This window comes from Mercenaria mercenaria, chromosome 4, assembly GCF_021730395.1.
Source record: "Mercenaria mercenaria strain notata chromosome 4, MADL_Memer_1, whole genome shotgun sequence".
NCBI classification, from domain to species: Eukaryota; Metazoa; Mollusca; class Bivalvia; order Venerida; family Veneridae; genus Mercenaria; species Mercenaria mercenaria.
The window spans coordinates 59740088-59804661 of NC_069364.1; the positions used below are offsets into that span (position 1 = coordinate 59740088).

The window sequence follows — 64574 nt, forward strand, 5'->3', positions numbered from 1 at the left end:
AGGTAAAAACTGAAGGTCATATTTCATGATCGCAATTCCCCATATCAAAGCGTTGTCTAGGGAAATTATTCACTATTAGTGTTTGCTCTAGGTTACGGTTTGAATGAGTCGTTTTTAGAGACTGGCCGTATAAAGCATTTGTGTTCCGATTATGCATTTCTGCAAAAGGTACAACTCTGTCATCGAGTTTATAAGCATAGGCAGTTCGGTTAGAATAAAGAAGTAGATTGCTATGCAAAAAGCAATTATACCACTGGGACATGCCTTGTAATATATGTGCAAACTCATTGTCACCTTATAGTTATATGACATGCCATGATATTTTGCATTAATTTATCCTCATTTCCCTGGAGACATATTGGCCACTGCCACAACTGGAATTTAGAGAAATTATTCTGCATGATAAATATAATTTCATATTGGAATATATATTTCAACAGAAACAGAAATGGTAAAAAAGTAGTAACCATCAGTGTGTCTGGTTATGCAGTTTTATTTATTAGGTTTTAAGTCGTAATAGTTATGTTCAGATTATTCTCCAACTAGCTTTTAATCATGGGGCAAGCCTGGGTGCTAATTCGGTCAAATAGGCCATTAGACGTCAACTTGACAAAACCGAATATCTAGCACAACGAGCTAGATTGGTTCTTCACAATGACGACCTGAGCAAGACTCGTACTTAAAGAGGTTGGGAGTAAGTGTTTCGAATTCATCGACCTTGATCACTCGGTCTTGGACGAACGTTCCTGGTACAAGTACAAAGTATTCTATAAGTATAACGTAAGACGGAGAACATAGGTTTTAGAATCTTGAATGTGTTTATTGAATTGATTTAAAGTTTCAGATTTAAAGGCTTATCTAACATAATATGTTTTTATATTTCCCTGTAAATACAGTGTAAATAGTGTAAGTATGTTTTTTTTTGTTCACAAATCCATTTGATGTGTGTGAAGATTTCCAAAAGACCAAACATTTTATGAAATATATCTAAAGATAAAAACACATTGAATATATTTAGATACATGTATATCATAAATTTCGTGGTTATCTGCGTTAAGCTTTTTATCAAAAACATTGCATCACTTGATTGAGCCGTGCCATGAGAAAACCAACATAGTGGGTTTGCGACCAGCATGGATCCTTACCAGCCTGCGCATCCGCGCAGTCTGGTCAGGATCCATGCTGTTCGCTAACAGTTTCTCTAATTCCAATAGGCTTTGAAAGCGAACAGCGTGGATCCTGACCAGACTGCGCGGATGCGCAGGCTGGTCTGGATCCATGCTGGTCGCAAACCCACTATGTTGGTTTTCTCATGGCACGGCTCATATCTTTATAAAGCCTTTTGGCAAACAAGAAGAATATGACAACATAAATAGCCTGGTCTTATCATAGAACAGATGTCGGAAGTCCAAAGTTAAAGTTACCGTTTACGGAATGATAAAATGACTTCTCGGATGGGTAATACAACACGACGTCTAAATAGCTTTTTGTAGCAGCAGATGTCTGTAGCATCTTAATTAAATACATTATAATTGATATATTTAATTTATTAGAAAATTTTTGAGAGATGTAGGCTACCTAAATGTAGATATTTAACCATTTTAGCTAATGCATCAAAATTACAGTCGTGCTAATTAATAAACTGCTAAGTTTGCAGTTGTTACGATACAAGATAGTTTGAACGATTGTTAAATTTAAAGTAACATTTCAATTTGGTTCGCGCTCTCTTCAAAGTATCACTAACAAATATAAAAATTGAGCCTTATGACAATTAACTAGATGTACTTATAAACAAGAACTTTCCATGTTATGTGCTTGTCCTAATATCAGAAATGTTCCAGTCAAGACTATCATGAGGTTAAAATCAGATGTAATCAAGTACATTTTCGCATGTGATTTAAAATATTTAAATACATTTAGAAATTTTGATTAATGTAATTCTAAAAGAACACCATTCAATGCACGTAAAACTTCACAGCAACACGTATACTGAAATTTACCTCATCATATATTTTACGATGGATGCGAGACCTAAACAATCAGACAGGTCTATCAATAGAAATGACTAGATTCCAATAATTGTCAGAACACTAGCAAAAGATAACACAAAGTTATGTCTTTTCGGCTTAAATAGTTGCTATAAGTTAAAAGCTATATGATTTCATGTAGTATAATCTAAGAAGTTTACCCCTATCAGTTTACCTATATATTTAAGTTCATATTCATTTGCATACTGTTTTGTGTTCTTATTAGGTGCATAATTGTAATGCAATCAGTATCTGCATTTTGGATTATATATGCATTTTACATGCATAGTATGCAGTAAAAGAGCTTCTTTCTTGAGATATAACTTGAGGAGATGGAATGTTTGAAAGCTTTAATAACCTTTAATGTGCACCATAGACATTTCATCCGACTTTTGAATTCAAAAAGAAAAGTCTAGAAATCGAAAGTTGCTTTAAACAATGTTTCACTGGAATGAACATTAAAATAACTTCCGCGTCATAATGATCCAGTTTTATCGATATATTCTTTATAATACACGTGCATTTAATATGCTTCCCACAGCTGAGTGTTAAGCCTTCCGGAAATTTTATTCAGTTTTAAACCATTTTGTTTTGTGCTTCTATCAAGATCATTTTACTAAAAAATAACTGAAAGTTATTTTCATTTATACTTAAGCAAATAAGTATATACCATATGTTTTATAGTATTATTTGAATTGTTCAATAGTTACATGGCATTTAAAGGTCCATAATGCTTTAAATTTTTATCTTAAAAACAGACGAAACAGCATTCCAAATAGATGTTATGCGTGCTTACATGGTTAGAAAAGCACTACTTTTAATATTGCACATGAACTTTTATAGTTAGAGCCATAAAGGGAGGAAATAAAAAAGAAAAAGAGTCAATATTCAGCAATATTCAAAGCATTGACAACAAGACAAAGAAAGTAGTTACTTAAGTATCAGAAATAGGATTTAACATGAAAATGATGTATTTTTTTGTTCATAACGGAAAATGTGGCAGCCGCATTTTAAACAAAGGCATTATGAGCCTTTAACAATAGTTTTGTTACATAGATATATGCGCATTTTTATTTGACTTGACTTTTATCCATTTCATTGTTTTACGGAAGTATGGTATAGTTAAACAGGTTAATAATTTTTTGCGATAAATCGATGCATAGGAACATACAAATAAATCTCTTCGTATCTTTTTTGTATAATTATGACAAATCATTTGTACAAATGATTAGTAAAAAAGCGGTTTTATGAAGGACCTTCAACAATAATTAAAGTAAAAATACTATAAAACTAAAGTTAAAGCATATATATTACTGCTCAAAATTAAATATTTGATTTAGTCACGAAAACATTACACGCAAAAATCATGTTTAGTCTAGTTATGGAGTCCGAGCAAGTACTGTATTGTTTACAATATGAATCCATCAATGAATTTGAATGGAAAATGTTTTACTTTAGCGCATTTCAGTAAATGTTTTGCGCGTTTATTCCCAATGAGATATATGAAAACACAGGAAATTACCGAGTAAATGTTATTGTTTTGTTTTAGTTACCCTCTTTGTCTTTTATATGAGAATGCTCGTTATAGTCTGCCATTTTTGAATAAATGAAAAACATATGATAAGAAGTTGAAAGCACGGCGGAAAGCTGCCTAATACCACAGTCACACATACGGCGCAAATAGCTACGGATAGAAACGTAGTTACCCGTATCGATCCGTACCTGAGCCGTACGGATTGGTACGACCCGATACGGATTACTACTTTTAGGTACGTCTCAGGTACGTATCAATACGGATAGATACGGATTACTGCGTATTTATCCGTGGCTAGACGTAGCTTTCCGCGCCGTATGTGTGACTGGGGTATAAGGAACATGAATGATTAAAACTGTATAAGGGATCGCCGATACAAAATTAATATTACGACCTGTGGTTTCCTCTGTGGCTAATTGCTTACCTGTTTACCTAATTTATCTTACAGCATACTAGTAATGTGGAAAAGGTCTATTACATACTTGATTATATAATAACGCGCGTGTAATTTTAGTTACTTTCAACGGAACTTAGCAAAATCAAAATGTGAATTCTGACTGGTTCATCTAGGACACTATGATGCGGTAACTAACTGTATAATGAAAATTTCAGTTCACATTCATTTGACAGCACTACGAAATATGCCTACCAAGTTAGAAAAGATTTAATACGCGGAAAATAAAAACATTAAATATATTCCATTCGTGCAATAATTATGGCATATAAATTCATTTCGATTTTTCATTAAGTTCAATCTTAACACCAAGAGTGACCATAGACACATATGCACGTGGAACTCGGACTTTAGTTGATGTGAAAAAAAGTTCGTAAAATGCAATTACAAAAATCAGCTGTTTGTAAATGTAGGAGGCGATACTGGCAATGGATGCCGCTCCAAGTCCCCTTATACCAATCAAAATTACTAACTTTCGGATGAGAGTTCCGTGTGTGGGTGCTCTACAGCTGACACTTGAAAGAACCAGGGAACTTATATATCACATTTTACTAAGTCCGTCCTTAATGTTGTTTTTTTTTGTTTGTTTGTGAATCGCTTTTGCCGATAAGAGACAGCAACATAATCGACGCTGACCTCTGTGTTATGCTTTACTGTAATTTTTATTATAATTTTAAAAAACTACAAAGAACCTTAACCTTCGAGAAAATTGTTGAGAAAGACGTTAAACCCGAACACACACACACACACACACACACACACACATCAACACACACACACACACACACACACACACACACACACACACAAAGAACCTGAAGTAGGACCAGTCGTCAACGCTGTTTCTCATAAATGTTTGCGAAAACACTTCTTTCCTCTGTCAACCAATGTTACCGCCCCTCCCCCCTACACACATACACTCAAAAAGTTATCTGTCAACCAACATTTACAGTAAGGAAGAATTATCCCTTCTTCACCGCATGCACATAGGGTTACCTTTCAAATAGGAGTAATAAAGATAATAATATATAAAATTATAATAACAAAGTATGTACCTTTGTTCAAATGCAAATTCTAAAAACTATCTGAACAGAATTTCTTATTCGTATCTAAAACATATTTACACAATCCTTGTGAAATACGAATACGGTTCTTTCTCGCATAATTCATTTTGTTGTTTGTAAACTTTTCAAAAAAATATTTTGATACAAACACTTAATGATTTTCTCCATTTAAGTGCCTTTTTCCTTTCATATAACAATAGGTAAGACCAAACCGACTTTAGTTAGATTACTGGCAAGATGAATGACCTTTTAGTCTCCTAAGATATATCTTTGGCTTATGTTTATCTAGTTTTTGTCTATTTACTGAAATACCATGGAGTCTAATGGTATTTGTTTTAAGTATCTTCTACGAAATTACATCCGACAATAAATGGAACTCTGTCTTATCAAAGAACAAATGTCGGATACAGGATGTTTTAGAATAATAAAATAACTGACTTCTCCCGTCGGAAAAACAACTGGAACTCTATTTAATTTTTCAGTAGTAGAAGTTTGGCGGATAAATCCGAAGCTGCAAATTTATGGTTTTGCAAAGAACGTTTTTGAGAGTTTATATAAATATGTGTCACAATCATTAGTTACACGTGCACTTATTGACAAAATTACTTTGTGAGTGAAAATATTAAGTGATTTCGGTGACTTTTTAAAAGTTGACACATCTTATTCAACAAATGTTTGCATATATATACCTGCTACGATTTATGTTTTAAAAGTCTACAACTTCACATTTACACGAACAGTGAGTAATGTTTTGACATGTTTTATGTATGAAATGAAACATAAACATTTCAAGTTTGATAATTGGTAACGAACAAGAATGCTCGAGACTTCAATCAAATTGTTCTATCATTGGAAAACATCACTTGATATCAATAATTGTCTGCACACAGCAATATTGATAAACAATGAAAACATGTTAACTGTGTTCGGAAGAATTCGGAAGGAAGGGAAAACCTAGATGAATGTCTCCCGAACAAATGGCACGACTAATATAAATAATTCTCTTTCATGTTGTTTCGAATGTACCGCTTATACATATAAAAAAGCATGTTCATTGAACGTTCCATTTGATCTATTATTGTTTCATAATGTTGCACTAAGTAACTAGATTCTCATTTAGATAATTACGTCTCGTTACAACCGAATGATATTGAAATGGAAATGGCCAAATATCACCTTTACTAATCGAAAATTTTAATTCCCCCTACCCACCCTACTCTTAGCTATGTACTTGATTTCTTAAACATTTGAAAAATATGTTTTGATATCATATGAAATTTCAGCACGATGCAAAGACATCTTTTCATTTATTTTACAACCTCTACCCATTTTTAGAGAGTCACAAAAATACCTAATATTATATAAGAAGAGTATTTTTCAAAAGGAGAAAATATTGAAAAGGATACAGAAGCATAGAAACAGACTTTTCTCTGACATATCGTCAAATATCAAACCGAATATAAATGTGTTCATATGTTATGACATATGACATGATTACGAAGCAATTTTGCTTCTGTTGTGATTTTCTGCCTTGTAACATAATCCGCTCATTTTTTAAATTCTAGACATTTATGTTTATTTATATGACTTCATAAAATTTGTTTAATGCAGTAGAATGTATAAAATGTAATTACACTATCGCTTGAATTTGTTGAAATTTTAATACGTTATCACATTATTTTTACTGAAAGTGTGAAAACAATAACCCGTTGTAATATGGAAGATATTGTTAAAGATATCGAGGGGCTTCAGAAGTTCCGTTAAATGGTTTTCAAAGGCGTACAGATACATGCGCAATGCATATATAATTGAAATGTTTTTCCCGAAATATTCATACCATGGTGTCAGCTGGTACTTCTGTTTTAAATACTTTCCCCTTTTCGAAATCACAACGATTTGAACGAAAAAGGAATCGGGAAATAAATAAAGCAAAATAAAGCACTGCAGTTTTCTCTTTGGTATAAAATAATCGTATAACCGTGACAAGCTAAAGTCAATGCAGTAAGAATGAAGTGTAAATTATCTTCCAATCCAATCCCTTTATAATCAATAAAATGGTGGTGATTAGTTGTACTAATTTATTTTAGCTCAACTGAGATTAAAACTTCCAACTTATTTCAACAACTTTCAAGTCTACTTCCCGGAAAAACCAGTACTGGTGTCATATGAAAAGGCGTGATTTTCACCTTAGTGGGACTCGAACCCACGACCCTCGGGATGAGCGGACGACACCTTAATCACTAGACCTTGCTCTCTTTGTCAAAATGGTGATGTTTGAAGAAGGGTATAGCTATGGATCTAATTCTAAGAACTGATATCAGACGAAATGTATCTTTACCATGGCAAACATGACATATAAGCCGGTAAAAACATTAGTAACGACAAAACTGGTGTATATTTATATGGCTAAGCAATTAAGTTTCTAATGCGCTTTGGTTAAGAACAAAGGGACTTTTGTAGAATCGGATCCATAGCCTAAATGAACTAGACGCCTGACTGCGAAAGCAGTGTTCGCGAGTGTGACCTTCCCCTCTTCCGACAAAAGTGACTGACATTTCATAGAATTAGAATCCGATGGAAGAGTGCTTTACGACTTTCTGTGAAGCGTCTAGAATCGGGACATCCATGTTATTGGACACGTCTATCAAGACATCTCCATAGTGTTGGCTTTCAATCTAGGAGGATTTAGACTAAACTACTAATTTTACGGCGTTAGATTTCACTTTCTAGTGCAAATTACGGTGAGCCAGTCTAAAATGGCCCAATGCGCTTGCATTTTTCAAATCCTCTAAGACGAAAATAATTGTTCGTTTGAAATAAAGACATATAGTATAATACTACGTTATTAATAAAAAAAGATATATAGATATATATTTACTATTCTTTGCTCGCAGTATTCAAAGATATGCATATGAATTGAATCACGTTAAAATATATTTCGTTCAATTAAATTAATTTATTGTTTAACTGGCGGTCCTTTTTGCCGAGGACGTTTGGCCACGGAAGATCTGCCGGAATAAGAAGAGCTCTTTCGAGATGTTCGATTGTGCCTCTTCTGTTTTTAGAAGATCCTCTGTGGCTTCCATCCGATCGTCGGAAAAAAAATACATTTAAAAAAAGAATGATTTATTTTTTCATTTCCGGCAGACGTCCGTTCGATTTCGATTTTCTTCCAAGCTTTTCTAAAGCTTCTTGGAAGCTATTCTCTTCGGCCTAAACGAACGAGGCAGTTGACAAACAAGCCTGTCAGGTGAGGTTCTCGCAAAATGGTCGCATTGATTCTGAGGTCATTAGGTCATGGTCACAGTGACCTTGACCAGGAAAACAGTTTCAAGACTATACCCCAAGGAAGCTTGGGCCTAGGATCTCCAAACTTGACACGAAGGTTGGCCATCACCGACAGAATGATGACCCCTAATAGGTCACAGTGACCTGCAACAGGGAAACTGTTTTTCATCTATAGCACAACCTATCATATAACCAGAGACATCTGATATAACTTTAAAGGGAGCAACACTGGACCTCTCCTATGTTTCTTTTTTAAAAGAAGCCTACTTGTTTTGAACTTTTCCTTGTGCTAGAAAAGTGTACCGATGAAGAAAACTAAAACCACGAGGTATATCTCTGCGATAAGAAACATTGAGAAAAAGTGAATAGTGCACAACTATAGATAATTCATTTATTGTTCAGTATGCAAAGATAGTATGTTTTAGTTGAAAATTGCTAAAGTGACCATGTCTGTCATAACATACGCAAGGATATGGTGTAAGATTAAACGGCTATTTTTTTCTAGTCAGGGGTATGTTTATGACAAAATGACCAAGTAAATTTCAGGTTTATCCTCTCACCGTTCTCTTTCAAGTGATAATACTCATTTTTGTCTGTCATATCCTGTTTGGTAAAATGAACGTAATTATGAGACATTTCAACAGTAACTGACCAATTGGAAACGAAAAACTAATAAACAAAGACGTTGATCCCGAGATGTATGACAGAGTGTCGATACTGATATTGTTTCCCTCTATTGATCTAATGATGAGTTAAAACTAAACATGTTACAGCTACATGTAACGAAATGAAGAACGTAACTGAAGCTAACAAATCCAATTATTGTAATATTTGATAAATGTTAAAACCGCTTTTCGAATTTGTCAGATGTAAAAGTCCAATAAACGTAGCTTTATTTTGTACAACAATTACAGCATGACATGGCTGACGTAACTGCTTAATTTAGTCTAGTATATCGTATCATTTAATCATTGTTGGTTGCTTCATTTGGGCATAAGATAATCAAATCTAATTACGTTTCTGTAACGAAAATATGTGCAGTACAAGTATGTCTTCCGTGTCGTTATATTTTCTGGTCCTCCTTTGAAGAGTCCATTCAATATCTGTCCAAAAGAAGTCCGCTTAAGACGGTGCTAGTGGGTGTGAGGGTTGTTGCATATCCCATTACCGCTCATGTATCTATCGAACCGAGCCTGCTTTCGTTCTGCTTATGCTTACCAAGGATCTTCTTATCGATACTGATGCATTATTTCGTTCTGCTGTAATACTTTCAGAGTTTATAAGATCTCCATCATTTTCGTTTTGCGAAGTATTAAATCAGAAATATCTTCACTAGGAAACATATGAAAGACCATGTGCATGTTACAAACAGTTTTTCATTTGTTCACTGTTACAGTTGATAATATGTATCCGAACTGCATACTAAAAGTCCTCCTTTCTACAAAATGTTACATTCGATGGTAATATGGAATTTATATATAAGATAAAGCAAAAGAAAATATAAATATTAATAGCTGACAGTAAGTGAGCATACAGTAGTTGTCCAATTGTTTGGCTAACTATACCAAACAAAATGGCGGACCATACAATTTAACAAAGTTGTTGACTGTACCAATCGGAAAAGCAGATTTTACAAAACAATATGGTTGACTATATCAAACAAAATGACTAACTGACTGGTAACAGACAGAAAAAGAAGTGAGAAGAATAATTGTACTACTTCGTGGAACAAAAAAGCAAACAAATAAAGATTTTATGAAGATAAATTCCTCTTTAAGATTGTTAGATATATCATGGATTTATTTTATCTCAAGCTTGATATATGCACTTTTGTGTCTCTTGGTATTTATAAAACGTGTATTGATTGAAATGAAAACTGACAAGAAATAAAACCTTTCCTTATCAAAGAACAACAATCGGAAGCCAGGAACTTTTAGTTTCTGAATACGAAGTAACATAATTACCGGCTCCTCCTACGGGTAAAATGATTCGCACTTTAAACGTATAGTTTAGCCAGAGACGTTTGCATGTTGTTTGTAATAAGTCTGAACAACACTTTGAAATAATATACAGAATGTCAGATACAAGATGGCACCTAGGCAGAATCGCCAGCTTGAAGACTTCCTCAAGGTAAAACAATACACGAAATACTTCATCATAGAGATGCCTATGCTCATGTGCTCTTTATCTTTTGCTTAGATTCAATAACAGAGAATAAATTGCATTCGTTGCATGGATTTTAAAGGCAAATTTTAGTGTTTTATTTTATCACTAGTCAACAGTTTGCAAGCATAGTTTTAGAGACTAAGATTTAAACGAATTTGTTAAATTTACGACTCATTGATCTGTAGCACTTTATCAGTGAGCTTGGCGCTCAGCATTAAGAGGGAAGTTCTAGGACTGGTCAGCCCGGTGTCAGTATAATGTGACTGGGTGGGGTATCATGTCACGTGTCTACGGCGTGATATTCCAGTGAGGCAGCACTATAAAGTTTGGCATTGTGCTCACTGTTACAAGTAGACACCGTCGTTTATATGACTGAAAAATTGTCGAAAAAGACGTTAAACCCGAACACACACACATTATCAGTGAAATCTTAATCATTAGCAACCTCACATTGCCTTTTTTTAATTCACACAGAAGAAAAATTCATTCAAAGTGTCTTATTTTCATTTATCCCCAAAGCTCCGAATTCTGAAGGTCATAATAGAGTAAATGTTTTGTTTTATAGATTTATAATAATTACTTATTATAATTAGACATAATTCATAGAATGAAGTCTATAGACATTCATATGAAACATAGAACACAAACAAACGCAAACAAGTGAAAGAACAGCAGACTCGGCTTGACCGAGTGAGTTATGAAAGTTACTGAAATATGCAGCACCCCTCATACCCCATAGCCAAGGATTTAATAAAAAAACAGAAAGAGCACGATGGTCGAAGGACCGGAATATACGATAACACTAAATCCCGGTACAGCGAGACCTTTAACAAGCTCCGACTTATGTTGTGGTACTTTATCGGAACGCAAATGAAATATGCAACACTCCTCGCGTCCCCTAGCCCGCCTGATTAGCTCAATAGGGAAAGCGCAGATCTACGGATCGCGGGGTGGCAAGTTCGAGCCCTGGGCGAGGCATATGTTCTCCGTGACGATCTGATAAAAGATATTGTGTCTGAAATTATTCGTCCTCCACCTCTGATTCATGTGGGGAAGTTGGCAGTTACTTGCGGAGAACAGGTTTGAACTTTTACAGAATCCAGGAACACGGTAGTACGGTTAACTGCCCGCCGTTACATAACTGAAATACTGTTGAAAAACGGCGTTAAACTGAAAACAACCAAGCAACCAACCTCGCGTCCCCTAGAACTGCTAAAGTGGACCATATTCAAGTAAATCTAAATGTCTGATATATAGTTGGTACAAGTACTTTTCATAAGTAGATATATTCATTATCCTTAATTCGCATGTATTTGAAAATTCCTTCGTAAAACTCCAGGGCTAGGTCTCTGTCTCTTGCATAAGTTTTTTTTTTTTTTTTTTTTTTTGGATAAGTTCGAAATTGTCGAAATCAAATTTATCTACAATCAGTAAGAAAATATATTGTAACCGACAAACGCATTTACGCAGTGTAATAATAATGCGTTTTTATGTAATTGTATTACTGGAATAAATCAAAACTAACGCAGTTATAATGCCTGAAATAGGAATTCTCGTGCAATTGCCAGGGGCACTGTCTCTGTAATTGATACAAATGTTGTATCTTTTTAATCTGGATCAAAACAAAGCATATTTCTTGAAACAGATGTAGAAATTTAACTGTCTTGTCAAAATAGCTATCCATTAAGAAAAAACGATACATGGAACGGGTCATAACTGGCTTTAGTGTTTCGTGGCATTTATGCACAATGTGGTCCGTATGACCATGTAAACCAAATATACATTAATCATGTTAATGCGCTATATTGTAGAACTAGTTCGACCCTTTCTGTTACTTCTGTTTACTACAGATACCTTGTATAAGGCAAACCTATCAAACAGCGCCAATGCATATTTATACGAAAGTCAGTTCATAAAAATTAAAACAAATTTCAAGTAGAATTAATTCATATGAATGTTTTTCAAACACATTTCAGCAATTACACAGTTCAAATATGAAATTAATTGTAATGGTGTTTTTTTTTTTTTCATATAAAAACTTAAAAGTTGCCTGGACTTTACGATATCTTCACTCAGCCAGAATAAGAGACTTGTCATATGCCTGTCCCTTTGAGAGGTAATCTGCTTGGTATATTTCGCATAATTCAAGACAAAAAGAAGACTTAAAAAGGTTATTAAAGTAAATAGTGGATATTACACGATTGTCTTTTTATAATGAATTTATTAAACGAGTTGAATAAAATGATAAAATGCGATACTCTTCCGAGCATTTTATCAATTTTAGTCAACTCGTTTAAAAATCAATGTAGAAAGACACAAATGTAATATTCTTCTTGTCACATGTAAGCTTTTCCTGCTGAAACATCAAAGTTTCGCCTTCCTTTACCCATTATAGACCAAGTAAATTCCACCCGGGTCTGCTATATCAAATCGACGTCAACTTCAAAGCTAGTTGCACTAGTGTAATATCAGATGTATGTATTGGCTTGACGTCAAACAGCGGATTAACAATAAACTTTGACATACCATTCATCACTGATCAAACACTTCAGAACATAATTGTTCTGTGTAGATTTTCCTTATAGCCAGAAGCAAAATATTGTTTCTGTATAATACATGTTACGCCAATTTTCAGCGGTAACTGTTCTGCGGAATATGTAAAACACTTGACCTGTTTGAATTGCCTTTATTTATAATGCAATTTAAAAGAGTATAGGTTCTCTGTCAGTACTACAACTGAATGTAGTTGCGTCTCTTTGGATTTTAATCATTCTCAAATTAATCATTTCTAATCAACAGAATGAAGAGCCAGTATATTTACAAAAACGCCATCCACGCAAGATGAATAATTTATATAACTGTATTTGTAAATATCGTTTTTGAAAAATCGAACTAAATGAGTTTGATTCACAACTCGTATTATTCAATTTATCAAAATAATTTATTGGTTCACGTATGTCTTACCTACATTTAGAGTAGTAAATGTCATTCATTATTTTTTTCTGTTTGAAATATTTAATGTTTGTATTTGAATTGCTCCAAAGATAATAATGCACTGGATATACGTAAATAGCCCTTTATCACTACTGGATGCACATGCCATTAAACGGGTCATGAATTGGCCATAATTTTTTGAAAGGTTTTTAACAGAGTTTTAACAGGTCACCATTAAAATTCACCCATTACTTTTTACTATTTAATGGGATTTTCATGACCATAGTTTTAATGCCATACATTAAAAATGACTTTGATGGCCATGAAAAGCTGCTTAAAATAAACCATTAAAATAAGTTAACAGGCTCCTTAAAACTCCATGAAAATTTTTAATTGGCATCAAATAAATGTGCCATTAAAAAATTACCCCTTAATTCCCCATTAATTAGTAAGAACTAATGGGGCCATTAATTTTTTAATACTCTGTTAATGGCCGTTAATTATTAAAAAATTGATTAATGGTCTCATTAAATATGTCAGATTCAATTTTAAAGGGTTTATAATATTTTAATTGTATATCAAATTAAGGGCCATGAAAATTTACCTTCAGAATTAGACATCTTAAGATAATCAACTTCATATTAATATTTGCCGTATTGATTTAAACTATGTATTACTACACATGTAATAGTATCTATACATATGTACTGTTTTGTAAATTCTTGAAGAATATTTGTTTCTTCATTTTTCTCTTATTATTTTGTAATGTAAACACATGTAACAGCCTCGTACAAACATTTGTTATATTGTATCCTTATTCTGTCATATGTTCATATGAAATGAGAAAATAAATGGATATTGTATTGTATTGAGTTGTACTGAGAAGGGTTTACAGGTACCGGTTTAATAGATCAAGTGAGCATGTGGGTAGTTTTAACTATTCAACATTATAATATTGACAAACATTCTGACCAAGTTTTTATTGGCACAGACATAAGGCATCAGGTGTATTCAACAAGAGCTGTCAATGGACAGCGTGCTTGACTATTCTCAGTGCTTGATAGTATAATATAAGCACTGAGTAAAACTTTAACATTACAATAAGCATATTCTAAGTCGAAAAGGGGCCATAATTCAGTCAAAATGCTTGATAGAGTTGCCTCCTCCTTTTTACAGACTGGGGTCATGATGGTAAACAAGTATGCAAAATATGAAAGCAATATCTCAATGGGCTTTGAAAATATTTGGGGTGGTACGCAAACTTTAACATTTGTGTGACGCTAACGCTCACGCCGACGCCGGGGCGAGTAGGATAGCTCCCCTATTCTTCGAATAGTCGAGCTAAAAAGCAACTGTTGATGACAATGTCAGCGCACAATGGGCAATCACAATTTAGCTCTACTTCAGTATTTTGTGCTCACATGCATGCACTGTACAGCTAAGAGCAAATGTTTGAGGGATTGCATCACAAGTAGCTTCTCCCATCTCCAATTAAGCGTACCACACTCTTTGATTCGTTTAAACAAAGAAGCGACAGATCTGCCCATGCCCCAAATGAATTTAAATCAGACTGTAAATCTTCACAATTATGTGTACTGTTCACTTCTCTATAAACCTTAGTTTCTACTCAAGAATTTGAAAATCTAAACTAGTCTGAACACATTTTATAATGTAAATTCCTTACCCCACCCATTTTCTTATACAAATGCTGATTATTTGGACAAGAAAAACAAAGAACAGAAAAAGTGGCATGCATCAATACGTATTTACCCTTACCAAAATATTGTAGACAGATGTTATCAAATAAATTAATACGTTTCCATCCGACTTTCATTGAAATAAATCCGATTTTTGTAGGAACACAATTTGCCAAACATTCGAAAAAAGTGGCGTAACTGCATCAAGGGGAAATAACTTTAATGCAACTAAATATAACATCATGATATATTATAGACGATGTGTGCGTAGTATGTATTTATTGTGATTAAAGTCCATTTTAGAACAATATGAGACTGGAATTATAAGCATTCAATAAAAGAGCAAGCCAAAAACCAAAAAGAAAATATACACGAATCACATTTTACAGAATTTAGGATTTAATGGGCATTACATTGCTGTTAAGGGCCATTAAGTTTACTCTTAAATGTAATCGTAAACAACCGGAACATTTAATGGGTATTAAATCAAATTTAAGGGCCATGAATAATCCTGTTAAATTTAAAAAATACAGAATTTCACTATTTTTTCAAAGCCATTAACTATTTTAGCTACCAAACTAAATTTTTAATGGCATGATTCATGGTTAAAAATGGGTGTTTTAATGGTATTTTAACATGTAACCCATTAATATTGTGAAACCTGTTAAATAAAGTGATGCAAGAATTAATGGGGTTAATTAACGGTTTTTCCTATTTTAAAGGATATTTTAAAGGGTTTTAAACCATGTTTAATGGTATGTGCATCCAGTAGTGTATCTTGCTGCAAAATAAATGTCATATAATAGGTCGCTTCATATTTAGCCGATACACTGAACTACCAACGTCTCTTGGAGTCCTCACAGAAAATGAATCTGACAAGAAATGTAAGCTGATCTTATCAAGGAAGAAAAGTCGGAAATCAGAAGTTCCTAGTTAATGAATAGTGAGTAACAAATTACCGGTTTCTCCCGCTGGTAATATAACACAATCTCTGAAGAAAATGTTTTAGCTGCAAACGTTAAAATATTTTTTTTAATGTGAACCTGTTGTATAGCAAGTTTTTTGACACGAATATAAATAACTGCTTATTAAAGCTGATGTAGTACTTTATGATACCATTCCCATTATGTAAGTAATAGATACAAACGTGGAGAATCAATATAACTCTACAGATGTTTTAATTGGCAATGCTAAATTGAACAATTACGATACTTTTGCTAAAACATGAGAAAGTCAAACTGCAATATCATTTGGTTTGTTATAGCTATTGCGCAACACGTGGATGCAGATTAAAAACAAAAACGTATACGTTTCAAGTTTCTGCTATTGCCAGTGATATTCAGGTGATTAATATGTAAAGAGAAAATCGTGCTCAAGATATGTGTATCTTTATATAGATCTAGGATGAATACTTGACACTTGTGTACATAACAAAACACCGGTGTTACAACACAAAGGTAGGGAGGCTTAAATGTCCCTAATTGAATGACTAATGATACCAAATAGCATGGCTTACAGGGTCTCTATTAATTTCAATTTTTTTTAAATTAGACTTATTTTGTCTTCGAATGTTTCTTTAAATTGTCATTCAGTCATGGAACATAATGGATATTAAGATCGGGTACAACTCCACTATGGTAATTCCGTTATTTACTGTTGCAAAGTGGTGTTTCTTTATTTGTTTGTCCTCATTGTCTGTGTTTTCTTCATCTCTTTGTGTATGTATCAGTTTAGGTGCACATTTATACATAGACCACGGTAGAGTTTCGTTCTTGGGCATGGTTATTTCATTAAATCAATATTCTATACATAAGAAGAAACAGAATGAAGTATTAGATGAAACGGACTATGTCTACAACGGTTTATCACAGATCATGTTAAAGAAAGCTGCACAATAACAAAAAATAAAATGCCAATATATTAAAGTATGGGATCAAGATTCAGTCATCTATTTGTTTGAAAGAAAAGACATAATTTTCCTGACTGAGACTTGGCTTAGCGATAGATTTGATTGTCATGTTGATGGATTTACTCATTATAAATTAGATAGAACTGAGACACACAAAAATGCTCGTAGGGCTAGCGGAGGCGTTATTGTCTATGTTAAAAACACAATTAAAGATAATGTCGAGTTATTGAAGACTACTTCTGATAATATTATCTGGATAAAATTAGACAAATCCTTACTTTGTTCCAATGAAGATATTTTGTGTTGTCTATGTTATAATGTACCGACAGGAAGCTCAAGAGAACTCTTTAATGATTCGAATGTTTTTGATTTGATCGCAGATGACATTATTTATTTTGAAAACATGTATGATAGCAATTGTAGATTTTTGGTTTCTGGAGATTTCAATAGCAGAGTAGGAAATCTTAAAGACTTTGTTGAAAATGAATACCTTTTTAATTTAAACTTAATGCCAGACGAGTACGTAATAGACACACCTCTCCAGCGAGTCTTTAAAGACCCTGTTATAAATGAAAATGGAAGACTGCTTATTGATTTTTGTAAGTTGACAGGCTTAAGAATAATGAATGGTAGAGTAGGTAATGACAAATACATTGGAAAATTCACGTGCGTAAAAGATGCGGGTAGTAGCACAGTAGATTTTGTACTTTGTAATCCAGACTTAATCCCACGGTTCACCACTTTTGAAATTGATGACCCAAATATACTGTCCGATCATTGTGTACTAAATTTTGCTCTGAAATGCAATAAGCCAGTTTCTACGGCCGCTGAAAACAATCGCCAAATTACTGATGAAAACACAGATTACATAGATTTTAAATATAAATGGGATGACGAGAAAAAGGACGAATTTTTAAACGCCCTCGACAGAGAGTCGGATCAAATTTTAACGCCATTGATACTTAACTTAAGTACAATCTTAAATCAGCAGGAAATTTCGGATAACTTGCAATGTTTTAATAAATATTTAGAGGGAATTTGCGATCCCCTTTTCAGGAAAAATACAAAGTCAGCAAAACTTAATGGATCGTACCAGGAAAATGCCTGGTATGATAATGAATGCAAAACAAAACGAAAAGAATTTTATAAGAAATTAAATAATTATAGATCTGACAAAAGCACAATTAATAGACAAACAATGGTAAAATGTAGGTCGGAATATAAGACAACAATAAGAAATAAAAAGATAAACTTTGACAATTTACAAACAACAAAACTTGAAAAAATGAGACACAAAAATGCCAGAGATTATTGGAAATTACTTAAGAATACGGGTAAGACAGTTAAAAAAGAGTCCGTTTCGAGTAACACGTTTGCGAACTATTTTAAAGCTATAAATAATCCCGAATCTGTTTTCTTCCAACCTGACGAAGACGCTATATACTTTAATGAAAGATTTGTAAAAGGTGAATTTCAGTGTATGTTTGAAGAATTAGATATCGAAATTAACGAAGCAGAGGTTTTACGTGCATGTAAAGATTTAAGCAATGGAAGATCCGGTGGACCAGATCATTTTCTTAACGAATTTTTCAAATACGGAGTAACATTTTTAGGACCCTATCTTTGCAAACTTTTTAATAAACTAATGGACACAGGCTACTTCCCCGAACAATGGTCAGAAGGTTTTATAGTTCCTATTTTTAAAAAGGGCGACCCAGAATTACCAGAAAACTATAGAGGGATAACGCTATTAAGTACCCTTGGTAAACTTTTTTCAAGAATACTTAACACGCGACTCAATAAATGGGCTGAATATTATAATGTCTATATTGAATCACAGGCAGGCTTTAGAGCACAGATGGGAACAATAGACAATGTCTTTGTTTTACACGGGGTTATTAATCATATGTTAAACGAAAATAAGCAATTATTTGTCTCTTTTGTGGACTATTCTAAAGCTTTCGATTTTGTAATTAGAGAAAATCTTTGGTTGAAACTAATCAAATTAGGTGTACGAGGAAAACTACTGAACGTTCTAAAATCTATGTATGCTAGTGTTAAGTCAAAAATTAAGTTAAATAATACACTAAGTGGCAGTTTTATATGCACGTTAGGGGTCAGACAGGGTGATTGTATTTCGCCTTTTCTCTTTTCCATGTATTTGAACGATCTAGAAGAGACTTTTATCATTAAAGGTTTTAAAGGAATCGATCTAGATATGCTCAAATTATTTTTATTATTATACGCCGATGATATTGTTATATTAGCTGAAACAGCAGAAGAATTACAAAAGGGACTGAATATATTAAAAGCATATTGTGACAAGTGGAGACTTACAGTGAATGTAGATAAAACCAAAATTATGATTTTTAAGAAAGGGGGGCGAAACAGAAGTGATTTAAGTTTTACATATGATAACATCCAAATTGAAATAGTTAAGAAGTTTACATACCTGGGAATCGTATTTACCTCAGGCGGATCCTTTGTACAAACTTACGAAACATTATCGGGTCAAGCGCTTAAAGCGGTTTTTAAACTTAAAAAATATATTCAAAATTTTACTGCTTTTTCCGTTTCACATACGTTAGAACTTTTTGATAAACTTATTGTTCCAATTCTGAACTATGGATGTGAAGTCTGGGGCTTCAATGAGTCAAAGAAACTAGAAAATATGCACATACATTTTTGCAAAAACGTTCTAGGCGTAAGGTTACAAACACAGAATTCTTTTATCTATGGCGAACTAGGAAGAGTGCCACTAATAAATCAAAGAATATTCCAGATAATTAAATTTTGGTTCAAAATACTACGGTCAAACAATACTAAACACATTAGAAATATTTATGATATGATGATACATGATATGGAGCTTAGACCGTATAAAAATTGTTGGGCGAAATCAGTTCAGACAGTATTAGAAAGATTAGGTTTTTACCATGTTTGGCTCAATCAAGGTGTAGGGAACGAAGATATATTTTTATCACATCTAAGACAACGATTAAAAGACAATTTTATGCAGCTTTGGAATGAATCTTTGGACAGCTCGACAAGAGCATCAACTTATAAACTTTTTTCGGATTTCGAATTTAAAATCTATCTTGATAAAATAAAAACTACTAAATTCAGAATTGCATTAACAAGACTTCGTCTATCAGCACATCGATTATCTATAGAAACAGGAAGATGGCATAAACCAAACAAAATACCAAGAAATGAAAGAAAGTGTATTATATGCAATGTTATTGAAGATGAGTTCCACTTCTTGTTAGAATGTCAGATATATATAAAGATCTTAGACAAAATCATATTAAGAAATATTATTGGAAACGCCCAAACATACCAAAATTTATAGAGTTGTTAACATCTGAAAACTACCAAATCCAGAAAAATCTGTCAATATTTGTATACAAGGCATTTGAACTCCGTAGACCTATATATTATAACTAACACTTTTCTCCTCAAGACATAGAGCATTATGCTACATATTGATTTTTACATTAAAAACTATCACAAATTGGCATTTATATATTCATACATGCACATTTCTGTTAACCGTTTACCTTAATAACCTTTCATAAATTATAGAAAGTTTTAGGTCAAGTCAGCGTAATATGTTACACTGTACTTGAAAATTATGAAAAGACATATTCTTGCTTTCTTTAAAGTTGATTTCTACTTTAATTATTCACTACAGAAACCACGGTCTACCAAAATAGAGATGAACATATCATATTATATGTGAAATTTATACACATTCTTATTAATCTTATACTAGAAAGTATAATTTGCTTTAAATTATATATCGTGACATATTTTGTTTAGGCACATTTAGGCTATATCTTGCTTTGCCTCATCATGTACACTGTTAATGAAATTTTATAGTTATTATCAACTTATGTAATTTCAATATGTTTTATATGATTGTACCACCACTGAACATAATATACTATGCACTGTTTATATACAATGTGGACTCACGGGTCTATGACCTTTTGTTCAATAAAATATCTATCTATCATCTATTTCACTCGTAATATAGAATCCCCTCAAGTTACCAAGTGCTTGAACACGTCCACTTTGACCAATAAATGACAGAAACAAAATAACAATGAAATTGACTGACGTAAGAACTGAACAAGTGACAACAGGTGAACATACCACAATTATAACTATAAAAGCGTACAAATTTATTTTTATCGCACTTTAAAAAGTCATATAGACCCCCAAAATTGCTTAATTTCATTGAAAACAATTATCTACAGAAGTCTCAATACATTTAACAGCTTTAATTGTTTGAAATAATAAATATTACATCTTTCATGTAGCGAAGGCAAATGGTTACATATTATCCAAAATACGGTATTGTTTTTTTTTACATTGATATCAAGTAATCATATTAAAGCAGAGAAACAACAATTATATCACAATGATAGAAGTATGAGTGATACACGTTAAACAGAAACAGTGTCAGTATTATTGTGAAAAATGAAGCTCGAATTCCAATAGCGTATAATCATGCATCTCTTGATAATATTATGTGTGATTTAACTGTTTCATCGATGCTCTTAATGGTGTGTTGGTGCAATTCAATATTTCATAACGGAAAATGCATTCCATTACAAAACATGTTTTGAATTTACATTGCATGTGTCTCTTTGAATTAAAAAGAACGGTATTTAGAGGCACTTTGTACATATATTCCACAGTTCTCATTTCAGTATAAATAATGTTGTGTTACAACTGAGGCCGTTACTCCGTTAACATAATTCTTCCTCTAGCAAGCTGCTGTGTTCTGTATATGTTGCAGTTTGTCCAATGTGGTATTAAAGTATCCGATCCACAAATAGATAACATTTAGATGCCTGGTGACCCCATGTTTTTGGTATCATCTGAAAGAAATAAGATGAGCATTATATGCTCGAATCAATGCAGTCATGTTGTTTTTTTTTTTGTTTTTTTTTGACTGCGAAATGATAAATTTAACACTTCTATAAAAGTATAATTGAAAACTATAAAGTAAGAAAAAATAAAAACTTTATACCATTTCCTGTAATTTTAATATTTTCAGTAGATAATACACTTTCAAATGATACCATAATTATATGAGCTTAAAGTGCACCAATATTTGATATATTTTTCAGCACTGTTATATAGAACTTGTTTCTGTCTTTGTGAACCGGATACTTTGATACAACTTTACAGCATATTACAATAGTCTTATCGTGAAGTAACACTGTTGCTTAGAAAGAAGTTGGAACCGTCTGAGCACTTCTGTCTACATGTGCACTTCTTTTGTTGCAGGCGCTTAATCTACAAGACAGTCCGTCATTGAATGTATTTTTTCAAAATTTGTGTCTTCATAAGGAAAATTATTCTTCCTGGGGTGTGAGTCAACATAATTCCTGTTTCTACGTAGAGCTCCCTATGTTATTGATGCAAAATTCCGTTTATTCTGTAATTAGCTGTCCAAATCTTACAGTTTGTATGCAGTAACGCATACCGACAGATGTAAACATATTCCTAATTATTTTGACAACGGTAAGTTTATTTTTTGTAGAAGGTAATGTCTAAAGAATGAGTAAGTGTCACAATTTACAACTACAAAACATTTTGGTTATTTCATACGCAAAACATTGCTAAAAAGATATTGTCTCCCCTTGTGAATGTCCGGAATTTAGATACAAATTTTGCGAACCCCAATTTGTTGATGAATAATAATGAACAATATATAGCAGTTTGAAATTAAATTTTAAGAAACTAACAAATCATGTAGAAAACCATTTAGTGTTGACGCCTACATTAATACATGTATAAATTTATGAATTAGCAATTGCCCTTATGAATAGATTATATTCTGTTGTTTCATAAGGTTAAGATGTAAAGCCTGTTCTAGATGGCAAAATTACAAAAAACTATTTTCTGAAATTAAGGAATTTCAGGTTAAGTCAATACGAAATGTCAGGTACATTGTTAAATGACAACGTATTATAAAATTCATTTCGTGATTCTTCAATTGCAAACTCATCTTGCAAAACACGTTTGAAAGGTAATTGCAGAATATTAATTCTGAACAACTAACCTATTAGCCCTACTTGTAAGGTTTTTTTTGGTTGGGTTTAACGTTACACTGACACAACTTTAGATCATATGGCGACTTACCTGTTTTGATAGCGGAGGATGATCCCAGGTACCCTCCATGCATTATAACATTACGGGCGGGCACCTTGGTAGAACCACCGAACTTCCGTAAGCCAACTAGATGGCTTCCTCACATGAAGAATTCAACGCCCCCTCCCCTCCCCCACGAGTACGGATCGAACCCACATCGGTGAGGGGCAAGCGATTCGAAGTCAGCGACCTTAACCACTCGGCCACGCACTACTGGATGCACATACCATTAAACATGGTTGAAAACCCTGTAAAATATCCATTAAAATAGGAAAACCCGTTAATTAACCCCATTAATTCTTGCATCACTTTATTTAACAGGTTTCACAATATTAATGGGTTACATGTTAAAATACCATTAAAACACCAATTTTTGACCATGAATCATGCCATTAAAAATTTAAGGTGGTAGCTGAAAAAATTAATGGCTTTGAAAAAATAGTAAAATTCTGTATATTTTGAATTTAACAGGATTATTCATGGCCCTTAAATTTGATTGAATGCCCATTAAAGGTTCTGGTTTTGTACGATTTCATTTAATAGTAAACTTAATGGCCCTTAACAGCAATGTGATGCCCATTAATTCCTACATTCTGTAAAATGTGATTCGTATATTTTTTTTTTGGTTTTTGGCTTGCACTCCCATTGAATGCTTATAATTCCAGTCCCATATTGTTCTAAAATGGACTTTAATCACAATAAATACATACTACGCACACATCGTCTATAATAAATCATGTTATATTTAGTTGCATTAAAGTTATTTCCCCTTGATGCAGTTACGCCATTTTTTTTCAAATGTTTGCAAAATTGTGTTCCTATAACAAATCGGATTTATTTCAATGAAAGTCGGATGAAAACATATTCATTTTTTTGATAACATCAATCTACATTATTTTGGTAAGGGTAAATACGTATTGATGCATGCCACCTTTTCTGTTTTTTGTTTTTCCTGTCCAAATAATCAGCATTTGTATACGAAAATGGGTGGGGTAAGGAATTTACATTATAAATTGTGTTCAGACCAGTTTAGATTTTCAAAAAACAAAGGTTTATAGAGAAGTGAACAGTACACATGATTGTGAAGATTTATAGTCTGATTTAAATTCATTTGGGGCATGGGCAGTTCAATCGCTTCTTCGTTTCAATGAATCAAAGGGTATGGTACGCTTGATTGGGGAGGGGGGAAGCTACTTGTGATGCAATCTCTCAAACATTTGCTCTTAGCTGTTTAAGTGCATGCACCTGAGCACAAAGTACTGAAGTAGAGCTAAATTGTGATTGCCCATTGTGCGCTGACATTGTCATCAACAGTTGCTTTTTTGACTACACCTGATGCCTTATGTCTGTACAAATAAAAACTTGGTCAGAATGTTTGTCAATATTATAATGTTGAATAGTTAAAACTACCCACATGGTCACTTGATCTATTAAACCGGTACCTGTAAACCCTTCTCAGTACAACACAATACAATACAATATCCATTTATTTTCTCATTTCATACGAACATATGACAGAATAAGGATACAATATGACAAATGTTTGTAAGAGGTTGTTTACATTACAAACTAATGAGAGAAAAAAGAAGAAACAAATGTTTTTTCTAGCATTTTACAAAACAGTACATATGTATACTATTCATGTGTAGTAATACGTAGTTTAAATCAATAAGGCAAATATCAGTATGAAGTTGATTATTTTAAGATGTCTAATTCTGATGGCAAATGAATCTGACATATTAAATGAGACCATTAAACAATTTTTTAATAATTAACGGCCATTAACAGAGTATTAAAAAAAATTAATGGCCCCATTAGTTCTTACTAATTAATGTGGAATTAAGGGGTATTTTTTAATGGCACATTAATTTCATGCCAATTAAAATTTTTCATAGAGTTTTAAGGAGTCTGTTAACTTATTTTAATGGTATATTTTAAGCAGCTTTTCATGGCCATCAAAGTCATTTTAACAAGGTATATTTTACCAGGGTTTTGATATACTTATTTCATTGCTTTTTAATGTATGGCATTAAAACTATGGTCATGAAAATCCCATTAAATAGTAAGAAGTAATGGGTGAATTTTAACGGTGACCTGTTAAAAAACTGTTAAAAACGTTTGAAAAAATTAAGGCCAATTTCATGACCCTTTTAATGGCATGTGCATCCAGTAGTGACGGAAGCCCCCATGTACGTTCTAAATAATGCATTCCGTTGTATGTTAAAAAAATGCTCATGTAACTTAGCAATATATTTTACATTGGTAAATACAGTAATGCCATTGTGTAATACTCATTGTTGTAATTTCATTATATAATGTTTAGTTTTACAGACAGATTAGACAGACAAACAATAAACGAGTGTTTGTTTATGCATGAACATGAAATGGGCAAGCTCTTTTCTTATAGTCTCTCTTGCAGAGGGAATAAAAGAATATAATATTTACAATAAAGGACATTCCATGTTTAACTTTTATTTATGCAATGTTATCTGATAACATATAATCAATATTAAGGTACAAATGACATGGTTTATCGAAGCATACAAGATACCTTACAGTATACGGACATGTGCTTAAAATGACAAATGAGCTGCATAACTACTGAAAAACAAATCAGCAAACACTAAAGATTGGTTGAAAGCCAACTGTTAATATAAGTGGAAATTTTGAATAGGGGAAAGTGTACTTATATAAAAAATTATAGTTAACAAATTAACGTTTTTTCCCCGCAAAATATTGTTTAATGAATTGTTATAATTACATTTTTTTCAGATGTTTCTTTAAGACACATCCGCTCTAATTTTTATCAGTAGGTATTCTTGTCATTTTTGTCATCCGTAGTGTACTGATGCAATAGCATGATATCTCTTTGCGTATAATCAGAGAATTTAGATACGTGAATTGCTGTGAACATGCCTCAACACAAACTGTTTAAAACGTATCAATATTGCCCTAAGGTGATTAACAATTTGCAACAGAACCAGAAACTTTGACAGACCATGCAAAAATTGTCTGACGTGACATGCAACCTAAATTAGATAGTATCGGTTTTATAACGATACTGCTAGGCAAAACAAATCACATGACAAGGTTCTAGCATTTGTTTCTGCAGTTCTATGTCCGCGTTCTGTCATTGCTGTCGGTATGTTTCACGTCTGTCTTTTTACTGTTGCCGTTTTGAACTACTTGTTTTCTACTGGATCTTTGTCAAGGAAAATGAAGGATTTAGATAACTGATATTAAAAAATATGACAGTAATGTTTTACCTGTAGTCTCAGTCAAATTATTTTGCTCGATATCTAACGAAATCATATTGTGTATTATCAGATTTTTGACGTCTTTGGAGTAAAGTAAAGCCATTACATAATTTTGGTATTACGCTTCAACGTTGACGTTGTTTCAAGTATAAGAGACGTTGGTCGAATTGACCTTTGATGTTTCAGTAGGAAAAGCTGACATGTAATAAAACAGTATTACATTTGTGTCCTTTACACACTGAATTTATTGTTGAATAGAATCGATATTATTTCATTCGACTCGTTCAATAATTCAGTATGAAAAGACACCCATGAAAAATGGAACGGAATAAATAGAAAACTGTCAGGAAGATACTATACAAAGACAGACAATCAAAGACTATAGCTGAAGGAAGTTGTAGAAAATAGAAGAAACAAACGCCCCTTATATTCTTTTCTATAAATTAATGATTACTGAGCATGCTTCAATATCAAAATGTTAGTAGCTTGACAGCTGTGCTGCAGGGTGATTTAACAATTTACAACTTTGGCAAGCCATACTAATTCTGTCTGACATAACATGCAACATGGTGTCAGATAATATTGGTTTCTAAATGGTATCGAGCAATGTTTACAACCAGGCATAAAGTTGTCACGCTTGTTTCTACACTTGAGAAATTCATTGTTCAAGCAATGCTGAGTCTTTGCAATTTGTAAATTACCTGGTACAACATGAGGTTTCAGTAAAACATAGTACCATTTGTCTACTTTATGATGTATATCCTAAGCGTGAACAGGTTTAGAGTTCTTGTTGGTCTTGCTGTTCCTTTTTGTACAATTTCAAAATTAAAACTGATGATGAACAGACTGCTCATCCTGTGAATTTTGAAAACTACTTTTGTTTCAGAAGAATGGTGTTGGTTGCATATTTTAAAACTAAATAAAAAGGACGAGATACATAAACCAAACACATGTATTTCCAAAAATTGCTTGGGGTTACTTGAAATGTTAAACCAAAGTACATGTAATTATTACCTAAAACTAGATCTGCAATGAAATTTATAGGAAAATCCTTTGGCATCCTTTGGAAGACTAGTAGACTAAAACGTAATCAAGTAAATTAACAATCTATCCACTACCTTCATACGCTGAGCAACGGCTTGAGAACTCTATTGTAAAATGACAGTAATTAAGCTCTTTTATCCAAAAATGATCTAAAGAAAGTAACTCCGAGTACAAGTACGGGCGACATTTTCCGGCAGCCTGATGGTAAATAAACTCTACTGGTGTTAAGGTTATGAAATCAAAGCATAACACTTCCCTCTCTCCATAAGGCTAAAGTATGTGAACGTACTTTGTCCGGATATTAATGCATATACATTATGTATTTTCAATAGGAGCCAAATAGGTTGTGTCGATGTGTTTTAGCCTAATGTAGCGGTTTATAGGGGTTGATATCCCTGAATATTTCTTGAAATATATCAAGGCCGGTGGTCTAGTGGTAACACGCTTGACTGTCAATCCAGAGGTCCGGGGTTCGAATCCCGGTCCAGGCATTGGAAATTTCTGAGATGCTCTTGAGTGTCTCTCACCTAACTAAGAGGCCTGTACTTGTTCTTCCCAGGAAAGACGGCTTCGCGTGTATCGGTGCTATACACCGGGCACGTTAAAGAACCAGACTGTCTATTCGCAAAGGGCTAGGCTAAGTTAGCCAGACAGGCCTGTATCTAAAGAGATTTCTCTCTATCTGTTCTGTGGGCTTTACCTCATTCTGTCCCTCTGGTCAGATCGCTCTGTGTCTGTACTAGTAGAGGATGAATTTCGCGCCCTGTGTGACTGCGATTGCGCTATGTAAAGCGCCTTTGAACGTGTTTATCATGAAAAGGGGGCTATATAAATCTGGTATGATATTAATAATAGTAGTAAAATTCTTCGAGACCCTTTAACGTTTCATTTTTAATTCCGCATTGTGTTATTCAGAATTGTATGTCAAAATAAAATGAATGTGATGTATAGCTGTTATGGATGTAAAATCTACTCACTGACTTGTAGCCTTGTAAAGAGTTGGGACATGGATATAATACATGCCTGTACTAGTAATTAAACGAGATAATAATTAAAGACAGGTGCATTCTCCACCTGAGAGACTTAATTTATTTCAAATTCCATGAAGAGAGTAACCGAAATTACGTCCGTCCTTTGAGATCAAAACTGTTTTTAAGAATTTATAATAGAAATCCCCTAAAGCGGATGTTAGGCTGTGTTAGGGGCGTTGTACTTTTCATTACCTCTCATAAATCTTCCCTTGTTTGCAATCAATTTGCTTTTAAAGAATCTTTGACTGGAATGAACAAAATACTTTCGTGTCATAATCATAATTTGTGAGTGATGTAAACATTATACAAATGTAACACACCTGGAACTCGTACACGCGACATTGTACACTTACATTTCACCTAACATTACTTAGCACTGAGAATATTGCTTTAGTAACAAAATAAAGACATACTATCATTTTTATTATAATAATTCATAGCTTAATATCATAGTTTATACTTTTATGGCAGCGTACATGTAAACTAGCAATCTGACACTGAACTTGTTTTGACTTGACTTCATGAGAACAACTGATAAAAAAAGATACAGTGCTTATTTAAATGTCTTTCTTTCAGTAGTCTAACATTTAATAGACAAAGAAGAGCACATGTTTCATTCAAATAACAACTGTATAAACTAGAGATGGTACCTTAAAAATTCAAATTCATCTTTATAGGTTTTTTCAGAGTGAAATGATAGCTAAGTGCACCAATTTTCTAAATATATTGATGGTTTTCCTCTTTTCCATTTCAAAAATAGAAATATTATCTATCTAAAAATGACTTTCTTAAAATATCTGAAGCAAAATGGACAACTCTGGTATTGACCGTTTTTCAAAGATTTTAGGATTTCCCCAATTATAGTCTATATCAAATGCTCCCACAGCTCAATAAATTCAATAGAGTATAAGGTAAGTTTACTCTACTTTCAACATTTTGAAAGAACCTATACTTAACTTCCTTTTGTCTTTTAATAAAGTCAAATTCCAAGACTAGCCAAGTCTAAAACGCTTGAAAAAATTCTGAGTGAAAGAGAATGACATGCTCTTTATTATAAGCTTACCAAAACCATACCAAAAATGTACCTCAAAGAAGTTATAAAAGATTTTATATTGTAAACAAACCCCTACACCATTTTACAATCAATATTTTCCACTCATGAATGCACTCAATTCAGGTGATAATTGTTGATATATTTGTAAATGGGAGGCCCCAACATGAATCTTTTTTCAAGTTGTGTAAACAGCATAAGTTTTAAATTAATGTTGATATCTTAAATTATCCGATTACTTTGTTTTCAACAATAAATAAAACACCTTTTAGTTTTTTAGGGTAGTTGACCTGTAACGAAAACCATCAAATAGAGTAATCTCCATATGCTTTTTCAGCATTTATTCGTTTTCCAAGGAAAGCAAATGATCGTGCTAGTTCCTTCTAGAGAATGTTTAAATTGAGAATTGCTTAAAATACATTACATAGAGTCATTACCTGTCAGTTACCTTAACATGTAGTAATTACAACCACTACCTTAAAACTTTGTAATTATATTTGACGACAATGAATTTTTGTGTTACCAATTGAACTTTTTGTGTTATTTCTCATTGTTGGATATAAACATTTTACATTTTGATATATCAATGTTGTGTAAACCAATGTATCACCATTGAGAACAATAAATAAACAACTTTGGCTAAAAGATCAAAACTTAATAACGTTTCTTAATGTCGTTAATTTTCTTCAAAGGAATGTATGTATTATTCTTTATGATCTTCATGCATTTCTAAACTTTCTATCAGGGCCTCACTACAACTTACAAAATAACTGTCTGTGTAAGTCATGAGAAAAGCGTGCATATTGTATATTGAATACAAAGGGATTTTAACAAATGTAGGCCATATTTTGTCTGCCTGATAAGTTGTTTGAAAAAGGACCTATCTGATTTTCCTTTCACTTTTGATCAATGTTAATGTTGGCTTCAGTTTGTTGATCAATTCAGAGTTATCACCCTTTGATTTGTTTGGTAAGGTACCATCTCTATATAAACGACACGTTTATTTTCTTAACGTCACATGACCACTTACGGTTTGGAGATTTAAAATGCTTAGTTTGGATCATTGTGTAAAACGTAACGTATTTACAAAACACTACACATATATTAAAAATACTTGAAATATAATTTTCAATTGCATGTCTCGCTGTGCACTTTGCGTCCTGCCAACATTTTCGGCCTACCAATGATAAAGTTTACACTGAAGCACGGTTCAATTTTCCAATACATGCAACCGCTTTTTTCTAATAACCGGAATAAGCTACACTAAAATATTTATTGTTTGCATATTCTTTACTTAGACTGTTCCTTCATTTAGAGCTAGAGTATTCATCTTACAAAACATTCTGAAAGGTAATTACAGAAAGAAAATAATCTAACAGTAAATCTTTTTCTTTGTTTGTAGGTTCATGGTATTGCACGTCTGTTTAAGTCTGTTAAAAAGAAGCATTTCATATTGTTATCGTCAGGAAAACAGATTATATTAATCTCAGTTGAGAAATTATTTTATCAAAAATGGCCAGTATTCATAGCCCGTGTGTACCGAGCTTACTACAAAATGCTTCCCTAACTGCAGTTAATTTTCCTCGTATTTGTAGATTGAATCTGTGTCAGTATGTATTTATCTTACAAAAGTATACTTAGTCTATTGTATTCGTTAAACATTGGCATTAAAAATATTTCATTCGTAAAATGTCAGAACTAAGCGAAGCGACGACTTACCTCATGAAAAGGTTGTCTAACTGTCTGATAAAAGAGATATTCGGATATTGACAAGTCTTTAAGCAGTTCATGGTGATTCAGCGAGTAATATATCTATGCGAGTATTTTCTTTTATGAAGACATTGACTTCTTTTATCACTTATTTACATTTGGAACCCCGTGACTGTAACTAATGTAGCTGACTTCAAATCACTTGCCCCTTGCCACTGTATATATGAAACTTCGCATGGGCTGTCTTAATAATATTATTTTTGTTTATGAAACAAACCAAATTTGATAAATGCATATGTCAATGAAACCGTACATAATTTTAGGTGACTGTTTGGGTCTCGTGCATTATTTTAGACAAATAACAGCCAGTTAAATTTTTTTGTTGTTTGCTCCCTTATGACATCAATATTTACTTTATTTTCAAGGTCAAATTCGTGATGTATTGAATGTGAATTACGACATGAAAGTGGAAGATCTGTAAGATATCTGCACATAAACGACAACTGGCTATTTTTATTGGTAATTACTGCATAACATCAGTAGATAGTTAACTAAAGTAATCTGTACGGTCGAACAACTCTTCAAAAATCGTGAAGCTTTGATGGTGGAGGAAGACCCTAGACGCAATCCGTGCACTATTTCAATAAAGGCGGGCACCTGGTAGAACCACCGACTTTATGTAAACCAACTTGATGGCTTCCTCATATGAAATATATATTGCCCCGAGCGAGACTTGAACCCACATCGGTGAGGGACAAGCGGTTTGAAGTCAGCGACCTTAAATTGGTTGAGGTAACTTGTATAACATGCAGTGAACTTTGCATTGAAAAGAAAATTATGTTTTTGGTTAATTTATATTTTAAAAAGCGGCAATAATTAAATTGTATACCACCAAGTTTTGTGTAGTTGCCAAGAATATCATGGCTGTCTTTTAGAACTTTAATAAACAGAATTTGAAAACTTATTTATACAACGTTATACATCAGCCAAAGTAAATGTATTTACAAAACAAACTTTGTTTGATTGATGTGTTTGGGTTTTGTATTTTAAGAATTTGCAGTAATAAAGTAATTAATGTATGATTGCGCGTTTACGCCTGCGCCAATAATATTAGTGAAATTATCCGAAGTAAAAAAAAAAAAACATCCAGTTTTTATCTCTACATAACTCAAAGATTGATATCGAATAGGAGCTTATCTTAATTAAAGTGCATATTTGAAGTAATCTTAGACAAAATAATGTCTTGTCTGTTCATGGTATTTCAATGAATTTAATTGGAAAGTTTTGATTTATCTTATATTTGCTCTTATAACATAACTCACATTTTGCAGTCTGCGATATATTTGACGCAATTAATTAGATTTTTTTTGTTCATATACATGTAACTTTCTAAGATCGTAGATTCTTTATAAATGACATTGCGTTGAGTCTTGGTAGTCAATGTATAATTCTGAAAGTATGAATATATTCTGTTTGGTTTCCCATCATGTTTAACCTTTAGCCTGCTGGTGGCTGTGCGACCATGGTCTGCACTGTTCGCTAATCAGTCAGTAAATTTTCATTGAACTCCCCCTCGAATAATATTATGGTACTGCCCAATTGAATGATGGACCAGTCCAATTTAGAAATTTAGCAGGGTAAAGGTTAAGATCGCTATACAATCTCAGCTTGTAAAATAAAATACTATTCAGTATCTTCAAATTTAAAATTTGTTAAAATATTCAAAACATGTTGGCGCTTCAAGGCATGTTCACAGAAGAGTAGCATTTCATAAATTAATGTTATAAAAGACTTGACTCTAATTTCGAAAGAAATACTGCAGTGTTATATAAAATTCGACATAATCGTATCTGCTTAATGTTACAAATTGAAAATAATTTCTCTCGCGAAAAAAAAAATCTTTGTACGTTGAGCAGATTGATATAGGACACATTTACAAATAAGTGTGGCAAAGTTTTAGTCTAGTGATAAGAGAACAAAATTAGGTAATACAATAGTGTTATTATAATAGTTATGTTGTATTCGTCTCGAGTGGATTTTGCCAGATCGGATCTTACGAGGCGGGCATGCGCCGAGTGTGATCGGTCCCTGCAAAATCCACGAGAGCCGAATACGAAATCCCAGAGCTAGTTATTGTTATAATGACTCTTTATTATATACCTCCACCTCTTTGTTGTTTTATAATCGAACGAAATCTTAAATGTTTGAAATTCAAATAGAAATGAGTGAAGTGTTCCTGGGCGCTATTTATAAAACCTTCATGTTATATACCAACCTGTTAAAATTGTTACATGCGTGAGCTTGTTAGAATGAGCGTCCGACAACGTTTTTGTACTTGCTGGCACAATGAAAATTAAATTGAAAGTCGTATCCACTATCCTATTGCTTTCCAACCTCCGTGTAGGATAATGTCAAACAATCATCGTAACGATAATAAAACCATGTGATCATAAAATGGCGGCAGGCTCGGTCTAACGCTTGTCATAATACAAAGGTAAATTGCCATTTATGCCATCCCTTTGATAAAACATAATGACTATATTCAGTATGTTTATGTTTAGCTGTAAGTGATTTATGAAATTCTTGACAGTACTCAAAATACTCTCAACTAGTTGCATTGTTTATGTTTTAACCGGTGCGCGTAACAACGCCAGTTAGTAATTCTGTACTATTTTTAGATAACAAATATAAATCGCTTAATATTGAGCCTAAATATGTGGTGACAGTGTCCGGTGTACCGATCAGGTGAAGGAGTACTGTATTGGGTTTTTTTGCTATTTATCATGTCTTATGTGTTCTTTACAGTACCCAGTATTCATGTTTGTTATAACGATATCAAAGAATTTTTTTTAGTGTTTAGACAGTGTTTTTTTTTCAGAAGGATATATTTACATTTAAAAATCGTATATTTACCGTATGCTATTCCCAAATTAACTTTCATAAAAGCGATGCGCGAACATATATACCAACAGATATGTAGCCTGCGCATGACAATTCCAATATCTTGACTGGTATAGTCAAGACATGCATACTTTGACGAACCTTCGTATACATACGCATATTTCAACTTTGCGTCATGGTTGAATCAGACAACATGAACAATTAAAGAAACGGCGATAACTCCTATTTTTGAACAAAACATATGAGTGAACACTCATTGTCCAAGAATGACCATGTCCTATCTGATAAGCATTGGATTTTGTAACATGTATAAATATCTATCAAAAATAAACATTCCTGAATATAACACTCGTGCTAAGCATATACATGAAAGATTGCATACAGGAAAATCATTTAATTAAGTTTGCAATTAGAACCATAAAAAATCGAGATTGATGCAGTATCATACATAATTCACCATTTATTTCTAATATACAATATTGAATTAATTCTGAATTGCCGCTGTTGCAATTTTATTGCCTACGCAAAAAGATTTATTTCCAATCTTAATCATTAAAATCATATAAAAGTGCCACATCAGATATTCGTGTCTGAAGCATGCCCGTCCATTATAAACTATAGTGCTTACGATTATGCGAAAAAAAACCAACAAAAACAAAATGAGAACGCTTAGTTCAGTTAGGAAGAGCGCAGACCTACGGATCTGTGAGTCAGTGAGTTCGATCCCTGGGTGGTCTTCCTAACTATTTGATAAGAGACATTGTGTGTGTAGCCATTTCGTCCTCCACACCTGTCATGAGTTGCTTTAATTCCTTATTAAAATATATCCTAACATATTGCATACATGCATAAATGTTAATGCGTTTAATGCACTTTAAAAATATCTGTTTGATTTCTATTATCGCATATGTATAGAACTCTTAATTGAATAATTCTATGTTTGTTATTATTTTGACATCGTTTTATCCTTATGCTTTCAGATAGCCCATTAGAAACGAAGGCGTAACATCAAGTACTGGGTAAGTCATTCATACATGTCTAGATAATATTACAGCGAAGGAGAATGCGAATGGTTTGAACAGAATTAGAAGTAACATTCGCATTGCCTTCACGTGTACACCAGATCAAATAAAATGTTTTCCTCGAAAATTCCATGAAATTTATGTTTTAGAATCAAACCACATAGAGAAATATTACGTCTTGGAAATTCCTTGTTACTTGCACTGAATTGATTTTATTCAAAATTACTAGGAAATATAATTGAAAATCGCGGCAGGCAATATCTTCTTTTGTCATCGTTAAAATCTCTTCCTTTTACATATTGAAGATAAAATGTTATAAAAAGCCTTTATTGCCGTGGAATGTAATGGATATCCTATTTAAATGACACAAAAGAATTTCCTAGAAATCTTGTTGATACTGCATCCTTAATCTTTAACATTTCTTGTTACACTATAACGTACGAGTAGAAATACAAACCATTTTCTCAAGGAGTGAGTTACGTAAGAGACAAAATATTCTGATTGACTAAAATCAAAATCTTACTGCTTAATCATTCACATTATCACAATTATTTTCGAATATCAACAAAAAGTGCGAAGTGAATAGGTTTATCTAACCATTAACCTGCTAAATTTCTAAAATGGACTGGTGCATCATTAAATTTGGGCAGTATTATTTATTGCTCTAAGGGGTGTCCACTAAAAATGTACTGACTGAATAGAAAACAGTGCAGACTATGATCTTGGTCTGCACTGGTTGCAAAGGCAGAATCACTTGCTGCCAGCAGGCTAAAGGTTAAATGAGGCGCACAATATTGATATTTGTTAAGCTTGAAATATAATGCTTAAACTTAGGTCTCATGTACTCGTCATGAATCACATTTCTATCGCTCATATTTTATAGACTTATAAATAATTGTTGAATAGAACTGACTGATTCAGTTCGACTTTACGTCATATTAACAAAGTAAATTTCGACTTTGTTTTTTCGATTTGGGGGCATTCCCACAACCTAATAAACATACACAGACATGTTGACATTACTGATTGCACCATATCGGTCTTCACATCGCAAACTAAATACGCACAAGTATAGGTCTTGCTGAGTTCTAAAGTAAATAAAATATGTAAGAAGATCCTTTAGAAAGAAGCATAGAATGCAACTAAGCAAACTAATAGCAGACTCGGTTTGCTCGAGTCTGTTCATGGCAGGTAAGAGAAAGTGAGTTAGTAACTCAGTTCTTTATTTACTAATAACTGTGTTAGGACAGTGTAAATAAAAGTTATCCCCGCCAGGTGAAACCCTAACATAGTCCGGTACAGAAATTAAAGTATAGGTTACTGGCCGTTTCAAGGCGGTGCCCGATTTTCAACTTGTTTTCTGTCTGTCTTGTATTTTGTGTTGCATATGTTGTCTTGTTTATTGTTAGCGTTTCTTTCCTCTTTCTCCTCACTCCCCCTATCGCCCCCATCCTTTTCCCTTGCAATTGCGCTCCCTTGCTTTGCCATCCCCTCCACTTTTACTATGAGTAAGTTATTGTGTCCATCTTAATTTTGGATGCCGGAATCATAAGGCGGTACCCGATTGTTGTTTTTTCCTGCTTATATGTGTGCTGCTGTGGTTTACGTTGTAGTGTAACTGTTTTTAAGGAACGTAGCATTCCCTTTTGGATGTTCGTCCCTACTTTCCCTTTCGACCCACTCCCCCGTTTCTACCCCTTAACCCTTCCTCCCCCTCTTTCTATATTTTGCATAAAATTGAAATGTTCTTGTTGGCTTTTTGAAGCAACCCGTCTGTAATATTTTTCCCTTACAGCTTCTTTTTGTTGTGGGCCTGAGGCTGTGTTTGTGGTGCTCTGTGCTTCCGAGAAATCTACCCTTACCTATTATCTTTTGTTGGACTTCTTTATATGATTGTTGAAAAGTTTTTTACGAATTACACCACTTTATGACTGATTGCTATGAATAACATTCCAAGTTCCTAGTTTCCTTCTTTTCGATACGAAAGTGTTTTACATGATAACATTTTTCGTTGCTGGCGTTATCACTCTCTTGACATTACCTACACATTCAAGACAAATAGGTTTCAGCAGTTGTCGTTTAAGTTCACAGCGCTTATAATTGGAAAGTTAAATTGTATTTGGCTTAAAGCGGTAATTTCCGATTAAAAAACGGAATAACACGTGTAATGATTGCAGTCGTAGACAAATCAGAATTCTACTTTTTGTCAGAAACCTGATTTACTTGAAAAAGACTTAATCAGTGCAGACAATGTTCAACTGCTCCCAGTCTATTGATTCACATACAGTTCTAGAGATCAGAAATTTGACTCCGATCCAAAATAAATGATTAGAAATATTTTTTTGTACTGACGAACGAAGCAAAAAAAACTGATAGTTTATCGATCATGTTTGTTCCAGTGGTCTTTTTTTGTGAATTTATGGAGCGGCACTTTTCCTTTATCCTTTCATGATTCGATATATACCACAGACGATTCTGGCTGAGTACAGATACTTTAGAATCTAGTTTTTTTGGAGTTCAGAAATAAACTTTCCTAAATTTAAGATTTAACAAAATCAAGTGACCGTTTACATGTATAGCTAAACGTGCTACCTTGACGGAACACCAAGTATTACAGCGACATCCATTGAAAACAGACTCAGGACAAATATTTGTTCGTTACTTGTCATAAAATTGGTCTAAAACCTTACTGTATGGAATTTGAAGTTAACTTTAGTTCACAGTTAAGAATTTTGACTCCAGCCAAAGTAATAAATTCTGCTTCAAATGAATGGAGTTTATGGATCTTTAACTCGATTGGCTGTATGTTCAAGTTTTCGCGCGTACGAATAAACTATTGTTGAATCAAAGGGCATCTATATAAATTATCCTTTCCGCACCTGTAACGTAATTAAACGTATAGCGTCTGATGGCCCTTTCACGCTTCCGTAGAATCAACATTTATTACACGAAATTCATTTTGAAAATATTTCTGAAATGTCTAGGTCTGCAGCTCTCAAATGCGGAAATATCTTACATCTGAGGCATATACTGACACTTTCAGACAACATCAAAAAGGACCTTTTGAGCGATTTGACGAAGTTCCAAAAATATCTATGTACACCTTGCTCCGTTACGGTCCCCTGTGGGATTTGTGTTTATCCCGAGCTCAAATATGTTTTCGTAGATGAAAAGCTGACATGTCGTGCTAAAGCCCAGGTATTTTCAAATCGTTAGAAACTGCTGAAATTTGACTCCCCATTAGCAAAAAAATAAGAAGTCCACGCGCATACATTTTGACGGGGTGACCCCTGCGCGTGACCTCTGACTAACGACCAATTCAAAGGCGACGTTCGTTTTCAAGTTTAGCATGTCTGCTTTCATTTTCTTTACTTCCGGAAATAGCTGAAGGTCGAGTGACGTCAATTTCTGTGTTGTCAAAAACATACATACGCCTGGCGAGATTGCATTAAAATGTGCCCGCTGTCCTAAGGATGTCAGAAAATATAACGAAGATAATAGTGAAATGCCAACATTTCGAAGTCTTCCTGCATGCCTCTCAGAGACTTAATTTTTATTGTGTTCAAGTTTAAGTGGAGCACCTCTCGTAGTCAATGAGACTGTTCTCTATTGAAATACAAATAGCCCCTAACTTCTCAAGAAATGCATGATTCGGTGAAGTTACACATATCTGACGGCCATGCTACAGTAAAGGAAGGAGAACAGGTTCGTTAATCTGTAACTGCTTTTCAAACAGGTTTTGCCATATTACTATGAAATATTGGAGTGATGAAGAGAATGTACCACAAATGCACAAGACGGCTAATAAAGAAAATGGGGTTACCGGGAATATGTTCTACTGCCGTCCTTCCGGTCAATTTTGCGTGAAATATTCTGTAAGCAGACTATTTATATTCAAACTGTGCTTAACCTTCTGATTTGTTTTATTAAACTAATATGTTTTATAGAAACTATTTTGTAATGATGTGATAACAAACAGAACTTTTATAGACTTTTGCATAGAGCTAGTAAATGTCGAAACAAAACACTGTTAGAACAGGTTGCACAGACAAGCAAACAAATGGTGTTATAATTGACAAAGCACTACCACATTAACCATTTTGCATTGCATTGTATCTAACACACCGTATGGAAATTTCGTAACCATTTGTTTTATTAATTATAAACATCTACTTTAGTCATATTCTGTGGAATTCGCAAATGTTGTAATAAATATCTGTAAATAATATGTCAAAATTCCAGTGGTTTTATGTGTTTAACTACAAAATGCATTCGTAGGTATATTATATGCTTAGGTGTGCATATATTTAGCATGGTTTCATTGTGTATAAGCAGTGCAATATGGATTAAATGTACATAGCTATAAGTAACTTCCTTAAAAAAAAGTTTGTACATGATAGAGGGGTTTATCGGTAGGATTAATTATGTGATTTCTGATCATGGATCTATAATCAACATTTTGCGTTAACAAATCTACTTATTGTAGGCTCTTGATACTGCATGCTAAAGAGAGAGAGAGAGAGAGGGGTGGGGGGGGGGGTTATTTAGAGCGATTAAACATACGTTGTGTTACAGCCTTGTCGATTACGATGTTATCCTGACAAAAATGTAGAACTGTATTATCTACATGTAAAACATATTGTTGTATCATCCTGGAAGTTCTTGTATTTCATACAAATTTATCATCTCTACTGTCAACGCAGCTGAAAGCTTGCATCAATCACCTATAATAGGTACTTGTTTTTCTCTGTAGATAACAGTTGTTTACAACATAAAGTATTTTTCTTCTTGCGTGAAACAAGTATAATATTTGTCATAATTTCATCTCTGATGCATATTTATGTATTACATATCCCTTAGTTTCATAGAAGGAATATAAATGAATCGCATGTTGTGCTGGGTATGAAATGGAAAGATAATAAGTTACTTCGGTAAGCAGGTGTGCCGATGTGGTGTATACATGTGAAAAAGGTTCTCCTCTGCACCGGAAAAAAACATTACATAATTATGCAGCCTTTTCTTGATGCATCTTTCACGATTGATTAAAGACATCACTTGTTCACGTTATCCTATCCACGACATGAAATGATCTGAAAATGTCTGAAACGACGGTGGACAAGGAAGAGAAATATTTGTGTTCGTGAGATAAAGCTCGAATTTCATGTAGTCATAGCGTCAAACGGCGCGTTGAAAAAGAAACCAACAAAAAAAAAAAAAAAAAAAAAACAAAAACAAAAAAAAACAGGCAAATTTTGACGGACGTCGTCAAGGATGTACTTAAAAATCCTTGGTAACGTGTTAGAATCGAAATAATATATCTCATTTTGTGATTTGCTCTTGAATAAAATCATTGTTTGTCGTTCAGATGCGTATTATTATATCACTCGGGCTGCGCCCTCGTGATATAATTCCTTCGCATCTGAACTCCAATGATTTTATTCAACGACAAATCACTGGATGAGATATATTATTTCTTAAATGAATGATGATCTACTGTAGAGACCGTTCATGATTCATCAGTTTTGGAAATTTCTTAAATGTTCTTATCTTTTCCCACATATAACACATATTGATAACGCATTATTCAGAAAATCAAAGGAATCGAAAAATAAATTTCAGTGTCAAAAACAGGCAACATAACGGAAACTTTCATTACACTTTGGAGATGAAAAGGACCTTTTTGAGACGGAAAGACACAAAACAGTCGACATCCTTTTCGGAAACTGTTGCATTTTATATCTCCTATCGATTTAGTAGCATGCTTAAGTTACTATCAAGTTAAGGCATAGCAATACATATATCAATTTTATACATTCTACAGTGTACCTGTTTAGTTAAACCATCCAGTAGTTTCTTTTTCATCAGTTTGGCTTGCCTTGACGTTGTAAAAAAGAAAGAGAATGTGATATGAAATAGTCGAACTCTTACTAAAACTTAATTTGCAGGATATAAGTCTACCCACTTTTATACTTTTGTTGTCCTAGGGTCATGTTTCTCCTTGTTTCATTGCCGAAAGTCAGAATAGGCTATATAAGTGCACTTTCGTTTTTGCTTTGTTTTAATCATTACAATTTATAACCCTGATCCTGATCTTTCATTTAAAGTTCCTTAAGGCTTTTAATTTGATATTAAAACCAGATAAAGCAGCTGTTCAAGTGTATTTTACTCTAAGTACATTGTTATATTGTTAAAAAGCGCTGCTTTCAATATTGTAAAGAATGGACTTTATTAATCAATATTCAGACATTGATATGAGAAATCATTTGTCGAAAATAAGATTTAACAAGAAATCAGTTAACAAAAGTAAATGTGGTAGCCACATTTTGAACAAACTAAGGCATTTGGCTCTTTAATGTAAAATACTGCACAACATATAAAACGACAACATGATAGCCATGCAGGTATTTAACATTATACTATGTCTGAGTTTGTTGAGCACCATTGCAAAACTTACCAGCAGGTAAACACATGAAACTATCAGGTTTCAGATTATTGTGAAACAATATCCAATTAGAAACTGAAATCATGACAAATACTTTCCTTGATCATAGCTGAATTTTCCTTCTGTTTCCTATTCTAAAATACAACTGGGACTGGGTTGCTTTCATCTCTATCCTCTGTATTGATTCGTCTGGTCCTAAATTGTTTTTTTTTTTGTTGTTGTCAAACTTTCTCATAAGCCATTGAGAATATTCATATATGTTTTGAACATATTTTCATTTCTATACATACTCGTCTATGTGTTTCACAGTTTTTGCTAATTTTTCGTGTGTTAGCGATTCATTTGCCGGGATAAACTTCTTTACACTGTCCTCTAAATTTAACTTTAGAGCAAATGTGGGTTTGTGCACTGTAACCGGTTAAGACTATTTTTCCTTTTGAATTTTGCTGTGTTAAATAATACTTGACATAACTTGGCCGTTGCGTAACTGTTTCCATTGTAATTTTGATCTAGTCTTATAATTTTGCAATTAATTGGCATGGATATTTTTCAGCCAATAATGATACCACGTTATGTACGTCAACCTCCCCCCCACCCCGGAATTTTCATCGATGGATTAAACTCAAAACGACACATTGAATTTCTGACTTATTAAGGAGATTCCCATCTGGGCAATATTCTAGGCATGAACAGGATCCCTTGTAAATCCGGCTAGACTTCTTGTTGAAATTTCTACACTCCCAGCGAGGTTTCGAGGCAACAACGGTGGGGCACGTGATTCGAAGTGAGTGACCTTAAAAAATTGCCTAGGGAGGCTTCCTCCGGAATTAATACAAATATTTATCAGGCAAATACTGTATAAAAGCAGATAGTCAAAGATTGTAACTGTTTGAAGTTATGGAGACTAGACTAAACAATAACAGAATACTCTTTTCTTTTATTAAGGAATATGGATTTGTAAATTATTTCGGAACATGCATTAATGTAAAAAATGTTCATTGCCTGACAATTTTGCTGTAGGGTGATTACAACCAACCAGAAATTTTGACAGACCGTACTAATTCTGTTTGACAAGACATGCAACCTAATGTCAGATTTTATTGAGTTCTTAATGGTATCGACAACTTCATACAACAAAAAAGAAACTTGTCACGCCAAATGTCACCTGGAATGGTTCTAACATTTGATACTACATTATAGAGATCTTCATTGATGGAATATTGCCGCATTTGTAAGTAAGCATGACAAGGATCAATATGAGATTATAATAACGCTTGTTGTTATAACATCTGCAGAGTCCCGAGGGTTTGGTTGATGTCCTATTCCGGTAGGGCGAGGGAACAAAAGTATCCTCACGGATTCTGCCATTCTAGGGTAAAACTTGTAAAAAAGTTAAAAATGAATATATTGTCCACAATGTCTTTAGATGTTCATGAAATGCTCGGGAATATCAATTGTTGTTTAATCATGTTTATCGCTCTAAAAGATGATGATATAGATTGGAAATAACTTCAAGTTTATTTTGGTATATAAGACTATTAGCAAACCTTAACTTTTGACAAAGTACCGTTCCCCCTTAAGGGCCGTACTATGCGCATAGGACGTATATAAAAAGGTGTGTTCATTGCCATCTTTTTCATGACCTAAATGCAATATCGGCAGACACTTTACAGGGTACCATATCGTATTTTAAAATGATAATAAACCTTGGCAACAGTGATGATTGAAATATCTTATTGTCTTTTTTTCAAATATTTCTTTGAAAGTGTTAAAATACAGTTTTCTGTTTCATGTATCTTCCAACATCTTATTTTCTAAGTAAGTAATATATTTGTTTTATTTTCATTTATTTAGACAAATATCGAAGTTTTAAAAACTTACAGCGGTACTCTTTGTCTGACTTTATTTGGAATAGAAATCATATGTGTTTGCAATTATTATTTTCATGATCTATTTTAAAATACAAATGAAAAAAGCTGAAACTATTTTCCGTATATAGGCCAGTGTCCAAGCCTTTGGATTTTTAAGTTGCAAGGGGACGGGTGCTGCCATAACCTTGCAATTGCAAAATATGCGGTTACATCTAAATGCATTTCTTTACGCTATTCTTATTCTAGAAAATGAGTTTTTATTTATCACTGCTCGGAATATGTAATAACACTGATTACTTAAACGTAATGTGTTTCTCAAACTGTATATAATAAATAACTACTCATTCAGATTAAGTGTATAAAACAGTTTGCATCCGATAGAGAAAACAGTTAAAACTCAATATCTAGTTGTTTTTTTTTCAAATTATTTCTTTACAATAAATAAAGCAACTTTTCTGTTGATGGAAGAAATTGTCTTAATAGCATTTTCATTTTAACAAACTATTAATCACAGGTTGAATGCCAGCAAAACACACGAAATTTGAAATATTTTTTAAAGTGTCTACGCCTTTAAATAAGAAATATACTTGTAGAGCCTTTCTAAAGCGATTCTTAGATTCTTGAATCCGATTTTATTTATTGCTAAATATTTGCTTGCCCAGCAATGTATAAGCTTGACTTAACTAATTGTTTGAAAATACAGTGAGACGCAACTTTCTAATAAGACCAACTACAGTTTTATCGTTTTCAAGATATATATAAGGATATGCAAATTTAAAGCTCAAATTCTTGTCCGGGTGCATATTTAGTGTTTCGTCTTTGAAACGTCTAATTTTGATCTAAAAAAGTTTACAACGTACAAAGAATACCTCTTTTGTTTCATTTTTCACTGACTACAGTTACAATCCTTTGAAGATCTTACACAAATTGTTAAGTAATCAGTATTTTTTCAATTTTTTTTACATTTTTATGTCATAAACGAATGTGGATATGAGGGAAACATTGTTCTGACCGTGTAATTCAACCTTTGAATAATATGTTTACATAACTATTTCAGTTCATCAAATCTGGTGGAAGGCTTTTAGAAGACGTGAAACAAAATTAAGCAAACAGGCAAAATGAGAGCAAAATCTGTTTGATAGAGCTTGTTCATTAGAGATAACGGAATGTACAGCGTACCATCACGCACACTTGCATCGATTTCAGAAGACTCTGTTGTTTAGTAACATTTAATGGACGCCATGATCTCCAATTTGAATTAATTACAACAAGGGTTCAAGTACTGGGCGGTATCTTAAGGCCGCCACATGGCTATTTATCATAACCTTAATGGCACACAGTCATACTGGCAAGTATGGCGATACTGGATGCGTTCACGAGAGATAATGAAAAGTACAAAACCCTTTATGACACCTGAAGCTGGTAGGATAACAAAGCAATAATTCAGATTTGCAGTTACAAGTCGTCGACTATTATACCTACTTTTGTCTACAATGATAAAATCCCATTACCTGAAAAAGTGATATTTTGACTATCAGAAACATTTCCAACCTTTTTGACACGTGACCAAGCGAAAGTGACTGTCAGGTCATGTGACCGCTCTGATATTTTGAAAGTCATATAAGGGCAAATAACTACTTCAAATTTTTAGCCAAAATATTGCCTCCCTTGTACACAATGTCATATTGTAATGACGTCACTATTCAATGTGTATACAGGTGATTGCCGCGCTAAAGATGCAACTGTTGAATTAAATTAATTAAAAACATTGTAAAAACTTTTTTATGTGCTTAATTTTGTCCGGTATAATAAAATAAATATCATATTTAGCTTTCGCCTCGGGTGACATTCTGCCCTCGGGTTGACAATATCAATGTCACACACGCTGCCATATGATATTTATATAATAAAACAGTGTTTTATATGTGCTAACTGCATAATGTCTTACAAATGTTTGTAGGAAAAAGTATAAGGTGTGCTCTATATTTCCAAAAGTCAGTATACGTGTTTGATTTTGTATGGTCTTAGATCAATAAATCCCAATTATGACTTGTATTTTATAGTTTCTACTTCTTTGACATTATGAAGTTCACCTAAGCCGGTACATCATGCTATAAGTATTGCACTTTGGGCATCTATTAATTTAAAAGTATTAGTCTACTATAATCTTGCCTGGTTGCGTTTTACGCTTTCAGAGGATCTTCCTGTAGATTGTTCTTGAAAAAAAAAAACAGGTAACGGATTAGATAATTACAAGCAGACAAATAGGTACAAGTAGTATTCAAAGAGACGCCAATACTATTGGTACATACTGAATCGTTGAAATCAAAATTCGTATAACATGTGACAGTATTACCGAAATTCGCGTTTATCTATTTTCAAAGAAAACTGTTTCTGAAATTGAGATGTTTCTTGAGCTACGGGGTACATCGAGCAGGATCGATGTATTTAAGAGCAAAAAATCTATTTGATCGATATGTTTTGGTTTGGTATTTTATGAATTTGCATCAATTAATTAATTTCTACATCAAGATATCTTTATGCTGACGCCAAGAGTTTCATTGCAATTATAATAGGTGAAACTAGATCCAGTCTTTCCTCGCTACTATCTAAATGAACGTGACTTATTTTACATTTGAAGTAGAATTTACCTATCGTTTTGTCGTTTGAAGATGTATTAAATGGGAAATGTTTGTTCATCTGTGTGTAAGCTTCTCGGATCATGGATGTGTAGCCTTGCAAATGACATCAAGTTGTTTCTTTCAGATACCAATAATTAATTCACTTTCATGTTGTCAGTATATCATATCCACATACTTATGGGTTTCTTGTTTAAAGATTAAGGGCACTTCGAAGAATTGGTCATCGAAAACTGAAGAAGGAAAAATGTTGAATTTTATCATGCATAAACAAAACAATCAGGAAGGTCAGTAAACAAATTGTAAGAGGAAGCTTTAGCCTAAAGCTAAAACATCATTTAACGAGTTTTTTTGATCATTACAATGTAAGACAGTAAAATATAATATGGTTTCCACATCAACATACGTCGTTTATTTGTCGGTTGATTACAATAGGGCCTATTTGTTTTTGCAACGCGATATTGAACCTTTTATCGGATAACACGATTTTTCGGATGCAATTTGTGTGCCCCTAGAGTATATGTTTGCCATTTTCATATCTTAAATACGTTAAGGAAAAGCAAGTCAAACTGACAGTTCAAAGTATATTCACAGGAGAGTTATTGCTAATATCTCATAAATTGATATTGTAAAAAGTCTAGCTTAAACCGTACTGACGGTCTGAAGTCAAAGATTTGAAAGAAATATTGCAGTGTAATGTTTAAATCGATATAATCCTATCTGCTTAATGTTGTAAAATGGAAATAATTTATCTCTTGGAGAGGCAATCCTTTGTGCTTTTGCCAGATTGAAATGGGACAGTTTTTCAAAATCAAAATCATTTAATGAAAAAAAAATGCCCAAAGAGGCCTTTACATATCTTGAAATACTAAAGATTACTTTATATTTCTATGGTCAAATAAGATATCTTCACGGTAAATGAATAAATCTTTATCGGAATCTCATGGAAGCAAATACCACAGAGCCAAGAAAAATCACACCGTCAGCAGAAGTCTGTGATAGCACATTTAACTTAAATAAAATTGTATTTCATAGAGTTTTATCATCACGTTCTATGGATGTACATTTTACTTCGACAACCTGCTTCAGAAATATTTTAGCAATATTGTCATGTAATACGCATAGTATTATAAGACATTTAGTGTTGTTATATTTTCTGGTACTTTGGGATCATGAGAGTCCGTTCAATTGAAAAATAATAAAGTTCCGCTTAAGCTGGTGCTAGGGGGCGTGAGACGTGTACATTCCATTACCTCTCATGAACAGACTCAATCAAACCGAGTCTGCTATTATTCGTCTTGTTTGCATTCTATGCTTCCAAATGATCTTTTACAAATTTTATTAACTATCACAACAGCAATCTGTCTCCCCGTACTTGGATTCAATGTTATATTTTCTGGTCCTTGGGGATCATGAAGTCCGTTTAATGGATATATAATAGAGTTCTGCTTAAGCCGGTGCTAGTGGGCGTGAGAGGCGTTGCACATTACATTACCTTACCTTTCATGAACAGACTCAATCAAACCGAGTCTGCTATTGTTCTTCTTGTTTGCATTCTATGCTTCCAAAGGATCCCTTTACAGATTTTATTATAGATATCTAGTCTGACTGTATTTTATAGCGTTATACATTAGGCATGTTGATTATATAGAGAACAACGATATAAGTGACAAAACATTTCGCTTCTGGACATTAGTAGGTTTCACGACATGATATCAAAAATGAGTTCTTGAATTTCTTACGTTCATTATTTTCAGTAGAATAAAAGCATCCATACAAACTTATGCTTCACAAATCTAAAGACCAGATTCAGAAAAAAATGATTTCGCTTTCATTAGCACCTGACAGGCGTAAACCATCTTAAATAAAACACGTGCGTAAAACATATATCTAATTTTGCGTACCAAAAATCATTTAGATAGATTTGCGGTGAAAATTAACAACAACAATGAAGCAAGTTTTATGCAGTTTCGTGAATGATCGATCATTTATTTCCAATTAATAGTAAAAGTTGAAAACCACAGGTTGTTAAACACGACATAAATGAAGATGTTGCAGTACCTGTTTAATTGAGTCGCAAAACTATATTTAACTAATTGTCATTTTATTATTTAAATGGTACGCAGGACAGGCCAAAGTATATATAGTTCTCATATAATAGTTAATCATGTTGTTTTCATACTTGTTATGCAAGATTTGTATAAACCTTGCTAATTAAGATAAAAAATTAAAGTAAACCATCTACTCTAAACAACACTTCTGTATCTTATTATAGACCTATATGCTCCAATTTGTGCCAGTTATGCCAGTTATCTATGCCAGCTGTACCCAATATGAAAAAAGTTCAATACGAAGCCGCTCGTACAGTCACTGTTTTGACTCATTCCGCTTCCATTTTGGAAATAAGTTGAGATTATACATAAAAGGATATTAGCTTATATAGGAAAAAGCGGATTTCTTTCGAATTACCTAGCAAACATTTTGCCAACAACAGTTCATAACTCTAAAATAAACTCAGTTGCAACATTTGAAATAGCATAAACTTTGTAACATTGAAATTTACCAAACATCTATACGATTCAATAAAACTATGGAATGTCCTTGATCTCCCGACACGCCATGTGAACAAACTTAAAGAGCAAGCTTAAAATTTCCAAAAGTTCTCAGGAGAACGTGTCTATACTGTAATTCAAACACGCATAAGAAACCTATGTAGTAACTTAAATAGTGATATACTTTATATCCATTTACTATCCGGATTGCTGTTGTGGGCATTGTATTAAAGATACGGAACGCTTCTTTTTTAAAATATGCCAATGAGCGTTATATGTCAATACCCGTAACTTTCGCCGTATGAATACATCTGTGGTTGTCTCTAAATTATATTCTGATACTTGTAACACGTGTAAATGTGGAGTTCTGCTCAACCCGGGGCTAAAGGGCATGGACGGTAGCTTGTATTTCTGCTATCGTCCATGAACCGAGCCTGCAACACTTTCGTTTATGTCGTGTCGGGCGACTGTTGTTTTCCATTTTTCTTATTCCATCAACTTAGTACTCAACAATTCACTTCATGGATTTAATTCACTAACTGATAAGAGGAACAAAACTTTACTTTTAGTAAAACATATATATAACTGATTGGAAAACTCCCGGTTGGTCTGGTTTTGGGGATGTGGACGTGCTTTTCGTCACAGTTTCGATATATCTAAGAACTGAAGTAAACATAATAATGTGAACACTTAACCTAATATTAACTACATTTGCCCCAATCTATATTTTGCCAATCATATAGTAACTTCATATACATAGTAAACTGCAGGACATTCAAAAACATTAACACAACTTCGACATTTATCCATTATATTATCTGCTTATATTTCGCAAAATATATATGATGTACATTTAACTGGTAATCTATGAATATCATTTAAATAACGTTTGATCTGAGATAAAGATACATATTATGTTTAGATTGCATCTTACAAGAAGGTGTTTTTCTTTAATAGCTACGTGAAAACTTAATCTCACAATAAACACTTGAGTTAATCTTAGAAGAAAAACGTTATTTCCACGAATACCGATCTTGGTCGGATAATAGCTCATTCCTTTGGGAAATATAAAGGCACTGTAATACCTGCTTCTGTATTGAAACACTGACATATATGTTTCCAGACATTTAGCATTTTATATATTTCATGTAAATTATTTATTGCAGTCTGTCAAGAAGTCACAACTTTAGAAACAGCTGTCCTTTTGTCTTGTCAACGTTGTATTTAACATGCCTGTGTAGGTATAATTGGATATTGCAAAGGTCAAGAAGACTTTTTGATATTTGAAGTTTTGTATGTGCAAGAAGACTTTTTGATATTTGAAGTTTTGTATGTGCAAGGCATGAAACATATATATCTTCTGAATATTTTTTTCGGTGAAAACTCATTAATAACAGGTTATCTCAGTCAAGGCATTAATGTCCGTGACACTATTTTTATTGGTCTTTTGTACCAGTGCACAGAACGTCTCGTTCAGAAATGGACATTTTTGTTTTGCGGCTACACGCAAAAGTTAATGATCATATAATGATGGCAAGATCTGCAGTGGTTATACATGTTCATTTCAAATTGCAGCAATTGAATCATTAAAATCAGTTCAGCGTTTCAATTGTTAACCAATTTAACGATTATAACATGCATTGTGCGAATTACATTAATGCTTCATATAATTGTGTTCGATAAATACGGTATGGCTGTCTGGTAAATAAACTGTAAAAAAGGATTCAGAAGCTTCATTTATTTTCTGACTTACTTTTAACAATTGTAAATTATACTTTAGAAACAAAATGATAAAAGAGACGATTTCAAGAAATTGTTATTTTCTACCACGTGGAAGGTGAAGTCCCTTGGGCAACATAATACGGTGTCAATATATCATAACTAACGTGTTTTAAAGTTAAAAAAGGTATTATAACAGTGCTACCAAATATCACAAACTATGGAAGGCTTTTCACACACCGTCCGAACGTTCGAACAAATATAACACAAACCTGAAAACACCTTACACGACCGGTATGCTATGGAAAAAAGTTTATGTACGGGAAATTAAACAAAATCTTATTTTAATCAAATATCATTCGAATCTATTTCAGAAGCATATTTAAATAAATGAGGGTAATGTATATTTACAAAAAAAAAAAAACAACAATATAAAATGTACTCATTTGACTAACAAAAACATTTTGTCGTTTCATTATTTATTCAGTAAGTTTTACTGAAAGTTTTCGTTCATTTACGCGCAATGTTCCACGATCTCGCATATGCGCATCGAGTTAGTTCTTTAAAAGGTCAGTTTATAATCCACAAAATACAATATATCAGTATTTTAAACATCAAAGATGCTTGAAATGGTTCAGTCTTTATCTAAAATGTAGGAATAGCTGTTGAAAATTAAAACCTATTCAGTGTCACAAGAGAATACTTTAACCTTAATCTCAGTTTTATAAAATAGTAACCCAAAATTTACTGAAAGAAGTACGGCGGTAAGCAACGTGGAATATAGTACTCGTACTTGCATTTGCTTAAAATATCCATATTTTCCGCAGATTTTCGTTTGATTATTTTGTCGGTTTTAATGTTTACCATCTTCATAAATTAAATATAAAATTCATTACGAAAAACCGAAGACTTATTGGCAGTTCAAAGCATATTCACAAGAGAGTTATAGCTAATATTTCATACATTAATGTTGCTAAAAATCACGGTTATACCATATTGCAGCTATGAAGTCGTAATTTTGAAAGAAATATTGCCGTGTAATGTTCAAATCGATATAATCCGATCTGCCTAATATTGCAAATTGAAAATAATTTATCTCGTGAAGGGGGAATTCTTTTTATGTTTACCAGAATGATATGGAAGATTGTTCATTTAATGAATGGTGTAGCTTAAAGACATGTTTGTTTTTTATAATACCAATATTCAAAGTTACTTATTTTAAGGTTGGGTGTAACACTTTATACAATTGTATTCTCTAAACTGTTCAAAGATTTCTTTTGTTTTGGAAAAATATATTCCTTTACATTTATTGAAAGGTCTTTTAGATTCTAAAATGGATAAAACATTACTTATTGTAGTCCCTATGACCACAAAAGGATACAGGTCTCTAAACTGAATAAAATATCTCATCCATCATCAATTTTTGATCAAGGCGTACAGCTGTACAGCCATATATGACCTCTTGTATCCAAAGGTTGTATTGCATTTTAAAAAGTACCTAACAAATGTAAAGGTCTGATTAGCTGAATAAAAGTTGAATTTAATTGGCACCTTATTGTGGATAATAAAACAGTTGTAAATCATCCTGAATATGACATATGCAAAAAGCGTAGCGTAAAAATTACAGACAGAGACAGCATTTAATCACATTAGAGGCAAGAACGATAAATATAAAACAAGATTTATGCAGATTGCATATTTTATCATTTATTTCTAATATGAAATATTGAATTAAAACTAGATTGCCGCTGTTGCAATTTTAAAGCCAACACCAATGCATTTACATGTGTTTCAATTCCTGCACATTAAAGCCTCGGTAGCCTAGTGGTAGAGCGTCCGCTTCGAGTTCAGGAGGTCATGAGTTTGATCCCTGGACGCGTCATACCAAAGACGTAAAAAATGGTACTAGTAGCTTCCTCGCTTGGCGCTCAGCATTAAGAGGACAGTACTAGGATTGGTCAGCCCGGTCTCAGTATAATGTGACTGGGTGGGGTGTCCCGTGTCTACGGTGTGATATTCCAGTGAGGCAGCACTATAAAGTTGGGCCTTGTGCTCGCTGCAACAAGTAGACACCGTCGTTTATATGACTGAAAAACCCTAACACACACACACACACACACACACACACACACAATAAAAGCAGAAAAAAGTGCAAGGTCAGATATTCCCTCTGTAGGTAAAGAAATGACAGTTTATGAAATGTGTTTCATACGTCATTCGTCGGAAATTGAATCATTTTGCTTTATGTAGGAAGAGATGTAATATAATACGTACTATCTCTCATAATTGGTGGCAGTACTTTGTTCTTACAACAACAGTTCATTTCTGACAAAGTGTACCCTTTGTCTATGAATACGTATGGCATGAAACGCTTAAATTTGTCTCTTTCTTAGACTATTCTTTTTTTTAGATTTTGATGCTGCTTTGAGTCCTGTTTTCGTGTAGAAAAAATAAACAGTATTGTAGCCATCAATAACTGAAAAAAAATGTGCTAGGGTTATCTATCTCTAAACTGGTTTACATGAGTTTTTGTTTCTAAACTGTTTAAAAAAATGGCGAATAAAGAAAACAAAACGTGCCTGAGTCGGGAATCGAAATTGGATTGCCTTGGCAATAAAAACTTTCCTACCATTTCGAAAGGTACACCACCGAGGAATTCAAAATTAACGACCGTTTATACAAAGCATAACAGTAAGGTAGTTTACATTCGTTACTAACTGAAAAACTTTTCAATTTTTAATTGGAAATTTAGTAAAAAAATAATTTTCATGTGTTCCACAAATATTTTCTCTCAGTAAGTAAGTTATGAAGCCTTCTTAAGAAATAAAACAATAATTTCCTGAAATCTTGAATTTTTCTTTGTCGTCATACAATCTGGAGTCTGATTTTGTATAAGCAAGAATGCATAACTAAATGATATTTGCTTAGATATGTGACTGAAAACCGGAATATAATTAGATATTTTCTGTGAACAAAATTAGATTTAGTTTAAACAAAGCATGCCAAGACTGAACTCGCAATAAGGAGCACGCTGCTTTTACAAATTAACATCTCAGTTTCAGGTACAAATATTTTAGAAATTGCCATAGCAGAATACACGTGTGAGCCATTTGGCCAATAAGATTTTTATAATCAAGTTCAATGACCCTAAAAACGTTTAAAAATTTAGCGTTGACATGGTAACGTGATTTATTTTTGAAAGGTTTAAACTATATTCAAGCTATATTCGTTCAATCATTTTATTTGTTAAAATGGGGTAGCAAAATGGTACGCATTACTCCATACTGACAAAAAAGACAATGTGACAAAACAATAGAAACAATGTATGCACTTGATAACAATCAGTCTGTCGGATTTTATTTTAGTACTGGATCCGTAATGATTTATGTTATGAGTAAAAAAGACATTTATCTCTTTAACCTATCATGCTTACTTTTTTCAGTTTTTGAACAGACTTGTAAGTGTAAAACATAGTATACACTCATTGTTTTGAACTCACTGGAACGCATGTGAACAGGGAAGTAAAAGTGAAAGTTTGTTTGTTTGGTTGTTTGGGTTTTACGTCACACCAAAACAATTATAGATCACATTGTGACTTTCCAGCTTTGATGGCGGAATAAGACCCCCGGTGTCCCTCCGTGCATTATTTCTTACGAGCGGGGCCTAGGTAGAACCCCCGACCTTGCGTAAGCCAGCTGGATTGCTTTCTCACATGAATAATTCAACGCCCCGAGTTAGGCTCGAAACCACATTGGTGAGAGGCAAGTGATTTAAAGTCAGAGACCTTAACCACTCGGCCACGGAGGCCTCTAAAAGTGAAAGTGAAATGTCGAAAACAAATAAACATTGTAGCTTTTAGTTAAATGCATATGGGTGTGCAAAAACATATAAAAATAGGAATAGAACAGCGAAACAATTCATGATAATGTGAGTGCTCACAACAAGTAAACATGCAGTCCTCATTCATTTTATCACAATTCAGGTTTTTACTTTCAATTAAAAAATGGAATTCAAACACATTTGTGCCAAGAGGCAGTGGAAGGACGGAAGTTAAGAAGTTAATCCAGCTTAATGTTTTTTTGAATTCCACTGCTAATAAATTACGGCCACTGCTTTTATCTCATGCATTCAGCGAGCGACATGATGCTCCATTTGCAGAGATATAATCATTAGATTTTTTATTAATTAATATAACCGTGTTTGCTATACACATTATTTCTGTTTGGTAAATTAGCTGTTGATTTTTACATAAGAATCCGCTGATACGTTTGTCAGGCTGGTTGGTTTTTGCAGAAATTAATTTTGTTTCAAGTGAATTCGATCATTTTTCTCCGTTATAGTTTGTTATCATTATCTTTCAAACTATCCACGCCGTGTCTCATTATGTACAGACAGTGAGTTCACATTACGAAAACATGCATGAGACCAAGTGCATATTTTTTATTTGTAATAGGTATTTAACAGATACATGCTTTTAGTTCAGCCATTTTTCAATATCAAGTCAAAGCTGAAACAAAAGTAAAGGGATCTTACGTTTAAGTGACATTGAGTACCTTTCAATTAATTTCAATCATGACATCAATATGTCAAATTTCGGTGGTATTTTGATAATTTTGCACATGTAAAATGTATTTCATTTGAACTGTATAATGTGAATTACTTCCCCAGAAAGTATAAAAAGTGGTGTGTACTTGTATTTGAAACATACACACCTAATGACACGTTAATAACCAATTCAAGATAAGTAAAAATAAATTAAGACATCGCGAATAGTGCAATGGAATTTTGAAACAGAAATATTGATGTTAAGGAGGTAGGTTACCTTCATATTTGTAAGTGCGCATGTCCAACCGGAAGCTAACGTGACGATTTACGACGACGTTTAAGATAAACTAAATGTGTTTGTATATCCATTCTTCTGAAAACAAATCATGAACCTGTCTCCGATCTGATGCTTTATGGTTTAATAATGCAGAAATAATGAATAAATTGCCGCAGAAACGCAGAAACGCTTCAAAACAATGTTGCTTTAAAATGACGTCATTGACGTCATGACGTTAAGTGTCAGTTACCGCGCAAAATTAATAGCTTTTATTTTGAAAGTACGTAATTCTGTGCATTTTCTTTATTTGAACTATTTTCAAACAGCTATTATTTGCTGAAATATTATTTATGAGTCTTTTGCTCTGAATAACAATCAATATTTTGTTTCTTTTATGTAGTTAAATTGAAATGTTATGCGGAATGTAAGAAAATGGATGATGGTAACCGATGTTACTTGGAATATATTTGGGTGAAAGGTTACTTGTTTACGGCCATTTTCAAAATAAAAAGCTTGCAGTTTGATTTGTAATACCTATTTTTCTGTTTTCGTTGATAATTTGTTAGTTATATACTAAAACTGAGCTCTAAAATTGTTCAAATTTCAGTAGAAAATTGTGATTTCTTGAATTGAATTGATGTTACCATGGAAACGAAGCCCGTGACCTATATATCTAAATGTAAAATTCAAAAGCGTTGACACTGGTCTATTTAAGGAACACAACTTCGGCTTTTTTATTTTCATTTCAACAACATCCATGAGAATAATAGCACATGCTGAACGATTTTTCCATGAAAAATGCAAGACGAAGGGTACTGCTGTAAGTATTTTAAGCTGTGAAATGTGTTTGAATAAATACAAATAACACGAAAATATAACTTACGTTTGAAATGATATGTTTTGAAGCTACATTAACAAGAAAGATAATTTTATTCAAAATTTTTTTATAACAAATTGCGACAAAAAGCAAGATATAAGCTATTTTAAACATCTCTGTTGTCATGGTTACTTTAAACTTTAAGAAAAATAGGGTACCATGTAAAGTGCTTGGTATTTTGCTAATAATATTACCCAAATATTCCATGTTGGTCATTAACAGAATGGCACTTAACCCGTCGAAAACCCCGTTTTTATACATAGTTGTTTAAAAATGAGCGAAAATGCGTTACCAAGGAAACACGAGGCCCGCGACATATACATTTTAAGCTTATATTAGAAAGCTAACGCGCATACTAAAAAAAATTATCAATTATGCAGACTTCTACGGATATCAGTGAAACTAAAATACACTGAAAAGTGTTAAATATCCGTATTTTCCTTCTTTTTTCAATATAAAATACCTTTGGAGGGTCATGTTCTTTAAACCTGGATAAAAATTGAACTTGAAGGGCCAGAGAAAAACGAAATTGAGATTGTAGCTGTTAAAACATCATATTACACAAAATACAAAAAATTGCAGCGGTTCAACTAATTTGAATTTTCCTTGGTAACAAGGTAACCTGCCTCCTTAATATACTTGTTTTTTATTGCATACGAGTGTTATAACAGGACTCTAGTGTATAATGTATATATACATTAATTGCCTTTGTTTTACGAGGTGTGTTGTATAGACAAGGTTTATTCAATGGACAAATTACTGTGTTTGTAATCATTTTGTTAGATTTAACAATGTAAACACTCCAATTTAGAACGCAATCAGGACCCATTCCGCCTTACACGTTAACAGATGAAAGACATCGAAAAAAAGTTATACGCTACTAGCTATAATTCGTTAGCAATTGCAATTAAATTTAACGTACGTTTTTCTTTGTTTTTATTTACCTCCATGCAATGTTACGTTCCAAAATGATAAACATAATCAAAACTGACGATGTACTGTCAGACTTTCCCTTTGTCAGCAATAACACATCTTTTAAACTTCTGACAGTTATGGATGTAGACAAAGGCTAGACACATACATCACTGCTATTCCCGAGATTAACAGCATTAAGCGTTTGTAAAAATTATAAAAATGGATACATATTTGGTCCCGTAATGTAGACCTCCCCAACCCCTCTCTGTCTCTCTCTGTCTGTCTCGCTCGCTGACTCACTCTATGTCTGTATAAAGGGTTAGATTGAGAAAATAGGATACACACATCAACAAAATACCTTTCAAACATACCGGATCTAAAAATGATACAAGAACATCAGAAATATAGTGTTTGAGAAAATAAAGGTTCAAACAGTGGAAAGTAATATTTAAGCTAGCATAATCTTCAGAATACAACGTACATCACATATTGAATGTTTTAATTTCAGTCATCATACCTTACACCAAATACAGTGGTACTAGTATAACACTTTGCCTGCGTTCTGTCATTTGCACTTCTCAATTTAAAAACAAATTTGAACACTTTGACCTGGTAATGCGGTATTTCAAAAACAGTCTATTTCCGTTTTTGTTTCAAAACAAAACTTTTGCTGTGCCAACAACATTAGTAACTTACTTAGAGTATTTAAGTGAATTACTAACTTTATTTTTTGGTTCTGTTTCACGACATGTTTTGCCTTTGCATATAAGAACAAAAATTACTTTATTCTAAGTGCTATTGTAAAAACTCCCATAACATTGTATCGTGTTTACACTCAGTCGGCTGAACCAGGAAATATTTCTTTAAAAGAAGTAAAATGAAACAGATCATGCAATTTATTGTCCCCTTGACGACTTAAAATGGGAAAATTCTATAAGAAACAAAATTAAAACGTGGAAATATTACACCAAGGAAGACACTAAAAGTTTTGCTACTGTTCATTTGGTTTGTACACTTTGTTGAAAAGAAACGAGGAAACATTTGCGCGACTGAAATGGTTTTAAATTAGTACATCTCTTTGCATCAAACACTCCTTGCATCATGGTTGACTTTCAAATTTAAATTGTAAACGTTACACCGTTTCGTCCATTCAGTTATCATTTTAGCATTATATCTGCACATTCTGCAGTTTCATACATTCAACTTGATGCATATTGGCTTATTAAATTGAGTGAAATACACTGTACTGTCATAATCTACATTTTGGGATAATTGTTGTGAATCGGTATAAATATTTCTTATGATTTAAATAAAGACTTGTGCTTTGCTGCTCCCTGCAATATTTACACTTCCAGATACATTGTGTAACTATTCTGGGTTTCAATTAATCTCTCTTCATTGCGCTACCACAATACATATAAAGGAGGGCACCTGGGTAGAACCACCGACCTCCCGTAAGCCAGCTGGATGGCTTCCTCACATGAGAAATTTAACGCCCCGAATGAGGCTCGAACCCTGATCGATGAGGGGCAAGTGATTTGACGCCATAGGCCTTAACTACTAGGCCACGGAGGCCCCTACAATTACAAATTCATGATTTCATAATATATGCAAACTTTAAAAATAGTGTTATGTATATGTCATTCCCCTTTAATTTGTTTTACTTTATTGGTGAGTCATTGTTTACTAACCTAGTTTTGAGACATCCTGAATATTCTATATATTTCTACTGTGTTCCAGAATATTCTACACCAATACTGATAAACAATTATTAAGGATTGTCCTTGATTTTTCCAGAATGTTCTTTTTATTCTAAGTGTTACATGAAAGTTCTGGAACCTTCAATGATATATTAAATAGGGTGCTTTCTGACACTAGGCCAGAACTGACAGTTATTGTATTATTGAAAACTTTCCTGTATTTCTTAACAACAAAATATTACCAGTTCGCATATTTAACATTTGAAGGATTTTAATTAAAATTGTGGATTTAAAAAGTTATCTTTGAAGAGAGGATTTATTCATTCTTTGGATATACTAAATTCAATTTTGAAATGTTGTGAAATATTCTGGAATTTATACTGATTGGATTCAAGTACAATCTCCTAAAATTGTTTAATGTAACTACCACATTTATATAAAAAGACTTCAACTGAGCTTGTTATTGAGATGTAATAAAGCATTCAACATCCCCTCTGCACCCGCCAATGCTGAATTCTGGCATGCAAACTGAATAGCCTCTATGTCTCCAAAGGTCATTCAGAAGGCAACACTGACGCACTAGACCACATTTATAGTTCGGTTTTCAAGCCAGCGATGTTTTTGCATGAAAATAAACTTTACTGATTATCCGATATAAACATTTCTCCGTTTATCTCGTGCATTCAGTTTGATGCTTCGTTTGATCCGATTTTATTGCAAATTTCATTCAAACATTATGTTATGTTTTATGTTTTTCGGGGAATTAGTTTAAAGACGCTAAGTTTGTCGGCAAAATATTAAATGGTGTGTACTGCAAAAGCTGTTTGAAAGTTTTTCTATAATTAATATCGTTTGAGAGAGTTGTTTGTCGATTCAGATTGGAATAATTTATGACAATAAAAAACATTTGTCAGTGCAATATTTTCGAGTGAACGAGTGAATTAACGAGTGCATGTTTATCGATGTCAAACTAGAAATCTTTTATAACATACTTATAATCACAAAGGCTTGAATTAATTTACAGTAGCAACGTAAATAAATATTATTGCATCACACAACAAGAACATTTAAAACTATATCTTCCCAAATTGTTGGACCTCTTGATGCCAAAACACACTATCAATAACTGTTTTATTGTCTAGTCAATTCTTGAAATGCTACGTTTCTTTGATTAAATTTTAAAATAACATAAGAAGCGTAATTGGAAGCTCAGTTTGTACAGATTTTACAAACGTAAGTTTGCATCAATGTATGTATTGCATGTATAATGAATGTATGTTTTATTAGCATTGTTGGAAAACGCCCCTCGATCTTTTTGGCGATATATTTCATAATCATACTACTCTTATCAAGTGTCTCACATTTTTATACGAATATATGTTTAGTAACATATCAAAATTTAAATAAATCAAATTGTGCAAAGACATTATTTTATTTCTTTTACGAACTCTATCCATTTAAAAAAAAATCACAAAAATACACATAAATGTACTGCTTTTATAAAACAAGCAAATATAATATTTTATGAGACAGAGGTATAGATATGACGTTTCACTAATATGTGGTTAAATATCAAACCAAATTCAGATATTTACCAAAGATATGGCAGAATAAAGAAATTAGTTTGTCGTTGTCAAAGTTTTCTTGCCTTATAACGAAATTCGCTCGTTTGTAAATTGAATTGTACTCATTTAGATGTAGTTTTGTCAATTGGGTTAAAGCGACAGAATGAATAAAATGACACCATAGCATCATTAGATTTCGTTAAAATTTTCATAAATATTTTTCAACCTATTTTCTAAATATGTGAGAAATTTTAAAAGTATACTGTTAGTAATATGAAAGATGTTGATATATATATAAAGAGAAGCTGGAGACTTTGCTCGTCGATGGACTCGCTGTCATATCATAAAGGCAGAACTCGGTGAAATATATGAGATATAGATCAGTAAAAAAGAGTTAAGTCTTTCGATGTCAATTATCAGTTTTCTTTGATAATTATTCAAACACTTAATGAATCATTATTAATAGGTAAGTGATGAAAGATGAAAATCCATGGGAAACTTTTATCGAATCGGACTGAAGATGTGATGGATGGCAAAATGTCGAATCACTTCCTTATCCCCGTTATGGGTTTGAAACTCGTATGTGTTATAAATTTCTTTTATATGAGCAAGCTACATACAAATTGGCTTGCTGATGTCTAATTGTTTTACGCAGGCACCTGCTCTTGTCTGTTCCTATATCTGGAGGTGCACGCTGAAATGTCATCATTTAACGAAAATTCTATACAAATGACCAGTTACATCTTATTGATGTTCATACTAAATTCGAAATGAAGAGTTGATTATTTTGATAACTAAATTTGAGTTTTTTTACATGTACTTTTAATTCTTTGAATTATAAAACAAATATTGTTCATACAAACCACAACTGAATACGCTTTTATTTGCAGTTAATGCATGAGAAATGCAGTTGTATGGAGTTTTACGGCTGCGGCAATATTTAATACTAAAACGTCTCAAACAACAGTACCGAATACAAAACATTTTATAGAAGATTAAAATCTAGCAAACCACGTGTCACTTCAGAGTGCAAATCTAATTACATACAATTGTGTTTCCAATCAAACATATATGCGTATAGGAGTATTATTTAAACGTCAATCAAGATATTAAGTTCATTCGAAAAGAGGCTTTGTTTGATAGATATATTTCGCTTGTGTGCTTTCGGTAGATTATGCTATAAATTTGATTAATTTTCACAACAACGAAATCTTAACGTGCCGTGCAGCAGTTCAGTGTTGTTTTTCTTGTCCTTTTATTCGGGATCCATGTGTCCATTTAATCATTTTTATAATAGAGTAGTACATTTAATTGAGTGATAAACCGAGTTTACTATTATATTGTTTGCTGCTATAAAATTCTTATAAATTTAAGTAGCAGAAGTGAATATGAGAGTAGAAAAAAGAATGACAATTTAGTCCATAAATTGCTAGAATCTATTGATTACAATTGATTACAACTGTTTTACTGATAGACGATATAGTTTACAATAGCACAAACTGCCATATTCTTTATTCTTCTATCTTCACCCCTTTCGTAGGGGAACCGAACTCAGTTCAGAGGTAATTCCAACAACGGTAAATCCACCAATGTTAAAATTAGGTAACACTGAGCAGAATACTGAAATGTAATTACATAGCTATAATTATATAATAATTAACATATGCTCTTTTCTTATTATATCTTTGCGTCTGTTCACCCTAAACCCAATCACTCACTCTCTTTATCTAAACGTTCTTGATTGTGCACATCTGTCTGAGTCTGACAACGAGTAGCACTGTGCATTTTTTTCTACTGGTAAACATATTATATCCGTGTCAGTTATAAGATTATTGTGACAACAAAGGCATGGATATCATTACAAATCAAAAACAATTGAAATTATGACTAAATTAGTTAACAAGGGTCCAGTTGTTCGAAACTTTAACCGGCTGTTAAACTAACCGCCGGTTAATTTTTAATCCAAAATACTAGTTTCTGTGGGAAACATTAGTATAATATTTTTATTTTATTTTAAGGACTTTTATTGTTAATAATCCTTAACTTATAACTTTGTTTTTCTAAGTCTTCTAAAATGTCGAAATATAACCGTAAAAGTTAATCGACCGTTAACTTAATCGCCCGTTAATGTTTCGAACAACTTGTCAGTGCCTTTCCCGATATTTATAGAATTATTAATTCCCCGCCGTGGCGGAGGGATTATAGGAATGGTGTGCGTCCGTCCTTCCGTCCATCCTACCGTCCGTCTGTCCGTCCTTCCGTCCGTCTTTCCGTCCGTCCGTCTGTAACAAAATCGTGTCCGGTTTATATCTCCTAAACCCCTCGAAGGATTTTCATGAAACTTGGGTCAAATGATCACCTCATCAAGACAATGTGCAGAACCCATGAGTCAGCCTTGTCGGTTCAAGGTCAAGGTCACAACTCGAGGTCAAAGGGTTGAGCCTGCCATTTTGTGTCCGCTCTATATCTCCTAAACCCCTTGAAGGAATTTTATAAAACTTGGGTCAAATGATCACCTCATCAAGACGATATGCAGAACCCATGAGTCAGCCATGCCGGCTCAAGGTCAAGGTCACAACTCAAGATCAAAGGTTTGAGCCTTCCATTTTGTTTCCGCTCTATATCTCTTAAACCCCTTGAAGGAATTTTATAAAACTTGGGTCAAATGATCACCTCATCAAGACGATGTGCAGAACCCATGAGTCAGTCATGCCGGCACATGGTCAAGGTCACAACTTAGGGTCAAAGGTTTGAACCTTTCATTTTGTGTCCGCTCTTTAGCTCCTAAACCCCTTGAAGGATTTTCATCAAACTCAGGTCAAACGATCACCTCATCAAGGCGATGTGCAGATCTTATGAGTCAGCCATGTCGGCTCAAGGTCAAGGTCACAACTGAAGGTCAAAGGTTTGAGCCTTCCATTTCGTGTCCGCTCTATATCTCCTAAACCCCTTGAAGGAATTTTATAAAACTTGGGTCAAATGATTACCTCATCAGAACGATGTGCAGAAATTATGAGTCAGCCATGCCAGCTTAAGGTCAAGGTCACAACTAAGGGTTGAAGGTTTGAGCCTTCCATTTGGTGTCCACTCTGTATCTCCTTAACCCCTTGAAGGATTTTCATCAAACTTGGGTCAAATGATCACCTCATCAACTACTCATGAGTCAGCCATGTCAACTCAAGGTCAAGGTCACAACTGAAGGTCAAAGGTTTCAGCTCTGTATCTCCTAAACCCCTTGAAGGATTTTCATGAAACTTGGGTCAAATGATCACCTCATCAAGACGTTGTGCAGAATTCATGAGTCAGCCATGTCAGTTCAAGGTCAAGGTCACAGCTAAAATCAAAGGTTTCACCCTTTCACTATCCATAGCAGTGGCGGGGGATTTAGCTGTCTTTCAGACTGCCTTGTTTGTCACTAAGGGCTTAATGTTATGTTGTTATAACGTGTTGCTAAACCCATTTGCTTCTGATTGTTTAACTTTGTGTATATACTTGCATGTATATATAAGTAATAAAAAATGGTCTAACTACTAACAACATAAAATAAAAGTATCTATTGCTGATATCTATGCATATTGTTATATATAATGGTATTTATAAAACACAATAGCGCACAAAAGTGTGTATTGTATAATATCATGTTCATTAAAATAGAAAAAGTTGAAACTACAGGTCGCTCAACACGACAAAAACAAAAAGCCTTTATTCTATATCTTGACATTGCAAATATTTTGACTGTTTACTGGCCATTTCCAAAGAGTGACAATGAAATTCTAACACATATCAGTCCGAATAATCTATCATCCATGTACTGTTTTGTTAACTTGAAATAGTATTTGTTAGAACATGCAAATTGAATGCAGTTATATAATCTATTTGTAAACAGCACTGTGTTCATGAAGTGTTCACCTTATTTGCTATATCAGATGATGCTTTATTACCCTTTTTGAAAGCAGTGGTGTTTTGATATCCCAACGGCATTTTATACAATATTTAAAGTATTGATATTTCTTATATTTACATTTAATGAATGTTTTCAGTGAAGAAACAATGTTCAAAGGTTGGTAAATAAAACTTAAGAAATAAAGGGATTTTTGAAATGCATCTGTAATTAGCATGTTAAGCTTGACCATGACAAATCTTTCCATCTAAAAATATTTGCGGACTTGGCACATTAATATTTAAATAGTTCATACCGTATTGTATACGTCGTAA

General features: G+C 33.2%; 1 long non-coding RNA gene across 1 annotated transcript; it reads left to right on the forward strand.

The window, feature by feature from the left end:
- Positions 1 to 33787: 33787 nt before the first annotated feature.
- On the forward strand, positions 33788 to 50757 carry LOC128556402 (uncharacterized). The gene is made up of 3 exons (XR_008370624.1): positions 33788 to 33828; positions 35216 to 35254; positions 49928 to 50757. It is a non-coding gene; the product is annotated as an uncharacterized LOC128556402 (long non-coding RNA).
- The last annotated feature ends 13817 nt before the right edge of the window (positions 50758 to 64574 follow it).